At 33.7% G+C, this 72089-nt stretch overlaps 2 protein-coding genes across 3 annotated transcripts; both read left to right on the forward strand.

Annotated features, from left to right (window-relative positions):
• The first annotated feature begins 4821 nt into the window (after positions 1-4821).
• LOC127792558 (disease resistance protein RGA5-like) lies at positions 4822-5985 on the forward strand. Its single transcript, XM_052323087.1, has 3 exons — positions 4822-4895; positions 5037-5115; positions 5300-5985. Exons 1-3 carry the CDS (start codon positions 4890-4892, stop codon positions 5515-5517), a joined length of 303 nt encoding a protein of 100 aa, XP_052179047.1. The 5' UTR covers positions 4822-4889; the 3' UTR covers positions 5518-5985.
• Positions 5986-30035: 24050 nt separating this feature from the next.
• LOC127792324 (disease resistance protein RGA5-like) lies at positions 30036-31358 on the forward strand. 2 transcript variants are annotated; one of them, XR_008021111.1, is made up of 4 exons: positions 30036-30158; positions 30296-30374; positions 30563-30879; positions 31050-31358. XR_008021111.1 is itself a non-coding variant. In XM_052322786.1 (3 exons), exons 1-3 carry the CDS (start codon positions 30153-30155, stop codon positions 30799-30801), a joined length of 324 nt encoding a protein of 107 aa, XP_052178746.1. In that variant the 5' UTR covers positions 30036-30152; the 3' UTR covers positions 30802-30992. The 2 variants fall into 2 exon arrangements, 1 of the variants encoding a protein (XP_052178746.1); XM_052322786.1 differs by lacking the exon at positions 31050-31358 and having other exon boundaries at positions 30563-30992.
• The last annotated feature ends 40731 nt before the right edge of the window (positions 31359-72089 follow it).

The raw sequence follows: 72089 nt of genomic DNA on the forward strand, positions 1-72089 counted from the left end.
TTATAAAACTGATTATGGTTTTTTGGGACCGACCACCACGTGCCACCTCTGCGAATGGGTCTCAGGAATCGAACCTCGGACTTGGTGATGTCGGACCTTGGTGATAGGACCTGCAAGACAACGGAGTGGCGGGGTTAGGGTCCCCCGGAGTGAACTCCGACGTTCAAATTAGTAGAATAAATGCAAGTCGTAATAAATGTAAGAGCTGTGGAACTTTTTATACCTGATGACAATCAGGCCGGATCTTTCGAACTCTGCACAAAATTATTGACTTGCCACGTGTCAGCTTCTCGGGTAATGCATGTGGCGAGCGGGGCCACTAACGCGTAGGAATATTCTTGTAATTTTAGGTAATACCGCATCAAAAACTAATATCATGAGACACAATGAAATATTTGTGATACGCTTTTTATTTTTTATTTCTCTTATGTTTAATATTATATTAAGAAAATATATGATGTGACACTAACATGTATTTTAAAAAAATATAGTTTATAAACTCACATCCGGACTGAAAATAATCGACTTCATTTTCTTTTCTAAGTTAACTTTTTACTTTTTGAACAAAAAAAAATATAGAGATTATATCGTTATATCCTTTATCAAATATTCCTTTCTAAGTTAAGTTTTATTTTTGAAAAAAATCTAAAAATGGAATACTATTTTTGAATAAATATAATTAGAGATATGATGTTGGTTTAAAATTTTGTTTTACAAAGAGAAAGTTTTGAAAGTGGGAGAACTTAATGTATTGCATATAAATAAAATATTTTATGTAGTTAGTCCTATTAATTAATAAAATTATATCATCTATCTTAATTTAATAAATTATGTTAATATATATATTATAAATAAAATTAGACAAAATGATCATGTTATTATTTTAATCTCACGGGGATATATAGATTGATAATATACCATTCCCATTAGGATTTGCAATCCCCACATTTTTTGGAATTACTATTTCCATGAATATTTGGTCTATAATAATGGAAACTCTAGTATAATATATATATATATATACACGTCAAATAATATTATAAACTTAATTAACAAATAGACATGATAACAAAGGAATAATTAGCATAGTAATAAATGATCATATTATAGTAATCTTAATTATACAATGAAAGCAAATCGAATAGATAAACCTATTAATGAAGCAAAATTTAACTCGATCAAGTGATGATGATCCTACACAACCCTAAAGTCAAAGTCAATCCATAATTTAGATCCACAATTTAATTCTTCAAATTAGGTTGTTGAATTGTTGGTTCAAATAAAAGTCACATTCTTCAATGTCTCTATGTAAGGACTAGTGAGTGGATTTAGGCGTTTATTGGTATTTTGATGTGGGCATTAAACTTTTATTTTTATTAATTAGAGGTTGGAAATATTATTTTGTATGGGGAAAAGTCCAACTGAATTGAGCTATTAATTTTGGCTTAAGCCCATATGTGGGATGATATATTTATGCTCTTGTAACGAAGTGGGTTGGGTCGATAGTGTAAAGTCAAATATAAATATAAGTTAAAAGAAGAGCTCAATGGACCTTAATTTAGATGGGCTTAATTGACAGAGATTATTTAGTTGGGCTTGAGTCCATGTATTTAAGTGGGTTGAATTAAATCTTTATATATATAAAAAGAAGATAGTCTTAAAAAGAGAAATTTCTCCCAAAAACTTATATTAATTATTTACAATTAATACTTATTCAATTAATAATTTGTATTTTGTAATTTGCATTAATAATTTAAATCTTTCAATTGCTTTGAAATAATAAGTAGTAATAAAATTTTTCTCCCAAAACTTGCATTAATGATTTGCATTTAGTACTTATTGCATTAATAATTTATATTTTATAATTTGTATTAATAATTTAAATATTTCAATTATTTTGAAATAATATCTACTAACTATTGTAAAATTAATAATGAATTTTAAATACATGAGTTTTCAATGTTAATCATGGGTTTTTCAATACATTATTATGTAAATATTAAATATTTAATTAATCCGTCAATCAATAAAAAATAAATACTATTATGAGGAATATGAATAGATGCTTAAATTATTAATTAAGTCACAAAAAATTATTCATTTATATAAAATTTTATCTTTATATAATATAATATAATATAAATATTATATATTATATATAATATATAATATATAATAAAAAGTAGAATAGTATGCAAATATTTCTTCCTTCCAAAAATCTGCCAAGCTATTTTTTACATCTAAAATTCGTATTAAACTTGCATAAATTTTTCAATGCTATTAATTAATCAAAAATAAATATTTTCTGTTAGATCTTCTCATCAATTAATCTATCAATCAATCAAAAATAAATATTATTTATGAGAAATATGAATAGACACTTAAAGTATCGACTAAATCATGAAAAATTATTAGCTAAATAAAATCTTATCTTTGTGTAATATAATAATATATAATATATAATATATAATATATTATATTAAAGTAGAATAATTTGTAAATTTTTATTCCCACAAAAAATCTGCCAAGCTATTTTTTGCCTCTAAAATTTGTATTAAATTTGCATGAATTTTATGAGAAATATTAATAGAGAACTTAAACTATTAATTAAGTCATAGCAAATTATCAATTTATTTAAAATATTATATTTATATCTTTATTCTATATATATTTATATAATATTAAAATATGATAGTCAAACAAAGTATTTTGTCAAGTGTCAATCAATGATGAATTTTTTCCCTAAAAAACTTGCATTAAATCAAATGTAGTGATTAATTAATTATTAATTACTTTAATAATTATATTATAGTCTTGAAAATGTGATATCTTAACAAATTCATAAAAAATTATTTAAGGTTGTCAAATGTTAGGGCTTTTCAATACTAATTAATATTTAAGGTATCATATTTTTAAGACTGTGGAAAAAATTAAAATTCATATTTTTAAAATTTTGTTATTATTGAAAAAATTTATTCTTACTCATATTTAAGAGTTTTAATTTATATTTATAATTATAATATAATAAATAAAAAATAATGAACATCTTTGAGTGGATATATTATAGATTTTATAATATTTATTTATAAATAAATATAATATAATAAATAAAAAAATTATAAATATTTTGTCAAATGACTTATTTAATATATTAATTATTCTTTAACACATTGAATGACAGTACATTGAATTAAAAGTATTTTCCATTAACATATTGAATAACGAATAATTAATTAAACTTAAATTTTGATAAATGATTAAAGATAAAAAAAATAATTATCAATTCTGTTAAAACGATTTAAAATAAAAAAATTATTTTTTTATTTTTAAATTAAACTCTCCCGTGTATCACACAGGTTCATCACTAGTAAATGAAAAAAAAGAAAGAAATGGACATAAGATCTAAAATCGGCATGAGATATTTATGTGTTGTGTGAGTGAGTGAAGGGCAAATGTGGAAAGAGAAGAGAAAATGGGCTGATTTGCTAAGTTCAAGCTCAACTTGTTTAAAAATTGAGTTTCAAAATTATAATCTATCTTGATTTATTTTTTTAATGAACGAACTTGAACGAACTTTTATTGATTCGAATAGCTAACTGAGCCTGAACGATTTGGTTCATTTGCAATCCTAACTAGGAACTTGGCTCCCTTATTTTGTAAGAAAACTAGTCTAAATAAATTCAAGGTTGAAAATTGTTAAGGCTACCTTAGACTCGAGGAGAATAGGGAGAGAGATGACTGTTGTACAGATCAAGTGACTATTGACTTCAAATTACCCATCAATTTATTTTTATTACATATATATGCCATTCACCTAACCGATTATATATATGTTTCTATCTATTGTTAGGCTTTAATAATAATATTATTAATCTTTTCATCTTTAAATCCAAGTTAAATTAATGGTGGCAACTAGTTAAACCCAAAACATGAAGAAACATTGCCCACAAAGGATCAAGACTTTCCCTTCAACACATAGTTAATTAATTTGACAACTCTCATGTCACTTTAAGACATAGCAGTCTTATGAATCTTTTTTTTTTATTACTTAAATTCGTAACTCAAGTGTAGTGTTTCTTTTTTTTTTTTTTTTTTTACGACCATTGTGGCCCATTGGCAAAAAATAACAATCACCCTAAGTTTTCATTTATTGTTAGGATGGACTGACTTGGAAATTATCAAAGTCGTGATTTTAATTTTTAATTAATTAATTCTTTTTGGTGGTGTGGGTTCTCTGGTCAAATCTGGCTAATTGTTGCATGGAAGGGGCTTTAAGGCCTAAGTCATTAATCTAAACCCAAGAAGGGCTATGGGTCACCCGGTCTCATTAAACATTTGGGCTCCGATCTCTTTATTTTTTAATTTATAGTTTTGAATTTATTTTTAATTTTTTAATTTTTTATTTTAATAATTTATTTTTAAAAAATTAAAAATCCATTTTCTTTGTTTAAAATATTATCTTTTAAAACAAAAAAATAAAAAATACGTTCTCTTGATAATTTTAAAAATAAATCATGCTAAATGTACAACCATTTTGTACATCTTGGGTTATATAAGGGGGTATTATGATTAAAATACCCCTCACCTCACATGCATCTCACGCGCCTCTATGCCCCTCATGAGAGACTTTTTTGTCATTGATACACTTTTATGTAGTCCAAAACATACATTAAAGTATACTAATAATATTTTTTTTTAAAAATAAATTTTTAATAATATTTTATTCAATTGGTTCATCAGCGAAGTGTTTGTGTAAATGGACGTGAGAAGAGCCTTATCGAATGCTCTCTCTCTCACTCTCTCTCTATATATATACATATATAGGTGTATTATCTGCATCTGGCAGATTAAGGGTTTCAGATCCACACATTTCTGAGCAAACCAACACGATGAAAGTAAGTAATATTCTGATCGAAATTAACTACAAACTTGGTTTTTGCTCACAAACAGTGGGATCGATACAAGAACCCGTAATTACTATCGTTAAGATATATATTTGGAGTGGTTCTAATGGGTTCTTGCTTCCAATTAAGCAGCAAAAGGTGGTCGTCAGATTCTGCGCGAAGAGAAGTAAGTCTCGCTCCGAAGCCCTCACCATTGCCATAGGCGTTCCAGGTATCACATAAGCGTCATAAATACAGAACTTTCGTTCAGAATAACATTGTCGTACTGTCGACGGCACTTTTATATCATTATTATATTTACTTGTATGTACAGATCTTCTTATAAAAGAATATAGTCTTTAATTAGGACAGTTGTATATTTTTATTGTTCTGAATCTCGTGTTTGTTTTTGGAAGGGGTGACATCGGCGACGCTGAAGGGGCAGGACAAGGACGAGATGGAGGTGGTGGGAGAAGGGATTGACGCGGTGGAGCTGACGACCCTGCTGAGGAAGGATGCGGTGGTGCTCAAGCGTTGGTGGGGCCTCAGGCGGCAGTCCGACGGCCGGCGGTCAGCAGCAGGCGACCGCCCCCCCCCCCCCCCCCCTCCTTTCTCTCTCTCTCGTAGGCCGTAGTCCCGTCTTGTTTCTGCGTGAATCCTGAACGGCCTTGGGGGCGAGTGACGACGAGGACGAGGACGATAAGGAAAGGGGAGAGCGAGCCGCGAGCGAAAGAGCTAGAGAGGGAGAAGGGTTTGCCGAAGGCGCTGATTGGGGGGTGGGCTTGGAAAAAATTTATGGGCCCCAAAAATGACAAAATTATGGGCCTGAGGCAACCGCCTCTTGGCCCTCACTATTGGTCCGGCCCTGGTCCTGCCATGAGCATTTCCTTCTTGCTATGGCCACTCCATCATCATCAGCAAAAGAAAAGAAAAGGGTTGTATTTTAAAGAAGTAGAAGGTTAGTTGATATATATATATATATTATATAATTATAAAAATATTATCGCAGTCTCATTGTTTCGGTAAATTTTTTGGTGCAAAAAATCTTCTAGTATAGTGTCTTATTTCTTACTTACTAGTTTTAGAGGGTTTCGTTTAATTTTTGCTTAGCATTGATTATTAATATTAGCATTGATTATTAATAAGAGTACTATGATCGCCAGTTGGTAACATGCTAAATTCAATGCCAGATAGTAAAAACGGAAGGGAGAAGTAAAGCCAATAGAAAGACCAGAAGAGAGAGAATAACCTCCTGTAAGTGATTAAATAAGTAATATGTTAGATTTATATTAGTAAATTATGAGTTTGATCCTCATCTTGTGTAGTAAAATAAATTTCTATACTTGTGATTTATCTCTTTTGTCAAAATCTAAAACACGAGCAACGGAAACCACGTAAGAAGCCATCCCAATAAAAGAGAAGAGAATTATCAAGGGAATCAAAATAAACTTTGTTATTGTATGATTAAGAGTCTAAATTTTAATATTATTTTAATTCAGATCTTATAATATTTATAATTATCTAACAAAAATAGAAACAAGTCAAAATAATAAGATAATAAAATAAATCCTAATCTTAATTTAATTTTTAAAATTAAAATCGAAAACATATATATATATATATCCCTATCATAAATATACTTTTGGACATGGAGGTTATGACAAGACCAAAGAAGAATTTTAAGGTATCCCTTCCTTCTTTCTTTCCCTTCTGTCATCACGGCTGCCATTAATTGTCTGCTTTTTTTTCTTTTTTTTTTTGCCAAAATGGGCTAAATATCATAAATAATTACTGAATTTTATATTAAATTATAAAAAATAAAAATCATTGAATTTTAATTTGTAGTTAAAAGAGTACTAAATTTTAATTCAATATATAATTTCATAGTTATTATCAATTATCATTAAAAGAGATTAACAAGATGTTGATTTTGGACTATTCAAGCCCAATCTGGCCCATCTCCCAGCCCAATTTGGCCCATCCCTCATGACCCAATCTCAGCCACATCCTGGCCATGTGCCAGTCTACAGTAACATCATTGTAGTCTTTTTTGGGTATCCGCGCATTCGTCCCAGATCTCATCCTCATTAATGGTAATCTCTCATCCACATTAACGAGGGTCTCGTTGACACCATGCAATTACCTGAGAATCTCCACCGACTCCGGATACTTAGTCCCATCACTTGCAAAAGCACGATACATGTATGTAGGACGACGTCCCCTCCTTCTATATCAACCAGCTCTCTTCAGAGTCAAGGTATGTTCTGCTCTCTGACCTATTGATTAGGGGTGTTCGCGGTGCGGTTTGGCCGGTCTGAATCATTTTCAGCACGCCAAACCGCTAGTGCGGTTTTTCAACCAAACCAAACCGGTCTGGTTTGGGTTCAGCCAAACCGCACCAAATCAGACCGCATTTGCGGTCTGGTTTGGTGAAATTTATCGCGGTTTGAAATGCTACTTAAAATCATTAAAAAATATATTTAAAAATGGTAAATAAAGACACAAATATTGGTAAATAAAGACAATTAAATGTAAATAAATAGGAGCAAAAAATAAAGATAAAATAGTGTAAAAAATATATAGGATGGGCTGCCAATTATTAGATTTTTATAATAATAATTTTTTTATTATTTTCTTAGGCGGTTCGCTTTTAAACCCCAAACCGCGCGGTTTGGACATAATTCAAACCATTTTCGACCACCAAAAAAAATAACCAATCGGTTCAGTTTGATTCGGTTCGGTTTGGCCGATTTCCGCGGTACACCGATTTTTTTGAACACCCTTACTACTGATACACTGTTATTTCTTAACTCTCTCACTCACTCGAGTGTCGGAGTACTTGCATGTGCTAGCCATCCCCCGAACGGACTCGTCGTCGGAGCCCACTCTTTGCCATTGCGATCCCATCACCGACTATTTTCTTTGGTCAGGAAGAAATATACATGATTAATAACGTGAATAATTAAGTATAAATAGTCATTGAAATTTGTACAAAAGTTGAATTTTATATTAGAGTATAAAAATGTTAATTTTTTAAACAGTTATTAACGGTAGTTATAAAATTATATATTAAATTCAAATTTAGTGATCTTTTAACGATAAATTGAAATTTAATAATTTTTTTATAATTTAATATAAAATTCAATGAGGATTTATATCATCTTCAAAATCATAGAACTTAACTTCACAACTGAGTACTAGTTGTTAGAAGTATTTGGCAAACATTACACTAAGGGGACGTTTAGTACGGGGGGAGAAGTTTTTAAATTTCTGGGATTCATGATTATTGGGAATGCTTTTGGAAATTTTTGATTATCAGGATTTATGCAATTCTATATTTGGATAGATTTAAACATTTTCAGGAATGTTGAGTATTTTTTTCTAAGAATCTTACATTCATATGTTTGGTTTAAATGTAAAATTCTTGGAAATTCATATTTTTTTCTAAAATTACCCTTATTTAATTTTTTATTTAAAAATGATAAATTTCTTCTACTACATAAAATATTGGGACCCACAATATCTTTTTCCAAAATATTATTTTTTTACACATTATGTATATATATGCATGTGTATATATATAATATATATACATAATATATATGTTTGTATGAATATCTACTTTAATATATATAATATTTTATAATAAATAATATAAATATATTATAATATATTTATATATATATATATAATATGTTTGTATAGATTTATAAAAGGGTAAAGGGTGTTTTAATCTTTTTATTTGTTAAAAACATTCCTAAGTCCATGAGAAATTTGGATTCCCAACCCTCATGAAAATGTTTTTTTGAAAAAATTGCTTAAAAATCATTTTCGGTAATCCTATTTCTCAGGATTCTTTTTATAAGAAAATTATACCAAACATGAAAATACAGATTTCCAATCTAACATTCTCAAAAATCTTAAAATTTCTCCTATACCAAACCAAACGCCCCTTGAGATTAGGAATAGATTATTGGTTCATTGGGAACCAATGTAATAACATTACCATGATTTGGGAGGGAGCGTGAGAGTGGTAAGACGATGGATCTGTTTGACTCTGGTGCCAACTAGGAAGGGAGCCAAGGCCTCGGCTTGCTTCTTACCTGGCATCCAGGGAGCCCAGGCAGCCCAGGCCATTAACCTTCCATTTGTCTTCAACTAATGGCCTCTGCGAATAAAAAAAAAATTAAAAGTCAATTGTTTGTTTGATTAAGATTCTAAAAACTAGTGTTTATATACAACACGAAGGTATCATTATTTTGTATAATATGAACGATAATTTTATATAATATGATGAAGTTTTTAAACAATATACTATTTTTATTGTTTATATACAATATTTTATTAAAATATACAATAAATTTATCTGATAATCTTTAAAAAGATTATCTCACTCCTTTTTAGATAAATTTATCTTAAATTTTACAGATAAAAAAAAAAAAACCTATATGTCTCCCAATACATTTCAAAAAATTTAACAACTAATCTGATAAAAATTTTAGAATGTTTCATAGTTTTTTCTTGATCATTTCATATTTTGGTCAGAAAAATATTTTAATCTTGTTTTGGTACAACCTTATATTGCTCATTTTAACAACCGTTACCTAAATAACTAATTAATCTTCTATAAGAAAGATAAAACAAAGCATATAGAAACTCTGAATACATAGAAATCAGTTTGAATTTGAATTTCTATATATATATAGAAATCAGTTTCATTATGAGCTTGTTCTAGGTTGTTAATTTGAACATGCTCACGGACAATGCCATCGCCAACATCTATAATTTTTGTTTATTTTTTATTTTTTCATAATAATAGTCAAAGAAGGTTATTTTGGAATTAGAAAATATTGATTGTCGATCGTTAATGGTAATAATGGTAAATGATATATATTTATAAAATTCAAGAGGTGTTTGTGTTATTTTTTTAAAATACAAGAATAGTTGATACAATTTAAGCAAACACAAGCCCTAAAAGATTTGGCCTAATGATTCAGGATCTATATATATCATGATGTAGGTGGCTTCCTGGAATGTGAGGATCTCATCCAAACTCCTAATCAGGAGCGCATTCGATGTCCCAGTTATTAGTGTATCTTCTTCATTGTGCTGTCTGAAACCGATTGCCCTACATTATCATTTCTTTAGACGTTGCAAAATAAGACTATAAGACATTGTTCCTCAAGCATGATTTTCTAGTATCAAAAACAGATTGTTTCTTTTTGTTGGGTTTTAGGTTTTTTTTTTCTTTTTGTTATGCTCTTGTTTTAGTTTTTTTTTTTTTTTTTTATGATGATTGGGTATGTCCTAATTTATAATGTTGACTTTTCGTGATTTTTTTTTTTTAATATAAGCTTACTTACGAAAAGAAACTTGTACACTGCTCCCATGGGCATGGCTCTACAGTAAAATATTGGGAGGCTGAACCGAGTATCGAAGATTCGAATTTTTATAAAAGTAGGGTCTTGGTGTGCCCTATCGCTTCTCCAGGGGTTTCGTTCACATGACGTGAAGGGGGATCTATAGTGAGGATAGTCACTCCCCAAAGTCCACCCCTGAGTGTGTATAGGTTAGGGGGGAGCAAAAGTTCAGGTAAACTGAACTAACCAAACTGAACCGACAAGTTCGGTCGGTTCAGTTCGATTTTTTATCGGTAGCGGTTCTGTTCAGTTATTTCCTTCAAGATTTTCGGTTATTTAGTTCGGTTCAATTATTAGGTTCGGTCCGATTTAGTTATTTTTTTTCAAGAATTTTGGTTATTTGGTTCGATTTTTATGGTATTATTAACCAAAAAATCCAAACGAAGTGACAAATCAACACTCTTTTATTAGGTTCAATTCGATTATTAGGTTCGATACATTTTTTTTTTGTAAAAATTTCGGATCGATTTTCAATTCGGTTATAATGACTCAAAATTCGATTAGTTTGATTTTAGTTATTTCGGTTAGTTTAGATGATTCAATTGGTCCCGTTCGGTTATATACCTCAATTTGATTCGATTCGATTATTAATTTTTGATCAGATCGATTCAGTTAACTGATTGTACACCCCTAGTATAGGTTATGACATCATCTAAATTTACACGAAAGACGAATAAGGGGAGAATGTTGCTCTTTTTCAAAACTAGACAGTTGAAATTTGGAACCTAAATTATTAAAAAAAAAAAAAACTTATACTCCAAAGAATATTAGAAGATTATGTGAGACATAATTATTATAATATTAAAATATTAGCTCCCAATCTTTTGTCTTATGTCTGCCACTGTGTACTGTGAAAATCACTCTCCGACAAGACGTGAGATTAATTAATAAGTAATATCTCATTCTTTTTTATATGCCAAATATAATATAGTCATGACCTCATGTATTACTACTTTTACCAAATATTAGGGTTACGTAATATTTTGGTAAAATTAAAATAAATAAACTAAAATGTCAAAATTGTCAGTTGGTTTGGTTTGATTTTCAACTTTGATAATTTCAGTTACTTCGATTCGATTTGATCTCTTTAATGAAAAAAAAAACAAAAATAATTGAACCGACTAAAATGTTCAAAATCATACTGTTTTTGTACTTTGTTATTTTGATTGTTTATTTTGTTTTGTGGGTTTCAATTTTTTTTCATTTTTTTGGTCAGTTCGATTTTATTAGTTTGTTTAGTTTGAGAATCTATTTAATTAATTTGATTCAATTTTTAAAATAAATTCAATATATTTAATTTGAGTAGTTATCATATCGATCGAATGCTCTCTCTACTATTATGCCTAATGAAAAGCCTAAGTCTAATAAAAAAAGGCCCACAAGCCCATTGAAGGAGACATGAGACTAAGGTTGGAGACTCACGAGTAACCTATTAGAGACTCGCGAAAGACTTACTCAAGGAAGACTAATGAAAAACTTAAGAGAAATTGTGGGAGACTTGGCGGAGTGTCCTCGGCCCGAGTGACCCTCAGTTTAATTGATTGAGATCAAGACCGAGTGACTCACTTGAGATCCTCTCTTGATGCCTTCGAAAGACCTTCCTGAGAATTCATTAATCACTCAATAACTATTATTTGAAAAATTATCGTGGCCCATCTATTCCGATATTATTGCCTACAAATTTGCAAGAGAACCCGAAATACTTGTAGAAAATTGTGAGTCTTCCTCCACTTGTCAGTCTCCTTTCACTTATAAATAGGAGACTCATTCTTTAATAAAAATACGCACACAACACTTGTTTTCTACATTCTATGCTTCAAACACAAGATTGACTTAAATATCAGACAATCCATGAGTAAGGCTCACCAATGCCCCTAACCAATTTGTTTCTTGCAGGTCACTTAGAGACTATATCTGAGATACTCTCTCTTACAAAGAAATTATTATTGTATCTTCACAATGACACCTACCAAATGCATGACAAACTTATTTATTTTATTTTATTATTATTTAATTTAAATATCAAACGATCCATAATTAGATGGTAGCAAAACACAATGACTCAGTTTTGGGTATCAATGATTAAAAAATAATAACAATTCTAGTTCTCGGAGAGAAATAATAACAATAATAAGTCATAAGTCTCAACTTTATAATAAAAAAGGGAAAAAGACAACCCCTTTTTTAATTTAAAAGACAAAATTAAAAAATAACTATTTAGCACAACAAACACGGTCTCCAAACACATTTCTGATTTTCTTCCCAATTATATTATATAAAATTCACTTTTCTTCCCTATTAGCAATTATTTTTTATTCTACTCTCTATTTAATTTTTTATTTTATTTATTTATTTATTAATAAATTTTAATTCTATTTTTTTATCTTATAATTTTCACTACTATAAAAATTTAATATTTATTTTATAATTTAATAATATATATTATTGTATTATATTTTAATATTATTTAATATGTTTTTAAAAATATATTAAATAATATAATGTAGAAATGTGAAGGCAAACTTTTGTAGACTCTTGTACATCTATACTCCTTAAGAAATCTAATAAGTTGATAACAATGACTATCAACGTGATATTAATGATTAGCAATAAAAGAAAAACGAGTGAATTTATTTTATCTTGTTACTTTGATTTATATCATTTATTTGGCTATAGTATCTTTGCAATTTGCTTACTGCAAGTTAGATTGTAGACATCCATCAATGAATTTGGAGTTCAATCAAATTCAAACTCTTTGTATTTATGAAAATAAGTATAAACCATTTCTCAGCACCTTTGTTTTGTTTGATTGTTATCACGTATAGCGTCTGCACTAATATTTACCCATGTTGAAACGAGCATCAAATCCGCTTGCATTGAAATTTTTTTATTAGTATCTCTCTTTGAGTGTTGACTCGGGATGAATTAAGTTGGGATGGAGTAACTACCATATTTACCTAATCATCTTGAATATTCTGATTATTGTTGGGAAAATTTATATAGTAATATTCATTACTATCCCCTTGAAAACAAAAGGCAATTGGTTAATGTATGTCAAAAATCACCAACAAAAAAAAAAAATCTATAGAGAGAAATTGAATCAATACTATTATTAATTACAATAACCAAAATCACAAAAAAAAATTTAGTTAAATCAATACTCAAACCCAATTCAAATTAAATACTAAAACAATACACCAATAGCCCAAATATGCTAAAAAACACAAAGAACAACAAAGAGCAGATAAAACACAAATCAGGCAACAAATAAAAAAAAAAAAAAATCCCAAACAACAATTAACACTATGAGCAACAAAGACAAATTAAACAAACACAAATCAAATTTATCAAAGACAGAACAAACAGAACATAAATCAACAATCAAATACAAAAAATTAAAAAGAAAATACATAAATAAATTTGTTACCATTTTCTTAATCCAATAACTGTTAGACTAGGAGGTGCTATGGCACACCCCAAAAGGGGGTGAATTGGTTATTTTAAAAACTTAATTGAACTGAAATATTTTTGACCCAATTGAGGTTTTAGTGATTTCAAACATAAAACATATAAAATGACAGATGTAAAGCTCAATGAATGTAAAACAAAAAGGATAAATGACACAAATGATTTATAGTAGTTTGGCTTAAACCAAACCTAATCCACTACCTTAGCTCTCACTAAGGATTTTAAACCAATTCACTAAAATATCCTACTTACACAAGTAGAACCTGTAGCTACACAAACTAGGAAATATAAGAAGTGTAATAAAGAGAGGATATAAAAGATAAATCTCTTAGTTACAAGATCTCTCAAAATATAAGATAAGCCTTGAATGAATTAATACAAATTAAATATCAAAGCCTTGAAGAGAGAAAAGTGAAGCACAGTCGATGTAAATACAAATCAATATAAATGTAAACTCATATCACTTCATTCTCATCCATTAGTCTTCTCTTGATCATCCTTAAGTTGTATTTATAGGCTTGTCAAAAGTTTTGCCCAAAACTAACCGTTTGTGATTGTTGGGATTTGAAAAACTAGCTATTGGAAGATTTCTGTGAAAAGAGATAGTCGACAGAAGATAATGGACAGTCGACAGAATCAAGTAACAAAACAATACATAGTTGATAAAACCATACCCATGTCATCATTTTCTTTAATTTATATTTTACCTTTCATTTATTTTAATACATAAATGTAAATAAGAAAGTGCCCTCTATTTGGATTCAATAAAAATATTTAAAAAATTAAAATCCATAACTATAATAAAATAGAAATTTGATTTTAGTACAAACTCGGGATTTAGCAAATTTGTTACTCTCAAAATACATACTTCTATTTCTTGAAAAATTCATTAAAAATCGTTTTAATAACAATGAATACTAACTATCAAAATACCGAGATATAGTTTTTTAAAATGAAAAATATTTTCTTGTATGATTCCTTATAATGCACTAATTTTTCAAACTTAGAAAAATTATATTAAAGGTAAAAACATCCATTATATAATTATTCAAAATCAATTTGGTAAAATTATTTAGGAGATTCTTTTAGATCTAAAAGTTAGTTTGCACAAATCTCCATCTTAGGAAATAAATTGATTTTATTTTTTATCATCAAAACCAAATAAAAGAGTAAAATATCAATAACTACTATTTCAAAGACTAATTCTTTGTGCTTTTTTCTTCTCATTCCATAGTGGAGAATTTTTGTATACATATATTTTCTCTTAAATTAAACCCTTTCTTACTTCAAATCACAACCTAATTTATTGTCATTCTTGCTTATTAGAAAAAAAAAAAAAATCATCATGCATAAATTTTTGGATTTTTCTTTAAATACATAAATTAATAATTAAATACACCAAATCAATAATCAAATACATAAATACACAATATCAATAATCAGATACATAAATTAACAAATAATTCTCCAAAATCAAATACACAAAACCTATCACTGTTCGCCTCCCACCATAGTGATTGTTCGCCTCTCATTACCGCGTATGTTCATTGTCCTCTGCATTTGCTTGTCATCGTCGCCGTGTCTATTCACCTTCTGTCCCTGAGTGGTTGTCTTCTCTAGTAACGGGCCTTTTTTGATTGTCATCTCTGACTGACTGGACCTTCTATTTCTAAATTGGCTGCAATCGCAGTCCTCTTCTAACAACAAATCAATTGCAACCGGTGATGGCGACAGTTGCAATGATGAATGTTATGGGCGCACGAGCTTTTGTTCTGGGTGTTGTGGGGGAGAGATGGTGAAGGTTGCTTCGAGTAATTGGATTGCCAAATCTGGTAAGGTGATTTGGGATCGCTATCAATTTGGTGATAATGAGCAACGTCGAACGTAAGAATTTGGGTTGTCTCCCTAAAAATTTTTCTTGACAAGAGAAATGGCGATCCATTCGTGACAGTCTTAATAGGTCAATTGGTCAATGCATCTTCCGCGCACCCCCCAAGCTGGGGCTTCCCACCCTCCTCTCATTGAAATTATTATTTTTTTTACTTCACATAAATTTTAACTGAATTATATAAACAAAATATATATTATTATAGAATGCTAGCAAATGTTGTTAATATTGTTACAACTATATAAATAACACATAACTTATTTGGAAAAATCAGAATATAAGTTACAATTAATTGTATATGCAAAATCAAATCAAAACTAACACAATTCATGAAAGATTTAGGCAAAATCAAACTAAAAGGGCTCCCAAGAAAACTCACCCTAAGCTAAATTAATAGTGATTCATAACTCATTTAGTTAGAAGGTAATAGTAAAGTTGGAAGACAAATTTTGCATAAATTATGTCGAATATCTAATTTTGAGTGTATATAGATTGTGTCTATATCCAGGGGCGGATCCAGATAGGTGGGTTGGGTTGGGCTGGACAAAATTAGGGGTGGGCTGAGCAAAATTAATAGTGGGCTATTACTAAAAAATTAAAATATTTACACTAAAATTTTTAATTTTTTTGTGAGCTGCCTTGGGCTGAAGCCCAAGGCAGCTCACTAGTAGATCCGTCACTGTCTATATCTAAATTTACTTGAGAGGTGCATTAGGAGGAAATGTCACCCGTCTTTGAGGATTAACTAGATGAAGTTCAAACATCTCAAGTGAATAAAAAAAAAAAAAAAGTTATCCACAACTGACTTCTTGTTTTAATTACTTAATATTTAATATAATTTAGTGGAAGATGTGAAGATTATTCATGATAGACTTTGGGAATGCTCAAAGTCCTGACTCATATTTATTTAGATTTTTCCTTCTGAACGAATAATTAATACCTACCAAAAAGCTGCGTGGAAAGAGACCTTAATTAAGCCTCAAATAGTTAACGAAGACGAGCAGGATTAGTTGTTAATTAAGCTAAATTCATATTTTTATTTCATTAATTTCATGTTTTCTTATGAGTCATTTAAAATTTTTATTATTTTAATTAAACCTCTAAATCCATAAATCATGAACAAAATTGAATCACTTGTATCTAAAAATAAACCCGTGGACAAAACTAATCTCTATTAGAATTTTTATAATGTGTATAATATTAATTGGGTCTTATTTTGAGAAAATTAGTTGGACTTTAACTTTAACATTATTTGGAGGCCTAATGAGTTATATGCGATCATAATTGATATGTTGAGCTTGGTACATTTTTATGAGCTTAAATTCATTTATCTTGATTTGTGAAATAAATGTAAGCTCAATAGAGTTTTATGATAGAATTTTATTGACATTTTAAATTGAAAACTAAGTCACCTCTTCTCTCAATTTAATCTATCACACCGTTTTCTAGTGATTGAGAAGCGACTTTGGCACTATAAAAGAGAAGAAGAGAAAGATTTGGCTTGTGATTTGTGCAATTGTACTTCTTGTTCAATTAAGTTTTTAACACTAATCAAGAAATTGAAAGATATTTTTTTCTTAATCTTTTCGTGTTTTATATGATATGTAAATTTTATTAAAAATTTATTTAACATTTGATATGAGAGCCCACAGATATTCTTATAAACCCTAACTTGACATGTGTTTATCATCATTTTTTTTATATTACCCGTTTTAAACCTTTTTTTTTGTAACATTTCATTATGAGCATTTTTACCTACTAACCCTAGAGCATGTTGAAAGAGTTAAATCAGATAATCTGGTGGCCTTTGGTTTCAATACCAAAGTAACACTCTAACCATGATGGAGCAAGCTCCAAACGAGATCCTTAAGACCACAAGGCTATGGCTTTGAGGGCTTTAAACACTTTTCTCTTAGAATGTCCTCTCTTGCCGGGAGGGGGTCCAGCCGCTTGGTCTCACGATTTTTGAGAAGAGAGGTGAATTTGAGTCTGATTCATAGTGATTGCATAGAGAATAAATTAAAACTGCATAGAGAATAAATTAAAACTCGAAAATCGAAATCACCCACCACCACTCCCTGCTGACAATGACAACTGACACAACCCCAGAGAACTTTTAGACCCTTTTCTTTTCTTTGTTGTCTATGGCGTCAAGCTATGTTGTGAGAAAAGTCAGTGTCTCTTTCCCTTCTCTCTCTCACTCTTTCTTCAAAACCAATATCTCAAGTTTTTTGTTTATGAGGAGTAGCAACCCCAATTTCAACTCTTAAAAAAAAAAAAAAAAAAAAGTAATAAGGGCGCTCGTGATGATGCATTAAGCTTGGTCATCACATTCGGGTGCATGTTCTTTACGTCTGCTGTCCTCTTCTCCGATCTATCGGCTGGCCATGCGCTTATGCTCCGTCACGGCCGTTGATTTTTGTTGCGAGCTTCCCAAGGCCGTGACACCGGCAATCGTGAGTCCCCTTCCGCCGCGACCTCTCTGATTGACCAACCCACCTAGGTTGTAACCGACGACCGCCTTCGTCATTGCAATAACCGATTTCTAGCCATGGCTGTTTTGATCGATCGAAGGTCTTCTTGGCCACGACTTTTGGTTCTCCGATTATAGTGACCAGAGATGGTTTCTCCTCTCGATCGAAAGGCTCGGTCGCTTCTGCGGCCACCATTAAATGAGGCGCTGAACAACGAAGTGGAAGGGGGTGGCGGCAGCACAAAAGGCAGAAACTCTAACTGATGTGTTGGGGAAGATGACACGTTTTTGACCCAATAGAGTGCTGGGTCGACCTAATAGGCCGGATCCAGATCCTTTTGACCTATCCATCAAGGGATCCATGATAAGGATCTGGACTAGGGTCAGCCTAATCCAAAGGCTAGATCCACGCGGGTATGGCAAGCCCGACCCAGTTCTCGACCCATTACAGTAGTTCTGCGATCCGGATTCTAATTTGATAGAAGTTAAAAAAAAAAAAAATAGAACTTGAGATGATTAATATTAGTAGTTTTATTTAATTGTTTGGCACATAATATTCTCTTGTGAACATGAATTATGATATCCCATTTAAGTGAGTGGTAGCCGCTAAAATGGCACATGAAATGTGGGCGAAACTGATTCTTTTATTTGAATGATGTAAGTCATCTTAAGTTTTTATTTATAAATAGTAAATACTACTTATACAAATAATTGGTTACTAAAAGGATGATTGAAGATGCAAAGTAACAAAAATGTTCTCATATAATTTGTTCCATCTTCATGAAGTCTCGGACGGACTTCACGAAGCAAGTCCGATCGGGTTTTATGAAATTTGGGCTTCATTCCGTCTGCGATTCCTTAATAATCAATGATAAAGTTCGATCTAAGTTCAATCTATAAAATCTAATCGAATTTTATTATTGGATAAAGTTTAATTCAGTCATCGAATTTATTATCTCAACGATATACGTAATACGTGACTTTGGATGCATGGGACTCTAGGAGCTAGGCATTGCCATTTCTTCTCTCTCTCTACCATGAAGGTAAGTGACATTCTGATCAAAATTAACAAGAAACTAACTTCACTTCTGCTTTCAATTACTATCTACATATATATATAGTAATTAATGTTAATGGGTTATTAATTAATTGTATGTATGTATGTATGTATATATAAATAGATACAAACTAACAATTATGCAGCGAAAGGTGGTCATAAGTATGGCATGAAGAGCAACAAGTCTCGCTCCAAAGTCCTCACCACTGCAGCTGCATTTACAGGTATGTATATTATATATATATATATATACATATCACATGATCTCATGATTTGAGCCGAGTTGATTCACATGATCTCATGATTTGGGCAGAGTTGATTCGGTGCAGGGGCTATGTGCAGCTCACAATTAAAAATATTTTTTTATTTTAAAAATTAATTTTTTAATATAAAAAATAATAAATTTTACTAATAATTCAATCAAAAAAATTTCAACCCATCTCAAAATTTGTGATGTGTAATTTTATACCTCAAAAAATTTTTTTAACCTCCCTCAACATAGATTTCTTTCTGGATCCGTCCCTAATTCCGTGCGTGTTTAGATGATTAATTTGAAAGGGTGGAAGAGGTGGCCTTGAATGAGGAGGATCAGATAGTGGTGGTCGGAGATGGGGTCGACTCGGTGGCGCTGACCACTTTGCTGAGGAAGAAAGTGGGCAACCCAGCGCTGGTGAGCGTCGAGTCGCCGGTGCCTGAGGGAGAGAAAGACAACCCCGGAGAGAAAGACAACCCAGCGCTGGTGAGCGTCGAGTATGATAAATTGATAATGCAGTTTGTGATTGGCTTTTTGTTGTTTTAGAGGGCGTTGCACCTAGGAATTATTATTGTCCAGTCCAACTATCACAAGGTAGGTACAAAACAAACTTGTAAATTGTACTAAAAGAACAATAGCACTGATTATTGTGCTGGCCTTATTGACAATAGCACTGATTTATATTTTTATGTTTATAATTTAACTCTTTTCTCTTTTGTTTAGTTTTGTTCGGTTTGGTTTTGGGTGGGTTTTCGGTTCGGGTAGCTCGGTTTTCGTTTTAATTCGGTTCGGTTTGATTCGATTTTAGGTAGATTTTTCTGGTTCGGTTGTCGGTTTGGTTAGCCGAAGTTTAAAATCGGTTTGGTTGGTTTTGGTTATTTCGGTTAGCTTAGGGTTCGGTTCGGGTATATACTTAGAGCCGGTTCGATTCGGTTTATCGAAAATCGGCCGGTTCGATTCGGTTAAACCGATTGCACACCCCTACTCTCACCATTGTCTTGATGCCGCCAACCGCCATTGCATATTTCCTTTTTGGCGTCTCCTGTCGTCGCTGCACACCCTTTCCTCTGTTGTTGTCACCTTGTCTCTCGCCACCGACCGTCAGTGCATCTTCCTTCTTCGTCGCCTTTCATTGCTGCTGCACACCTCTCCTTTTGTTGTTGTATCCTTCCTCTATTAGCCTCTCATCTCTGGCAATGCGTTTCCGACCATTTTATAGAACATTTCACAAACTTTTGGACTGTTTTGTGGAATTACTATTTCTATGAAAATTTGGTCTATAATAATGATGGAAACTCTAATATATATATATATATATCTCAAATAATATTAAAAATGTAATTAACAAATATACATGATAACAAAAGAATAATTAGCTTAGTAATCTCAATTATAGGAATAATTAGCATAGTAATAAATGATCATATTATAGTAATTTTAATTATTATATAATGAAAGTGAATGGAATCGATAAATCTATTAATAAAGCAAATTTTAAATCAATGGAGTGATGATGATTTTACACAACCCTGAAAGTCAAAGTCAATCCATAATTCTAGATCCTCAATTTAGGTAGTTAACGTGTGGGCTCAATTAAAAGTCACATGCTTCAATGTGTCTATCTCTATATGGCTGCTGGGGAAAGAATATGAAGTAAAAATAAAGTTTTACAAATCAATTATTAATATTTTATGTTTGCTTAGAAAGTGGAGAATGTGGCATGTTCCTTCCTGTCCGAAGAGATGGTCGAAAGTGAGCTTGCATCCATTGGAAGTGTGATAGGTTAGATATTACCATGCTTATGTTTGCTGATGACCTCATGTTTTTTTCCGATGGCGACTTGGCTTCGATCTGCATCCTAAAGCAATGCCTTGATCGCTTTGCTATGATGTTTGGGTTAGAGGCGAATCCAGTTAAAAGTGATTGCTTTGTTTGTTGTACTGACCTTGATTTTTGTGCTTCTCTAGTACAGGAATCAGGTTTTAGGCAAGGCTCTCTTCCTATTTGCTATCTTGGGATTCCTCTTATCTCAAAGCAGCTTACTTATAATGATTGTCATCCTATCTTGGACCGTGTTCATTCCAAAGTTGCTTCTTGGAGGGGTCGCCTCCTTTCTTTTGCGGGCCGCCTCCAGCTTGTCCATTCTGTCTTATCTACCATTCATGTGTTTTGGGCGTCGATTTTTGTGCTCCCCAAGAAGGTTCTTAAGGAGGTGGAGAAAGTCATTTGTGCTTTCTTATGGGATGGCCCGGACTTGTCTTCTTATAAAGCTAAGGTTGCTTGGTCTGATATTTGTTTTTCAAAAGATCAGGGAGGCCTTGGTTTGCACCCCCTCTATACCTGGAACCAAGCTCTTGCAGCCAAATTGATCTGGCGCCTCATGCATGCTTCTTCTAAATCCCTTTGGATTAGATGGATCCACTCGTACCGTATTAAGGACTCTTGTTTCTGGCTTCTTATGCCTCCTTACTCTTGTCCGTGGTATTGGCATAGGATCCTTAACCTTAGGGGCGTTGTTCGTCCGCTTCTTGGTTGGAAAATTGGCAATGGTCATCGTGTTTTTCTCTGGCATGACCAATGGCATCCCTTCGGTGTGCTGGTTGATTACTTTTCTCGTTCCCTTCCTAGGAGGACGGGTTTCTCTTCTATAGCTAAGGTCTCCTCCATTATCTCTCGGGGAACCTGGTTGTGGCCCCTTGTGCAGTTCTCTAGGGAAGCTTAGCTGATTGTGGAGTCTTTGCCGAGTCCTCCTAGTATTCTTGTCCCTGACCTCCCTTGGTGGATCCCTGTGCCTGACGGTTGTTTCTCGGTCCGCTTTGCTATGAGTATGTTGAGATGTAGGAGAGCTTGGGTTCCTTGGTTTCATTTAGTCTGGCACTCTTCTAGGGTCCCATCTTATGTTTTTATCCTTTGGCTTGCCATTAAGGAGCACCTTTCTACTTTGGATCGATTAAACCTATATTTAGCTTTTCCTAACAATTGTTTCTTGTGTAGGTGCGCGATGGAGAGCCATAACCACTTATTTTTTAGCTGTGTTTATTCTAGACAGGTTTTACAGCATCTTAGACGTCATGTGAAGTTTGCTTGGCCTTAGAGGAGTTGGGAGCGGGGTGTTTGCTAGGCTGCTCATCGGTTGCATGGTAAATCTCCGTGGGTAGTGGCTCACCGTCTTACTCTTCAGGTGGCTGTCTATTTTATTTGGCATGAGCGTAACAACTGGTGCTTTCGGGATAGTGAGCGTCATTCGACTTAGCTTGCGTACCAGATTCGGCAAGTGGTTTGGGTGAGGCTGTCCTCCATGCAGTTTTCTAGGTCCCTGTAGAGCATTGCCCTGATTCGTTTCTGGCGTCTCCCTCATACATGCTTCCGCGCTTGTCCGAGTACCTGATCTTTCTCACTGGGAGGTCTCGTTGTAGGTCTTTAGTTGCTTTGATGGTTTATGTCTTTGGTTCTTTTATTTTCTCAGTGTTGGCCGTTTGTGCCTTTTTTTTACCGCGTATGTTTGTGGCGGTGTGTTCTGTCTTTCTTCTCTCTCATTTTGTTGGTGTTGTAGCTTTGTGATAAGTATCTTTTATACACTTATTTTGATCTATAAACTTAGCATTTATACATTCAATGAGCATGATTTCTACTTGATTTGGTTCTATATATGGTTATGTAGATGTGGAGCATGTGTTGAATACATTTGGAGCAAAAAGAGTGATTTTGGTGCATGATGGGAGTGAAATAAAGCTTAGAGGCAAGGTCGGGTATCAATGCAAAAGAAAGCAAAAGATTATCAAGAGCCAAAAAGTGGAAGATGATAAAACAAGAGGCCAAATAAGAAGGCTAGCAGGCTTATAGCAGTATGCATACCGCTGTAGGACTACTTTAAGGTTTAGTTTCTGGAGCTCACGGTCCTACAGCGAAATGCATACCGCTGTAGGACCGCTTTAGGAATTGCTATCTAGAGCTCACGGGTCTGCAGCAACAAGCATACCGTGGTAGGACCGCGGTAGCATTCTGAACTTCAAATCAAAGCTCGATTTCGGCCCATCTCCGTCCAAATCAATGAAAAATAAGAGTTTTCACTATGCATGACTTTAATAACCTAAAAACCACTATATAAAGACTTATTCTTATGGGTTTTGGGAGTTTTGGGGGCATGAAAGAGAAGCGGACGGAAGATTGAAGATTTTACTATTGGGTTGTATTTTTCTTTTCTTCTTCAATTCTTTACTATGGATTCCAACTCTTTTCTTTTTCTTTTGATTATAAGAATGCATTGCTAAGTTTTTATAACTAGGGTGAATGATAAAACCTCGACTTTCAATGGTTTGATTTAAAGTTATTCAGTTTGCTATTTTCTTATCCATTCGGGTTGATTGTTTGCTATGTTCCTAATGCTGTTTTGATGCTTGATGACCATTAAAACATATTTGTGATTTGTATTACTTTCGAGAGATTCAATATGGATTAGACATGGTAGCTAACAACGTAGGGTCCTATAATAGGTAGAGATATCATTATGCCCTATGAAATCTTTTTGTGATGATCTCCGTGATTGAATGCATGTTATATGTTCGAAGGTTAATCAGAGATAGTTAATCTCATGTATATACATAGAACTGAATAACCATCAAGAGAGGCTTTTGATTGTAATTGGATTATCGATTTTCAACCTAAGATAAGGAATAGCAAGACCCGAGTAATGAATAATTAAATCATAGAAGGCCGATGGTGGATTCACAAACCCTAGTGTCTTAACTTTAAGAGTTTTTGAATCAAAGAAATTGTTTTGTTTGCATCTTTTATTAGTAAACTAGTTTTCATTACAGTTGAAGTCTTTGTTAATGTGTGTGTTAGGTTAAGCTTAAATTAGTGAGAGTAAACATCAAAAGTTAGTCCTCGTGGGTACGACACTCTATTCATTACTATATTACTTGTCATGATCTGTCCACTTGCGGGATAGAATAGGCAGGACACTTTGTTCTCTGCTCAGGGTATTTCCCTATTGTTTTTTTAGCCGCTTTTGCGCTGGGCTCTTTTGTTCTATAAAATATTTTATTTACAGAAAAAAAAGAAGGTGAGCTTGCAACAACAAGGAATAGGCTCCGGTGATTGGTCCATTAAAGGGTGGTTGGAACCTGCAAGCACTCTGACACTCAAATCAGTAAGAGAACAAGTTGATAGAGTATCAATAGGTTAGAGAAGAACATATATTGGCTCTAGAGAGAACTGGTCTATATAGAAGGAGGAGAGGTCCTCCTACATACATGCGTGATGCGTTTACAACATATAATGGTGATGATAGTTGTTGCAGACTGGTGCAAAGTCTAGATTGGGTCGAGATCGAACAGTAGGCCGAGGGCCGAGATTAGGCTATGAACCAAGAGTCAAGATTGGGCCAATATTGTCCAGGGGCACATAAAATATGCCTATTATTATGGGACATGCACAATAAAAAGAATCACATAATATTATCATTATGTTGTCGTCAAAACTTTTATTAAAATCTCATAACCAACAAGTGGGGATGATTAATGTTAAGAGACATACATTGACAATATAATTAATGTTGTAAAAATCTTAAAAGTTTTAGAGACGAATGGGTAAAATTAAAATTTTAAAGGGAGACAAAAAAAAAAATTAGGCTACGATCTCTTTACTTTTTAATTTTTGATTTTGAGTTTTGAATTCATTTTCATTTTTTTATTTCGATAGTTTGCTTTTAGAAAATTGAGAATGGCATGGACAACTCTAACCTCGATGGCCGATATTGGAAACTTCATCGCTAGAAGAGGTGTGGAGACGATTACGCCTAGAGCGTTGAGGGATGGGCATCCAAGTAGGGCATTGTATGGAGTCTGGCAGTCGACAACAAGATATTTAACGATGATGGTCCTAAGGAGGGAAGTTGTCCCAAACGTGGTCTGCAACTTGATGTACCCCTTAACGTGCACCTATTCCCCGAAAAAATTAACCAAAACTTTCGTGGAACGGTTTGAGCTCTTCTTATGGAATTTTTAACCTCTTCAAGGTTAAAAAAGTATAGTAGGTCAGACGAACTTCCTTGGTTGACAAGTACCTTTTTAATAACATAGTTGGCTGCCATGACAGATATCACCATGGGATCATCTAGGTTTTGGTCAATTCCCTCGAAGTCTTTGTCGATAAAGGAGATCATCGAGTGGGCCATCCTCTTGTTGGACTCTCCTCCCCCTATGAAGCCTCTAGAAATGGTGCTATGACTCCCTTTATTTGATCAACGGGAGCCGTCCCGCCACCATGGTCCTCTTTTATTCTCGACCTCCTCCGTGGGTTGCCGCTCCTTCTTTGACCCGGATCTCCCCGCGGCTCCCTGCTCCGACTTCTTCTTTTTCTATAGACATACTGGTTGAGATGGCCTTGTTTAACCAACCGCTTGATCTGGTCTTTCAGTGCGACACACTCCTCGGTTGTGTGATCGTACATTTAGTAATAATCACAACGCTTACTTGTATTGACGTAGGCGGTGAGGTTTTACTATCCTTGGTTGTTGGGGATTCAAATGATTCCCGAGTTATGGACTTCACAGAGGATCTGATCTCTCCCAGTCGTTAACGGGGCATATTTGTCGTATTTCAAACGATAAGGTTCAGGTATTTGCTCACGTTCTCTCATTTTCCCAGCCTACTCTTTTTGACTTTCTCTTCTTTGACTGGGGTCCATATCGAGGTAGTGTTGATGCTCAACCGATGGCCCTATCTGCTGGCTTAGTTAAGGTTGAGCTCTTGTTTGAGAGTCGCTACATCTAGTAGTTAAGACCTCTTCGACGTTTATGTAACCTGTTGCTCGTAATCTGAGGTTAAAGAGAGGTTTTCTTGCTAGGGAGTTAGCAAAAGGCCCGGGCTTTAACCCTACCATGAAGGCGTGTAGAGAGATTGAGAAGTTGAGGTTCTGAATCTAGATAGCCTCTTGATTGAACCGATTTAAGAAATCTCGTAGCGGCTCATTTTCATCCTACTTCAGGTTGATGAGATTGGCTGAGGTCTTGCAGTGAGCTCGATTAGTGAAGAAATGAGTGAGGAAGTGGGTAGCGAGCTTGGAGAAGTCGTGGATGGAATCCGGCTTGAGGGTAGAGAACAACAGTAGGGCAAATTTCTTGAGAGTACTAGGGAAAGCTCAACACATAATAGGATCAGTGCCCCGCTCAAAAGCATTAAGGAGTTAAACGTGGTTAGGTGCTCTTAGGGATTAGTGGTTCCGTCGTATAGCTCCAGGGTGTTGGGGAGACGAAAACCGTCTGACAAGGGTACAGACATGGTAAACTCCGAAAAATAGTGGTTGGGGGTGTATAAAGTTGTAGAAGGTGCAACAATATGGGTTATTTTAGGTTGGTGGTGGTTGTTGGCTTCTTCGTCATCGTCGGCCCGTCCATTATGTTGGTTGCATGGTTGATTGCGGGCTAGCTTAACGACTTGGTTCTCGAGCTGTCGAATGGTATGGAGAAAAATCTCCATGGTTGCAGGGTTTTCTGATTGGTAAGGGTGGGTGTTTTGGTTCTCTTGGTTGGGGGTCATATTGTTCTAGCTTTTGGTTCTAGCCATAGATAATTATCGGGTATGGCTTGGAATGTTTTGGTGAGTTTATGGGGCAAGCAAGTTTTATCAGGCCCCACGGTAGGCGTCAAATGTTCCTTTCGACTCAAAAAATAATGATCAAACGATGGTCTTGAAGAAACGATGATCCGCACGGTGGGGGTGACACCTACAAGCACTCTGACGCTCAAGTAAGTGAAAACTTAAGGTGATAGAGTTTTTATCAGACTGAGAGAGAACATATCTTGACCGATAGTTAGCTAGCTTATATAGGAGAGAATGAGAGAGCCCATTGCGTGTTGTCGACTGTTGCAAGTAGGTTAGGAGTTTAGAATCTTAGGGCAGTTGAAGTTTGTTCTGAGCGCAAGGATCTAGGCATGGCGATGAGGGGATAGGAGATGTTGCTAAACTGACGTTGATAGGATGGGGCTTGGGGATCGGGCCTAGTATTGAGCAACGAGCTTATTGTTGAGCTAGACCCAATGGAAATAGTATAGTTCATAACCTTCCATAAATAATAAACAAGAAGCCATATGCATACTATATAATATATATATTTTTTAATTGAAAAATAATGATATTTGAGATATGACTTTTAAAATAATTATTAAGTGGTTGATTTTTTATTTTCAATTTTACACTGTGATATTATTGTATAACCTAAATCGACATTGTTTTAATTTTTAAAATAGGGTTTTGCTAAAGAGTAACAGACAAATTTGTATCATATTTTTAAAAAATAGTTTAGATAATTAATATTTTCAATTAAAAAATTATATTTTTTATATAGATTTTCATTTACAAAGGAAAGACATGATCTTGTTTTATATTTTAAAACAAATTAACAAATTTATAATATCTTGTTTTAAAAGATTTATATCCAAATAAAGATAAATTTTCTTTCCATTTTTTAAATAAAGATAATAATCTTTTCCTTTAAATCATTCTAAATTCTATCCTAAAATACAGATATGATATCTCTCATTGGAATTTTATTTTTTATTAAATTTTCTATAAATAAAATTACCTTCAGACTGAATGACACTTATTTTTAAATGTCTCTTAATAAAGTGCATAGGAACAAAAGATTGTTAGGAACATTTAACATTGCTCGTACGACAAAAAAAATAAGTCAATTCGGACTAAAAATAGTCAACTTCATTTTCTTTTCTAAGTTAAGTTTTATTTTTGAAAAAAATCTAAAAATGAATACGATATTTGAATAAATATAATTAGAGATATGATGTTGGTTTTAAAATTTTGTTTTAAGAAGAGAAATTTTGTTATATATGGAAACTCCAATATATAATAATATATATATATGAGCACATCAATTAATATTATAAACGTAATTAACAAATATACATGATAACAAAGGAATAATTATCACAGTAATCTCAATTATAGGAATAATTAGCATAGTAATAAATGATCATATTATAGTAATCTTAATTAGATAATGAAAGCAAATCGAATGGGTAAAGCAAAATTTAAGTCAATCGAGCAATGATGATCTTACAGAACTCTAAAGTCAGAGTCAATTTATAATTCTAGATTCTCAATTTAATACTTCATATTAGGTAGTTCACGCGTTGGTCCAACTAATGTTTTTGGGTCATGATAGTAAGTTGAGAATGACACAAGATTTGGGATGAAGTCTATAGTAAAGGTGACTTTTAAGCAACTGGATCTCGCAATCATCTCAATTATTTATGTATTTGACAACTAACTTGTCCTACACAAAGACTCTTCCTTCTTTGAATTGGTACAAAAATTAATCTCTCACCACATGCATGGAAAAACAATTCTAGAAAAGAAAGAACCAAATTAATATAGCTTTATTTTTTATGATGAGATCCCTAGTTTCTAGAGATAAAATTTTAACTATATAGTAGTTTAGATTTGATCTAAGGTCCGAAAGGTTTGATTTGTTTTAAAATTTGGAAGGTTATCTAAACAAGGAGTACCAATGAGGGTCTAGTCCCAAACTCATATCCATTGCTAGCTCACCCAATTCGTCTAAAGCATTGAATCTAATTATTCATATAGCATCATACTAATCATTCAATTTGCTTATATAAAAGTGTGGTCTCTCATGTATAATATTTTATTATTTATTTATTATATTATTTTTAGTACAGTGATTGACTTGAGTATTGAACTATTCACTTAGAACTATAGACTTCCTCCTTTTGTAGGAAGAACTAGTCTTTAAAAATCACCCCTACCAATCACCCTAAGTTTTCAGTCAAGGTTTTCTTGGCTTGACTTGGAAATGATCAAAGTCGTGATTTTAATTTTTAATTAATTAATTCTTTTTGGTTGTGTGGGTTCTCTGGTCAAATCAGACTAGTTGTTGCATGGAAGGGACCTTAAGGCCCAAGTCATTATTCTAAACCCAATAAAGACAAGACTATGGTCAAATCAGACTAGTTGTACTTGTTTCTACCTACCATAAAATTCTCCATTAATTATAACTCTCCAAAATTTTATATTAAAAATTTTCCTATACATAAAAAAATTATATAATAGACTGCATTTTAGTATTTCGAAATCAACTGTTATGTCAAATTAAGATAAAAGATTGTCACGATCCAAGTCATATGGTCCATGAAAAAATTTTGTTTAATATTCTTGAGTAACAATTACGATGGGTATTCTTTAAATTATATTATTAATTAATTATTCAAAGGGTAATGATAATTAAAAACCCTTAATTGGTCAATTATAAGAAAAAAAAATACCAAATTTGAACTTTACTAAGACAGAAACGACTACATAAATTGTAACTCATTCAATTTTTATGTCCAAAATTAATTAACGTTAATTCGATATGTAAAAAAAAATATTACTAAAATTATGGACAAATCTAGTAATATCATTGATATGAGTTTTTATTAGAAAACCAAGACGATCAGCCAAGACTAGTTGTTACGTCATTTTATGGCGCCGTAATGTTACGAAGCTTCCTTCCACCAGCCAAGAGTTTGTATAAATGGACGTGAGCAGAGCCTTAGCAAACGCGGCATTTCCACGGTCTCTCTCTCTCTCTCTCTCTCTCTCTCTATATATATATATATATATAGGTGTATTATCTGCATCTGGCAGATTAAGGGTTTCAGATCCAAACATTTCTGAGCAAACCAAGACGATGAAGGTAAGTAATATTCTGATCAAAATTAACTACAAACTTGGTTTTTGCTCACAAACAGTGGGATACAAGAACCCGTAATTACTATCTTTAAGATATATATTGGCAATGGTTGTAATGGGTTCTTGCTTCCAATTAAGCAGCAAAAGGTGGTCGTCAGATTCGGCACGAAGAGCAGCAAGTCTCGCTCCAAAGCCCTCACCATTGCCGTCGGCGTTCAAGGTATCACATAAGCGTCATAAATACAGAACTTTCGTTCAGAATAACGTCGTCGTATCGACGGCACTTTTGTATCAGTATTATATTATATGCACTTGTATGTACAGCTCTTCTTGTAATAAGAGATTACTAGTCTTTAATTAGGACAGTTGTATATTTATTGTTCTGAATCTCGTGTTTGTTTTTGGAAGGGGTGACATCGGCGACGCTGAAGGGGCAGAACAAGGACGAGATGGAGGTGGTGGGAGAAGGGATGGACTCGGTGGTGCTGACGACCCTGCTGAGGAAGGGCGTCGGCTCCGCAGAACTGGTGAGCGTCGCACCGGCTGAGGAGAAGAAGAAGGAGGAGACGCCGGTAGTAGTCAGCTCGCCTTATTACTACACCTATGGCCCGCCTTATAATTACTACACAAATTGGGTCCTGCCATGAGCATTTCCTTCTTGCTGTGGCCACTCCATCATGATCAGCAAAAGAAAAGAAAATGGTTGTATTTTAAAGAAGTAGAAGGTTGGTTCATATATAGATTATATAATTATAAAAATATTATCCTTGTCTCATCTTTTGTGAAAAATCTATATCTTACTTACTAGTTTTAGTGGATTTCGTTTAGTTTTTGCTTCCATATGTTTTAATATTAGTATCCATTATTAACAAGAGTTGTCTATGATCGTTTGTAGGTGATATGCTAAATTCGATGCAAGATAAGTAAAACAGAAGAGAGAATTAAAGCCACAATAAAGAAGAGAAGAGAGAGAATTATCAAGAGAATCAAAATAAACTTTGTTATAATAGGATTAAGAATATAAATTTTAATATTATTCTGATTCAAATCTTATAATATTTATAATTATCTAACTATAATAGAAACAAATCAAAATAATAAGACGACAGAATAAATCCTAATCTTTTGACTAGTTACATGGAGGCTACGTACGACCAGAACAAAGAAGAAAACAAGAACACTTTGTGGGTGACAATATTGAATTTGTCGTCCTCATCAATTGACAAATCCTTATTTTCTTCCACTTCTGTCATCTAGGACACCATTAATTGCCTACTTCTCCGGTTAAAATCGGCTAAATAATATAAATATTTAATAAAATTTGCACTAAATTATAAAAAAAAAATATTAAATTTTAATTTAATATGCAATTCCATAACTACCATCAATTACTGTTAAAAGAGACTAAAGAAATATTAACATAACTAATAACGTAGATGGCTAAACAATACAAATGGTCACTAAATTTTGTATAAAAGTATAAAAAGATTGGTGAACTTTTTATTAAAGTATAAAAATATTAATGTTTCGTTAGTCTCTTTTAATGACAATTAACGATTGTTATACAATTGTATATTAAATTTAAGTTCAATGATCTTATAATGACAAATTGAATTCAGTAACTCTTTTTATAGTTTAATACAAACTTTAGTAACTATTTATATTATTTCTCAATTTTGAACTTTAAGTTCACAACTGAGTACTAGTTGTTAGAAGTATTTTTCAAACATTACACTAATCTTAATAGAATAGATTATTGGGAACCAATGTAATAACATTACCTTGGTTTGGGAGTGTGAGAGTGGTGAGACGATGGGTCTCCATGACTCCTCTGGTGCCAATTACTGGGAAGGGAGCCAAGGCCTAGGCTTGCTTCTTACCTGGCATCCGGGGAGCCAGGCAGGCCAGCCCAGCCCAGCCTAGCCCATTCTCGCCATTAACCTTTCATTTGTCTTCAACTGATGGCCTCTTCTTCTTCTGCATTGTGGAAAAAAAAAAAAGAAAGAAAGTCAATTGTTTGTTTGATTGAGATTCTAAAAACTAGTGTTTATATTCAACACGAAGGTATCATTATTTTGTATAAGATGAACGATAATTTTATACAATATGATGAAGTTTTTTTTTATATAACATACTATTTTTATTAAAATATAGCGATGGGATCAACTCCGGACTTTTATTGGGTTGGATTGATTTGACTAATTAGTGTTATATTTCCCATCACGAGCAGAAAGGTATGGACTTGAGCGGAAGCAAGCAATTTTCTAGTGGCAGATTCGAAAGAATTGGAAAATGATTTTATATATATTTATATATGTGTGTGTATATAATCCAGAAGGTTGACATGAAGGGGCAGCTAACCATCCTCACAAGTGTACATGTATATAGTCTCTTAGGACATGAGTTGAGCAGTCGAATAAATAATATATAAGTGTCAGTTTGATATATTACAAATTCGATTCTTTCTCTATACAAAGATTAAAAACTCAACATGCGATTTATCTTTACTAACGTAATCGAATGCACAAATACCGGGGGTCGCATGAGAGCGATCATCCTAAATGTATGTGTATATATAATTAATTAACCAAAATTTGGAAGAGTGTGACATTAAGGTAATTAATTAATTAAAATTTGGGTTGAAAAAAGTGGGATATGGAAAGAATTTCGGATAAAAATGTTTTCAATTGTATTTGACAAATTTATCTAACAATCTTTAAAAAAGAAGTCATGTGACTTTTTATCTGAAATTGTTCAGATAAATTTATCTCATCCGCTTTTAGATAAATTTATCTTGAACCGTACAAATAAAATAAAAAAAATAACCTATATCTCCCCCAATACATTCTAAAAAATGTAACAAACAATTTGATAAAAATTTTAAAATATTTCACATCCTTATCTTGACCATTTTATCATAAAATCATTCCACTCTAGAAAATATTGATTTTCACAACCTTATCATGGTCATTTTAACAAATGCTACCTAAACTACTAATTAATCTTCTATAAGTTAAGAAAGATAAAATAAAACATATAGAAACTCTGAATATATAGAAATCAATTTGAATTTGATTTTCACAACCATACTAATATTACATATATATATATATAGAAATCAGTTTCATTATGAGCTTGTTCTAGGTTGTTAATTTGAACATGGTCACCCACAATGCCATCGCCAACCATCTATAATTTTTGTTTATTATTTTTTTATTTTTTTCATAATAATTGTCAAAGAAGGTTATTTTGGAATTAGAAAATATTGATTGTCGATCGTTAATGGTAATAATGGTAAACGATATATATTTATAAAATTCTAAAGTTGTTTGTGTTATTTTTTCAAAATACAAGAATAATTGATACAATTTAACCAAACACGAGCACTAAAAGATATGGCCCAATGATTCAGGATCTATCCCAGTTAGTGTCGTACCTGAGATTTTGGGGCCCTAAGTCGAAATGTAAAAATGAGCTCCCGAATCATAGTGTATATTTAAATTTTATTTTTTATAATAAAATATAAAAAAATAATCAAATATTCATAACATATTAAAAAATAAAATCCAATTTTTTTTAAATAATCAATTAAAAACCACTCTACTCGTAATTTTGGAGGCAAAAATATCAATTAAATTTACATAATCAAGTTGTTCGAATATTTTTTTCTTAATAGGCAACATAACTAATCCATTCAATTTGTCCTGTGACATAGTTGAGAGGAGATAATTCTTGATCAACTTCAACTTGAAAAAATTTATCCTTACATATGCAACTATAACAGGTATAATCACCAGAACAATTGAATTTGGAATTACAACATTCTAAAGTACTCCTGAATAAATATTTGAAATACTATTTTAAATACATAATATTTCAAATACTTACACATGTTTGGCCCAATAATAGAAAGTATCACATATATAAGAATATATAATAATAAATATAAATTCTTTACATATTGCTTTACATGTTGCTCTACATATTCCCAAAGTTCTTTAATTTTTCCACCACTTATCTCAATAGGGAATTTACTCCCAATACCTACCTATCGTTGGTGAATAAATTTTTTTTTTTCTTTTGTCAAACCAATGATTGCATAAAATCCTAGTTACCCATAATCCATTACCAAATCTTCTAATTCACTAAGATATATATATATATATATGTATTCTGTAAAAAAATAACAAAAATATACATAGCTCAAGAAAGGGATCTCATTGGCTGAATTTCATAAAATCAATTATTTAAAGATATGTTATTGAGAGAGTGAGAAAGAAGGAGAGAGAGTTTGCAAGAGAGAGAGATAGAGCTACGTTCTACAAATTTTGGGGGGTGGGGGAAGGAGGGAGAAAGATTTATATAGAGGTAAAATCGTCATTTTAACACAAGGATAAAATAGTCAATTTCTTCTCAAATTTATGGGCTCCCTAAATTAGCATAATTATGGACCTTGAGACAATGAGCTTTTCAATTACATTGTAGGTCTGGGCCTGATCCCAATTAATGTATCTTCTTCATTGTGCTATCTAAAATCGATTGCCTACATTATCATTTCTTTAGACGTTGCAAAATAAGACTATAAGACATTGTTAGTAGCATCCTCTCCCATGATTTTCTAGTATCAAAAACAGATTGTTTCTTTTTGTTGGGTTTTTGTTTTTTTTTTTTTTTTTTGTTATGATCTTGTTTTAGTTTTTTTTTTTTTTTGTGATGCTTGGGTATGTCTTAATTTATAATGTTGACTTTTCGTGATTTTTTTGAATATAAGCTTACTTACAAAAAAAAATTAAGAATAATACTATGATTTGCCCTAAAAAGTAAAACCAAAATCTTATAAGCTTAAAAAACTTATACATTGTCCCAAGAAGCATGGCTCAAACGGTAAAACATTTGGAGGTTGAAGTGAATATTGGAGGTTCAAGTCCTTGTAGAGATAGGGTCTTAGTGCACCATGTTGCCCCCTTTGTGAGTTCTGTCTGTACGACGTAAAGGGTAATCCACAATAAGAAAAGCTATTTCCCGAAAGTTCGCCCCCAAATATATATAAACTGTGATGACATCTGAATTTAGTTGAAGGGCGAATCAAGATAGAAGATTGTTCTCTCCCAAGACTAGTAAGGCAAACCTCGAAACCAAGATTATAAAAAAGAAAAAACTCGTGTACCAAAGAATATTAAAGATTATGTGAGACATAATTACCATAATATTGAAATATTAGCTCTCAATCTTTTGTCTTGTGTCTGCCACTGTGAAAAACATTCTCCAACAAGACCTGAGATTAATAAATAATATTTCATTCTTTTTTTATATGCCAAACATAATATAGTCATAACCTCATGTATTACTACTTTTACCAAATATTAAGGTTGCATAATATTTCAATAAAATTAAAATAATTAAACTAAAATATTAAAATTGTCAATTCAATTCAAGCTATAAGTCAGTTTGGTTTGATTTTCAAGTTTGACAATTTCAATTACTTCGATTCAGTTCGGTCTCTTTATTGAAAAAAATCAAAATAACTTAATCGACTAAAATGTCAAAAATGATATTATTTTTGCACTTTGTTATTTTAATTTTTTGATTTTTCGTTTTGATTTGTGGGTTTCATTTTTTTTTCCCTTTTTTTGGTTGGTTTGATTCTATATTGGTTTGTTCAGTTTGAAAATCTATTCAGTTAATTCGATTCAATTTTTGACACAAATTCAGTCTATTCGATTTGAGTAGTTATCAAACCGACCGAATGCTCATCCCTATTGTTATGCTCAATGATAAGCCTAAGTCTAATAAAAGATGCCCACAGGCCCATTGAAGGACTTGGGTGAGAGACTAAGGTAGGAGACTCACAAGTAACCTATTAGAGACTTGCGAAAGACTTACTCAAGGAAGACCAATGAAAAACCCAAGAGAAATTAACTCACAAAAGACTTGGTTAAGGGAGACTTGTGACGTGAGAGGCTTGTGAAAGATTTGGCCAAGTGACTCGCAAGAGGCTTGTGGGAGACTTGGCGAAGTGTCTTTAGTCCGAGTGACCATCAATTTAATTGATTGAGATTGAGACCGAGTGAGCTCACCTGAGATCCTCTCTTGATATATACTTTCAAGAGACCTTCCTAAGAATTCATGAATCACTCAATAACTATTATTTGAAAAACTATCGTGGCCCATTAATTATTCTGATATATCAGTGCCTACAAATCTGAAAGAGAGCTCGAAATATCTGCAAAAAATTGTGAGTCTCCCTTCACTTGTCAGTCTCCCACTTATAAATAGGAGACTCATTCTTTAATAAAGGTACACACACAGCACTTATTTTCTACATTCTATGCTTCGGGCATAAAATTGACTTAAATATCAAAGGGTCCGCGGGTAAGGCTCACCAGTGTCCCTAACCAATTTGTTTCTTGCAAGTCACTCAAAGACTATATCTAAGATGTTTTCTCTCATAAAGAAATTCATTGTTGTATCTTCACAATGACACCTACCAAATACATGACAAACTTATTTATTTTATTTTACTATTATTTAATTTAAATATCAAATGATCCATAACTAGATGGTAGTAAAACACAATGACTCAGTTTTGAGTATCAATGATTAAAAAATAATAATAATTCTAGTCCATGGAGAGAAATAATAACAATAATAAGTCACAAGTCTCAACTTTATAATAACAAAAGGAAAAAGACAACCCTTTTTTTACTTTAAAAGACAAAATTAAAAAATAACTATTTAGTTTAACAAATACGGTCTCCAAACACATTCTTTATTTTGTTCCCTATTCTTTTTTATCTCGAAAACTATGTTTGTTCCAACTACACTTCCTATTCTATTTTTTATTTGACTCTCTATTTTATTTATTTATTTATTAATAAATTTTAATTCTATTTTTTTTTATCTTATTTGTAATTTTCACTACTATAAAAATTTAATATTTATTTTATAATTTAATATTAAATATTACTATATTACATTTTAATATTATTTAATATATTTTTAAAATCAATTTACTAATATTTTTTACATGAAATTATTTAACAAAATTTTTCAATAAAATAATTATATAATAATAAATTTAAAATTTCAATATATTAAAAATAAAATTTCAACAATCAAATTCCAACGGTCATATTCCAACAACCATGTTCTAATAGTTTATAAATAAATGATATATTTGGTCAAAAAATTACAATCCAACAATCTAAAACAACAACTTCTACATTTTATCACCAATTTTTAATAATCTCACATCACCGCCTGTATCCAACAACATCTATATGTTCCTCCAAATGATCCATGAACAACTTGAATTACAATGAAGATGATGAGGCTATTACTATAGTTTTAGTTGAACACTATTTTCAGTCTACTAATCACGATTCTGTATCACGTTGCAATGGATCCGTGATGAACCACTATCATCAATCGCAATAAAATTGAAGGTCATAAGAGGATTTATAATGATTATTTTGCTGATTCCTCTACATATCCACCATAATTATTTCGTAGAAGTTTCTGTATGCATTGATCATTATTTCTACGAATTCAAGCAGCAATTGAATAACATGATCAATACTTTGTTAAAAGATTTGATGCTTTAGGAGTTCCTAGATTATCATTACTCTAAAAACTTACAACTGCATTAAGGATACTTGCATATAGATCTCTTGTAGATGTTATGGATAAATATGTTAGGATTGATGAAAATATAGCAATATAGAGTTTAAAGAGGTTCATGAAAGTAGTAGCTGAAGTATTTGGCAAACAATATTTGAGACGGCCAAATAGTATTGATATTGCAAGGTTGATGACAATGGCAAAGCAGCGCGAGTTTCCAAAAATGTTGGGCAGCATTAATTGTATGCATTGGAAGTGAAAAAATTGCCCAGCTACACAGCATCAAAATGTATACAGATTATGCTTGTGAACCAACCATTATTTTGGAAGTAATAGCTTCCTATGATCTGTGGATATGACATTTTTTTGATTAGCGGGATCATTAAACGACATTAACGTGTTAGATAGATCTAATTTATTCTTAGAATTGGTAGAAGGTAACGGTACTGAAGTAAAATACATTATCAATAGACATGAATATACCATGGGATATGTTGAGCCAATTTGCTCATATTAATTAAGTTTTGATGATTAACAAAAATATTTATATCAAATGCAAAAGTAAACTTATTTTGAATTAAAAAAGAATTGGTTTTAAACATGTTTTCTTATTTTAATCATTTATGTCTCAAAAGCTTATATTTGAATTTTTAAATTTTGAATTAAAGGAACATTATTTTTAGACATGTTTCTTCTTATTCATACAAAAAGTAAATTTATTTTGAATTAAAGGAGATTGTTTTTAGACATGTTTTCTTATTTTAATCATTTATGTCTCAAAAACTTATATTTGAATTTTCAAATCTTGATTTCTCATACAAAAAGTAAATTTATTTTGAATTAAATATGAGACATATTTTCTTATTGTTTGAGAAACTCTAAACATTTTTTAAATTTCAAATTTCATATTAACCCTTTCTCTAGTAGTTAAAATGCTTATAAATACCCTTCAAACTCATTTTTTGAGCAATTCAAGTACTTTCATCGTATATCCAAAGTACCAGAAAACTCTCAAACGCTCTCAAACAAAGCATCCAACCAATCCAAGACTCTCAAAATATTATTGCACATCCACTAAAGAGCCACAAAGCAAAAGGAGAAAAATTCTTTAAGTCTTTTACGACAAATTCGAATTTTTCCATTTGAGGTTACAAATTTATTTATTTATTTAAATATTATTGTCTTCTATAATTTGTTCTTAATTGCTTATTTGTGTAACGACCCGTAAGTGGGTTTGGGTAATGTTAAGGAGAGGATAAAATATTTATTTCGTTTGGGAATAATTTTGAGGGTTTTATTTTCTTTTTGGTGATATGGCCAGAGAATTTGGAGTGGGGTCAGGACTGTGTCTCAGTTCTGATGTATGTGACCCGGGTGCTGGTATACTTACCTTGGGGTATTTCGGGTATTGGTTAGTAGAGAAATCTTAATTTTTGTATTATGAAATAATTATAAGTGAAAGAATTTGGAAAGGGACATGCAAGGAATTTCTAATAAAGACAAATATAATTGAGGGAAAGTGGGAGGATATATAGAAGGTAATTGGAGATGTGAAGTAACAACTAAAGAAGGAGAAAGGGGGAGCTACGAAAGAAGAAGAAAAAAAAAGCAAGGGAGAACTAGGGCTCACTTTCTTCTCCAATTTTTGGATGATCAAAGGTACAAGGAGGGTTAAAGTAAGTTTGTGTCTAATTTCTCATCATCTTTTTCTTCATATTTAGCCTACTTTCCTTCTTTTTTGAAGGTGGATCAAGAGTTCTTCTCTTGTAGTGGTTGCATCAAGCTTGAAATCAAAGGGGAAGCATAGCAAGGCAAGTTCTACTCTTCTACTCTTCTTCTAAATCTTTAAGTTTTGATGTTTTGAGGGTTATTTGTGCTTCATGCTTTTGGTTGAGATCTATGTAAAGATCTTTGTAAATCTCCCTAAATTCTTGAATGTGATGGTTGGAATTATTTTGAGACTTCAATAGGGTTTGTTCCACCCTATATTTGTTTGGGAATGGTGTATTTTGGCTTTAGATTTGAGTTTTGGGAGAGTTGGAGGAGTTTGGGGGTATGTTGCTCGTCATTTTTGAGTTCTGGGGGTTCAAGAGTCGACTGGTGGGGTCTGGGAGTCAACTCCCAAGGTTTTCTCTCGGTTAGGTCACCTGAGGCGATGTTAGAGTCGACTATACATCGAAAGTCGATTGCCTGGTGTCGAAAGTCGACTCCCGCAATAGACTACACTGCACACCCTATACTATTTTGGTCATAACTTTTTGTGTAGATATCCGATTGACAAACCGTTTGAAGCTTCATAAACTAGACTCGATAGGCTTCGATTTGATATATTATGGGTATTATTTTGACAATATTTAAAGGGTATCCCTGGGGTTTAAAGTCATACCAACTAGGATTGGGAGCTAATCCGCGATCCATGGCATTTCTTGGTTTGAGATTTAGGGTCTTATGAATGGATATTATGAAAGATGGTTGAGATGCATATTTGAGGCGCATATCATGCATTCATGGCCTCGAGTGATAATGAGCGTTCCTTGGCATTTCAATACTCGGGTTTTAGGTTAAATGGAAGTTTTTATGGGATCCAGGGTTGATTGCATACTTAGCCAAGTTTTAAATGGTTGCCTCTTGGATCCACACCATGTCCAGTTGTTATTGGAAATTATTATGCGTTCATTGGCAGGTCACTATGTGAGTTGGGATTCAGGAGAGGCTAAGTTGGGATGATTCCCTCATAATCCCTATGCATGGTTAGATGCTCTTGGGGGATTATTTGGGCATTCTCGTGTATGGTTCGCGTATGAGTTGAGGGTTCACAAATTGAGTAATGCAGTAGAATATCATAAGCTTACTTGATATGATAATTTGGATATGCTATATGGGTGGATCTGGGCACTGAGTGGAGCTGATTGGCCTCTAGAGAGGTGTGCATATGGGAGCATGTCCCTAGGTGTTGAGCTATCTGGCCTCAATGACTCGACCATAAGCTTGGTGTAGACCTTGGGTGGAGCTGACTGGCCTCAGATGTTATCCTGGAGTTGAGCTGTTTGGCCCCGAGCGTCAAACTTTGGGTGGAGTTGACTGGCTGAGGTGTTAGCCTGGAGTCGAGCGGTCTGGCCCCAAATGTGAATGGTTAGGTATGGAGATCTTGGGTGGAGCTAGAAGTCCTCAGGCGTTGACCTGAAGTGAGCTATCAAGCCCTAAGAGCCAGTGTATTTTTCATATGTATTAGAGGCCTAGGGTTGAGCTAAGTCATGGGAGGGCCCAAGGGCTATGCCAAGAGCTAAGTCATTGAGTGATTTGGGAATGTGATATAGTATAACCATGGTATGGGTTTGCGGTATGATATGAGATGTCATGCGTAAGGCAAGTATTAATAGGTATGGGTTGTTAGTTCTTTTCTTATTAATTCTCTCATGACAGGTAAGTTATTTGTTATTGCCTCATCTTTATTGATTCTGTCAGTGTTATGAATCTTATCCTACCTTTTTTGGTTATATGTGGACTTGCTGGGCCTTGTGGCTCATTCTCTTCTTTCACCCCACTCCAGGTAAAGGTAAAGCTACAGCCGAGGGCGTGTCTAGCAGGGGTGGATCTTCAGTCCTTGTTGTGTACAGAGCTCACCTAAAGAAAAATTTTGGGAGTTTGTTATTTATATTTTGAGAGTTAGGTAAACCTTTGTACATTGAGAGCTTATGTATGTTTTGTAAGTCAGACATGATGTGTTGTATTCAAGGGAAGCTTGTCTATTATGTAACTTTTGTCTTGGATGGATGTACATGTCTGATTATGTAAGTGAAAATGGATGGTTTTGTTTTTAGTTGCTTTTGAATCATTACCGTTGATGACCCTCTCACGGATCCTCTATGCTAGCGGGGGTTCCGGGAGGTGGGCCGTCACAATTTGTGTGCAAGTGTGGACAAATTATTTGTAACATTTAAATTACTATTGTAGATTGTATAGGTTTTCTAGAACCATTAAAATCTATGTGAATCTAGTTTCTAAGGTAAGATAGGAAAAAAACCTTGGTGTAGTGATTTCCTAGAACCCGTTGTAATCAAGGTGTGTATCTAGTTTCCAATGTGAACTAGTGTGGAAACCTTAGTGAAATTATTTTAGTAAAACCCCAAGGGTGGTTAGATCTTGGAAGAGTGGACTAGATGTGTGTGAAGACACTGAACCACTATAAATTGTGTTGTATCTCATTAAATTTATTTTTGTTATATCTTGTGATTTACATTTATTATTAATCTTAAATATAATTTATTATATTTATCAAATATATATTTTCAATAAAATCATCAATCAATAATATTTATTAAAATTAAAAAAAAAATTAATCACTCAATTCACCCTCCTCTTAAGTGGCCATACAGACCAACAGAATATTATCTTGTCGATGGTATATATCTATCGTGCCCTACTTTTGTTAAAACCATTCCATCTCCTCAATAGAATAAGAAGAAATTTTTTGTTGTACAACAAGAGAGCATTTGGAGTCATACGATCACAATTTGCAATAGTACGTGGACCGTCACATATTTGGGATGTTGAAACACTCAAAGATATAATGACGGCTTTTATAATATTACACAATATGATAGTTGAAGATGAACATGATACAATTCATAAAGATATGAATTTCAACTATGATACAGTTGTTGGCACTCCAACAATTGAATTATCTTGCAATCGCACAAATGAAATTATGGAGTGTATATAGGTTCACCATCAAAGTTGAGACAAACAAACTCATATTCAACTGTAAAATGATCTTGGGGAGCATTTGTGATGGTAAACAATCGAATTCAAATAAATTAATATACTTGCTTTCTATTGTATAAGACAAAAATAGTTGGTCCCAAGTTAACACTCATGAGAAATAGCCATCAATACTAAACAAATCAACAATTGGATTAAAACCAAATTAAGCGAGCAAGAAAAAAAAAACAACCAGTGATAAAAGGAAAAGATACATAAATATCAAGTTAGTTGCTCATCAAGTTCACTTAATCCCAACTCCATACATTAATGACTTTAGGAAAAAGAAAAAACCTAGTTTCCCCATCAACTCCAAAAAACCAGTTAAACCCATCATCATTCAGTACTTGATATTCAAAATATTTACAAGCTACTTTTGTCAAATATCATAAGCTAAACCTAGCAGAAGCAAGCTTGAAGTTGATCCATTTACAAATCTGGGAACCTTGCATTTCGCTTTTTCTAAATAATTTCGACTTTGAGAGATTTGTAATATTCAGTCTGAAGTTCATATTCATATTACTAGTATCAATCACAATAATTATTTCTTTATAAAGCATTTGTTCTCACTCTTCCCATTTTCTTTCTAGTTCTACTTTCTCCTTAGCTTGTTCTGCCATCTCCCTAACTAGTTTTACCTTATCTCTTTCCAACTTTAACATCTCATTCATTTGTTCAATTAATATTATTTTGGACTATGTTCTCTTTTCAATCATTTCCCTCAACATGTTTCTTATTTCCTTAATAGGGGCTTCTATTACCTTGGATTTATCTTTTCTTCTACGTTCTTTTGTAGCATCTTTTTCCAATAATCATTCTAATGAATGTTTGTTTCCTTGAACATCAATATCAGATAGGTTCACCGAATTGGTAGTAGATGGTGATGATGTTGTTGGACTTGCATTTTGAGAAATTTTGAATATTTTCTTCGAGGAAGTAGAGCAAATTTCGGTGCATGTTGCAACTCATGCCATCAATGTAGAAATGTGAAGGCAGACTTTTGTAAGCTCTTGTACATCTCTACTCCTTAAGAAATCTAATAAGTTAAAAATAATATCAATAACTGTTGGAACGGGAGGTGCTATGGCACATACCAAGAGGAGGGGTGAATTGGATATTTTAAAAATCTTGATAGAACTTGAAAACTTTTTGACCCAATTGAGGTTTTAGTGATTTAAATCATAGAACATATAAAATGACAAATGCAAAGCAAGAAGAATAAATGACACAAAGGATTTATAGTGGTTCGGCTTAACCAAGCCTAATCCACTATCTTAGCTCCCACTAAGGATTTTAAACCAATTCACTAAAACTTCCTACTTACACAAGTAGACCCTCTAGCTACACAAGCTAGGAAATACAACCTTCTACTTAAACCAAGTAGGCCATCTAGCTACACAAGCTAGGAAATACAAAAAGTATAACAAAGAGAGGATTTAAGAGATAAATCTCTTAGTTACAATGATCTCTCAAAAATGAAACAAGGCTTGAAGTAAATAATTATAAGTGAAGATCAAAGTCTTGAAGAGAGAAAATTAAAGCACAGTCAATATAAATACAAATGTGTATACGATGTAAGCTCAAATCATTTCCTTTCCATCCATTTGCCTTCTCTTGATGATCCATGACTTGTATTTATAAGCTTTCCAAAAGATTGAAGAGAAATGTAACCGTTTGTGACCGTTGGAGATTGAAAAACTAGTCGTTGGAAGCTTTCTGCAAAAGATATAGTCGACAGAAGAAAATGCATAGTTGACTATATTTTCAAGTAAAACTAAGCATAGTCGACAGACAAGAAGGCATAGTCGACTATCTTATAACACAATTTTTTCATAGTCGACAGACACAAAAACATAGTCGACAAATGCAAAATATGAAGAAGATTTTGAATTTTATGAACAAAAATAGTCGACAGATGAAAAGCCATAGTCGACTATCCTTACATAATAGTCGACAAAGTGAAAAATAGTCGACAGAAGTCTTAAATAGTCGACAGATCAAATCCGCATAGTCGACTATTTTCAGGCATAGTCAACATAATAAACCACATAGTCGACTATCCATTTTAAAAAAATGAAAACTTAACAAATCCTCATTTCGATTCTTTTGAAAGCAAGTTGAGATTATTAAAAATATATTTATTTTGAATCTAAACACACTCAACCACACTTCAACATTTCTCCTATATAAATTTTCATAACTTTGCTTCAAGGAGATTTAAAGATTGTTTTTCACATTCATGTAAATTGATTAAAAATAAACTTATCCATAAAGATTTACTCATAAAGATTTAGAGATTGATTTTCATATAGTCATTATCAAAACCACTATTTTATTATCCAAGAGTAAAATATCAATAACAATGACTATCAACATGATATTAATAATTAAAAATAAAAGAAAAATGAGTGAATTTATCTTATGTTGTTCTATTGTTCCACTTTGATTTTTGTCATCTATTTGGCTATAGTATCCTTAAAATTTGCTTACTGCAAGTTGGATTGTAGACCAACGATGCATCAATGAATTGAGAGTTTTCGATCAAATTCAAACTCTTTATATTTATGAAAATAGGCATAAACCATTTCTCAACACCTTTGTTTTATTTGATTGTTATCACATATAGCATCTACACTAATATTTAGCCATGCTGAAACAAGTATCAAATCCCCTTGCATTGAGTATTTTTTGTTAGTATCTTTCTTCGAGTGCTGACTCGAGATGAATTAGGTTGGAATGGAGTAGCTACCACATTTACATACTCATCTTGAATATTCTGATCATTGTTGAGCAAATTTATATAATAATATTCATTACTATCCCTATTCCTGGAAAACAAAAGGCAATCGGATAACGTGCGTCAAAAATCACACAAAAAAAACTATAGACAAAGAGATTGAATCAATACTATTATTAATTACAATAACCAAAATCACAAAAAAAAATAATTAAATTAATACTCAAACCCAATTCAAATTAAATACAAAAACAATGCATCAATAGCCCAAATATGCTAAATCAATACTCAAAGGCAATTCGGTTGTATCATATTTTTTGATATATAAGAAAATGTGTTTGATGAAAAACCATCATAAGAATGAAAAATCTTTATGAAAATATCATATTTTGAAATAAGTTTTTTATATTTCGAAACATGCATGATCAATGTTTTGGCACGATAGCTCAAATGTTTGAAAAATCCAAAATTCATGTATCATGTTTCAAAACATAGTTCTGTTATGTTTCTATGCATATTCGAAATACTCCTTGATATGTTTGAATAAATTAAATTTCTATGCATCATATTTCAAAACAAAGTTTTCATGTTTCGAAACATCAGTTTGTCATGTTTCTAAACATGTTTCGAAATGTATATTGATAAGGTTTCAAGTTTTGCTAAATGTATATGCTGTATTTCGAAACCTGTTTGAAAACTAAGCACATGTTTTGAAACCTATATAATATATTTCGAAACCTCTGTCATCTCTGATAGTAGTGTATTTAAAATCGTTGTTTATCATATTTTGAAACATGTTTCTGAAGTATGTTTCGAAACCTTCATATCATGTTTCGAAACATCTAACTCTGTTAGAAGACTATCTGAAAATATGTCATACTTTTGCTCTTTATTTCAAAAATCATTTTAAAAGCTTATTTTTAAAATTATCCCCATACCCTAATGTTTTAATTTCAGAAAAGTTTAAGTGTAGAATAAAATCAAATCATTTTATTTTTTAAATATGTCCTCCACTCATTCTGTCTCTTGGTACATATCTATAGCTGTAAAGGTTGTATGTTTCGAAACATGGTATGTATGTTTCGAAACATCTATGTAAAAATGTGTTATTTCGAAACCTAAAATGTGTGTTTTGAAACCTATTTTATTATCTTGTCTCTAACGGTTATAATTAGCTAGAAAGCTATTTCTTTGATATATATATATATATATATATCAATTTTTGAAGACAAAAAGACATCTCTCACAAGCATACACAAGTTTACACATCCACAAGAGATATTGCCACATACAAAAGCACAAGAAAACAAGTTCTTTAAACAAACTCTCAAAGAAGATCATTTCAATTATTCATTGGTGTGCATTGTGGTGCAAAGAGAAGAAGTAAACTGAAACCACCATCCTCTCAAGCTCTCTTCACTCCATACCAATAGGTTTATAATAACTATTTGGTAAGGTATTTGCTTACATTCAAATTGTTGGGTTGTAAAAGATAAGTGTTAATTATCTGTTGTAAGGTTTGAGTTGAGCTTGTAAAAATTCATTGTGTAAGGTTTTAGGGCGAACCTTGGTAAAACCCTTCAATTATTCATTGGTGTGCATTGTGGTGCAAAGAGGAGAAGCAAACTGAAACCATCATCCTCTCAAGCTCTTCTCACTCCATACCAATAAGTTTGTAATAACTATTTGATAAGGTATTTGCTTACATTCAAATTGTTGGGTTGTAAAAGATAAATGTTAATTATCTTGTTGTAAGGTTTGAGTTGAGCCTGTAAAAACTCATTGTGTAAGGTTTTAGGGTAAACCTTGGTAAAACCCTTGGTATCGTTGATCGCTAGTAAAAGTGATTGGGTTAGCAAATCCTTCAAGTGGGTAAACTTGAAAGTAGTAGAGTAGGCAGGTGTCGAACCACTATAAATCTCTTGTGTACTTGATTTCTCATTCCTACTTGTTGTTATCCTTGTTCATATCTTCAAAAGAATCGTTTTTAAAAATCTAAAAGAGTTTCAAAATTTGTAAATCAGTGAGTAAGGTTTCGAAACATACCATAGTAGATTTCGAAACATACATGCCAATAAGTTTGATTTCGAAACATAGTGTCCTGCAAGCAAAAGTTTTTAAGTTATTGAAAATTTACCCAAATCCTAATTCACCTTCCTCTTGGGATATACTTGCCATTATATAGAACTAACAAATTCAAATTAAACATAAAAACAATACACCAATAACCCAAATATGCTAAAAAACACAAATTAGAAAAAACACAAAGAGCAACAAAGAGCAGATAAAACCCAAATCAGGCAACAAATTAGAAAAAAACAAAAATCCCAAACAATAATTGACACTATGAGCAACAAAGACAAATTAAACAAACACAAATCAAATTTATCAAAGACATATCAACAATCAAATACAAAAAATTAAAAATAAAATACACAAATAAATTTGTTACCAATTTCTTAATCCAGTAACTACTATTTCAAAGACTAATTCTTTGTGCTTTTTTCTTCTCATCCCATTGAGGAGAGTTTTTGTATACATATATTCTTTCTTAAATTAAATCCTTTCTTACTTCAAATCACAACCTAATTTATTGTCATTCTTGCTTATTAGAAAAAAAAAAATCATCATGCTTAAATTTTTGGATTTTTCATCAAATACACAAATCAGTAATCAAATACACAATATCAATCATCAAATATATAAATCAAAAAATAATTCCCCAAAATCAAATACACAAACCCTATCATTGTTCGCCTCCCGCCATAGTGATTGTTCGCCTCTCGCTACCGCATCTATTCATTGTCCTTCGCATTTTCTTATCGTCGTTGCCATGTCTATTCACCTTCCGTCGCTAAGTAGCTGTCTTCTCCAACAGCAGGCCTTTTTTCGATAGTCATCTCTGATCGCCTAGCTAGACGCTCCATTTCCAAATTGACTACAATTGTAGTCCTCTTCCAATGACAAACCAGTTGCAACTAGCAATGGTGACAATTGCGACGATGACTGTTGTGGGCGCGCGAGCTCTTGTTCTGGTTGTTGTGGGGAAAGATGGTGAAGGTTGCTTAGACTTGGATTGCCAAATTTGGTGAGGCAATTTGGGATCATTATCAATTTGGTGATGGTGAGCAGCATTGAACCTAAGAATTTGGGTTGCCTCCCTAAAAATTTGGCTTGGCAAGAGAAATGGCAACCCATTGGAAATAGTCTTAATAGGTCAATTGGTCAATGCATCTTCCACGCACCCCTCAAAGGGGGTGGGTAAGCCGAGGCTTCCCACCCTCCTCTCATTGAATTTTTTTTTTTTTTACTTCACATAAATTTTAATTGAATTATATAAACAAAATATATACTATTATAGAATGCTAACAAATGTTGTTAATATTGTTACAATTATATAAATAACACATAACATATTTGGGAAAATCAGAATATAAGTTACAATTAATAGTATATGCAAAATCAAATCAAAATCGACACGTTTCGTGAAAGATTTAAGCAAAATCAAACTAAAAGGACTCACAAGAAAACCCACCCTAAGTTAAACTAATAGTGATCCAAAACTCATTTAGTTAGAAAGTAGCAATAAGGTTGGAAGGCAAGTTCCACATGGATAATTGTGCCGAATGTCTAGTTTTAAGCGTGTATAAACTGTGTTCGCATTTGAATTTACCTAAAAGGTGTATCAGGAGAGAAGGTCACCCGCCTTTGAGAATTAATCAGGTGATGTTCGAACACCCCAAGTTAATAAAAAAAAATAGAAAAAACTAACTTTTTGTTTTAACTACTTAATATAAAATGTAATTTAGTGGAAGATGTGAAGATTATTCATGGTAGACTTTGGGAATGCTCAAAGTCATGATTTAATTTTATTTAGATTTTTCGTGTGAACGAATAATTAATTCCTAATCAAAAAGCTGCGTGGAAAGAGACCTTAATTAAGACCCAAATAGTCCACAAATACTAGGAGGATTAGTTGTTAATTAAGCTAAATCCATATTTTTATTTCACTAATTTTATGTTTTTTTCATAATTATTTAAATTTTTTGTTATTTCAATTACAATTTTAAACTCATAAAACATGGGCAAAACTGAATCACTTGTATCTAAAGATAAACCGGTGAAATGTGGATGAAATTGTTTCCTATTAGAATTTTTATAATGTGTGTAATATTAATTGGGTTTTATTTTAAAAAAATTAGTTAAATTTTAGCTTTAACGTTGTTTGGAGGCCTAATGAGTTACATATGATCATAACTGGTATGTTGGGTTTGGTGCACTTTTATAGGTTTAAATCTATTTATCTTGATTTGTGGAATAAATATAAACCCAATAAAGTTCTATAATGGGTAGAATTTTATTGATATTATAAATTGAAAATTAGATCCCCTCTTCTCTCAATTCAATCTATCACACCATTTTTTATGAGAAGCAACTTTGGCATGATAGAAGAGAAGAAGAGAAAGATTTAACTTGTAGCTTGTGTAATTATATTTGTTGTTCAATTAAATTTTTATCACTAATCATAAATTTGAGAGATATTTTTCTTTCTTAATCTTAATTTTTTTGTGTGTTTTATATGATACAAAGGTTTCATTAAAAATTTATTTAACATTTGATATGAGACCCAACACATATTCCAATAGAACCCTAACTTGTTATGTGTTTATCATCAATTTTTTTTATATTACCCGTTTTAAACCCATTTCTCTTCTTCGTTGCATATGGCGACGAGCTATGTTGTGAGAAATGTCGACTTCTCTTTCCCCCCTCTCTCTCTTTCTCTTCAAAACCAATATCTCAAGTTTGTTCTTTATTTGTTTGTGAGGAGTAGCAATCCCTCCTTCAACTTTTTAAGATTCCTGGGGATGTTATGTTCGAATCCATGTTTAGTATAATTTTTTAATAAAAATAATTTTAAAAAATAGGATATTCGAAAATAATTTTTAAGTAACTTTTTCACAAAAATATTTTTATGAGAAGTTGGGAATCTAAGGGCCTGTTCTCTTTGCCGTTTTCGGCCCGTTTTGAGTTTTCAATTTCTCAAAACACTGAAAACGCGTTTACTTTATTATTTTTAAAAACGCATTTTCGAAAACAAGAAAAAAATTTGTAAAGGAAACACAAAACAACATTTTGTTTTTTTGGGTGTTTTCAGTGAAAACCCACCCAAAACACCAAAACGCGGAAAACGCATCCCCCCTCCCGACTGTGCAAACCCACTTCAAAGACCAGATTTATTCTCTCTCCTCTCTTCTCCCCTCTTCTCTTCTGGCTGTCGACCTCATCTCTTCCCTTTTGCTCGTCGACTGCCACTGCCATCACTATCACCGCCGTCAACCGCCACCGCCACTGCAACCATAGCTGTCGATCGCCACCACCACTGCAACCCCTTGCATCGCATCCCCCGTCGACCGCCGCCGGTCTCCTTTCTCTTCTCTTCTGGCCCGCCACCGCCATCGCCATCACCGTCGTCGACCGCTTTCGCGACCATCGCCGCAAACCCTTGCATCGCGTCCGCCTTCGACTGCCCGCCATCTCTTTTCTTCTCTCTTTTTTTCTGGCCCGCCATCGCCATCACCATCACCGCCGTCGATCGCTTTCGCTTCCGCCACCACCACTGCAACCACTGTCGTCGACCGCCCCCTATCGCAAACTCTTGCAAGCCGTCCGACTTCATTGCCCCCAACCGTTCGACATCACCGCCCCCCATCGCAGATTGCAAACCCTTCTGCAATTTGATTTTCTGTGTTTTGTTTTGTTTTATTTTTTTTGTTTTATTTTATTTGAATATTAAACTAAAAATGTAAAATGATTTTTTTTATATTAATTTTTTTAAAGATATTTTTAAGATTTTGGATTATACCTATGATAAATTAATATTATGTTATTTTGTAATTTTAGTCATTTATTAATAGATGTTTAAAATTTATTATTAGATTTTAATGTTTAAAGTCTGATATTTTTAGAGATTTTAAATTTTTTTCTTATTATGTTATTAGTTATCAATTGTATTATAGGTTAAAGTCTTTTGAATTAAATTTATAATTTATTAATAAATATTTATAATTTGCTTTGAATCAAATTTATTAAATAAAATATCATAAAATATTTTTTTTCAAAATCTCGAAGAGAACGCGTTTTCTAATTTTTAGTTTTGAGAAACATTTTTTTAGAATGACAAAAAGAACGCATTTTCAATAATCCCAAAACAGACACTCAAAACACAAAACTGAAAATGAATTTAAAACTCAAAACCCAAAATTGAAACACAAAGAGAACACCACCTAAGTTTTTTATAGACTTGGGAATGTTTTTAACAAAAAAAAAAAAAAAAAACAAACACCCATTACCCTTATATAACCCATACAAACATATTATATATTAAAAATAAATATATATTATAATATATTTATATTATTTATTATAAAATATTATATTATATATATTAGGATAATGCTGGCCAATCTGGGTGACAATTTTGTTGACAATTTAGTTAAAATTACATATCTATCCTTATCCTAAATTACAAATTTATCCTTATTTTTTCAAATCAAATTGAATACCTTACCCGCCCAAAAGCATCATCTTCCTCATCTACTCTCTCTCCCCACTGCGTGCCCAGCTTCCTCACCTACTCTCTCTCTCTCTCCACTGCATCTATCTCCGGTCGCCCAGCTTTTTCCTCTCTCTGTCTCTCTCTCACTCTCCCCTTCCCCCACTATCTCTCGTCTGCTACGCTCTTTCTGGTCATCGTTTGCCATCGTTGCATCCGCCTCCAACGCAGCCACCTCCATCGCTATTCGACACCCTTAAAGTCAATGCTGTCTTCATTGTTCCCTACCATTCGCCTCTGTTGAACTAATTTTCTTATTCATTGTTCCCTGTCTTCATTACTCAAAGGACGCAGAAGCAAACCAACAGCGACAATGATTCAATATGCGGACTGCCCCATTAAATCAATTTTTGAATGAGAAACGCATTAAATCCAGCACACAACACAAATAATCTACCCGCGACTTCTCCTCTCCTATGGCCATTCGTTGTTCCCTGCCGTTCGCCTCTGTTGAGCCGCCGCCGCTGACGCCGCAATCGCCTTTCACCGTTCCAGTGTCGCCACCGCCATCAAATAATCTATATTACACACACACACACACACACACACACACACATATATATATACTACATACATACACATAATTTGATTTCCATTTTATAACTTAAAAAATAAACAAAATTACAAAATATTTTTTTAAAAATAACAAATCAAACTATGCTCTTAAAAGTTTGAAGTAAAAATTTTTAAAAGTTGCAAAATGAGTTTAATTTGGTCAAGATGATTTTGTATAATATGTTTTTAATTTTTAGTTGTATTTAAAAAATATATTTATATATATAAATTTTTTATATAATATATATACTTAATTTGTGAATATTTATATTTAGATTAAATATATTTAGTTTATATTTTTATTTAGAAAATATGAATAAGAAAAACTAGGAGAAGTTCAATGATATTAAACAATAAATTTGTAGAATATGTATAATATCAGTGTTTTAATAACATTATATAATAAATTTGTATTCATACACATTTACTGAATTATGTAATTATTATAATAAATAATATTTTTATATTATCTAAGTCTTTCTCTAACTAATAAAATAACCAAATTCAGTGATTAAAAAAAAAAAGAAGAGCTAGATGATACAATCAATGGCCATATACTAGAATACTAAAATGGCTCCGGCATGAATATATTTTTAATTTTGATAAAAATTTTGTATACAACTTATAATAAACTTATCACTAAAAAAAATTTAAAATAATCCATCTATCATCATCATCGTCGTCGTCGTTGAATGTAATACCCCAAGAGCCCAAAAAAGTTAAAATATATCGAGGATAGTGTAAGAAAGGAAACAACACCAGTTGGATACCTTTTGGGCTGAATGTTGGCAAAGAACTCCCAAGTTAAGCGTGCTTAACCTGGGGTAATCCAGGGATGGGTGACTCCCCTGGGAAGTTCGTGTAGGCCCATCAGGGTAAGTTGTTCCGGTCCTTCCTATCGCTCGAACGGGATGTTACAAATGCTCTGATACCATTTAATGTAATACCCCAAGAGCCCAGAAAAGTTAAAATATATCGAGGATAGTGTAAGAAAGGAAACAACACCAGCTGGATACCTTTTGGGCTGAATGTTGGCAAAGAACTCCCAAGTTAAACGTGCTTAACCTGGGGTAATCCAGGGATGGGTGACCCCCCTGGGAAGTTCGTGTAGGCCCATCAGGGTAAGTTGTTCCGGTTCTTCCTATCGCTCGAGCGGGATGTTACAAATGGTATCAGAGCCGACCCTTGAGCCTCTGAGCGCGGTGGTGGGGCAAACCTCAGCGAGGAGGCTGAGTCCCGAGGGGGGTGTGAGGCCCCTATGGGGGGTGCGTGTAGGCACCTTAGGCGAATCCCACATCGGCCATGCACGGGGGGAGATCTGGGACCGGTTGTAAGGTCGCATGACGAGGACGTCATGTGCTTAAGGGGGGGAAAATGTAATACCCCAAGAGCCCAGAAAAGTTAAAATATATCGAGGATAGTGTAAGAAAGGAAACAACACCAGCTGGATACCTTTTGGGCTGAATGTTGGCAAAGAACTCCCAAGTTAAGCGTGCTTAACTTGGGGTAATCCAGGGATGGGTGACCCCCCTGGGAAGTTCGTGTAGGCCCATCAGGGTAAGTTGTTCCGGTTCTTCCTATCGCTCGAGCGGGATGTTACATTGAAGAACAAGAACAACCCAAGAATAACCCAAATCAGCAGCAGCAGCACAAGAACAACCCAAGAATAACCCAAATCAACAGCAGCAGCACAATAACAACTCAAATCAACCCATTGAAGAACAACCCAAAGTGGGTCGATCCGAGTAGGTGAGAGAAGGACAGACAGAGAGTAGATGAGGGGGGCTGGGGGGGGACGATCTGAGGGTGGGACGACTGCGGTGCGAGCAGGGGTGGCGACGAGCGACCACGGTGGCGCCATTCTCTCTCAAGGCCAAGGCCGGCCGGTGTGGGAGATGGCGGTGCGAGCAGCGCTGGCAAGGGTCACGACAACGGCTATGCGAGCGGGGGGGCGACGACGGTGGCGCTATTCTTTCTCAAGGCCAAGGCCACCCGGGTATGGGCGATGGCGGTTCGAGCAGTGCTGGCGGGGGTCACGGCAACAGCGGTGGCGCGATCCTTCCTTTAGGCCGAGGGTGAGAAAGAGACAGAGAGAGAAAAAGAGAATGGGTTGGGCAGCTGTGAGTGAGTGAGCGAAATTTGGGTGGCAAAAAATTAATATTTCATCATTCGAATCACTGATTTGTTTGGTTTAATTTATCATGATATTTTAATATCAAAATATCGTAATAAATTGAGTTGTCAACAAAATTGTCCACCAAATGGTTCGTGTAGCATTGTCCTATATATTAAAGTAAATATTCATACAAACATATATATTATGTATACACACATGCATATATATACATAATATATAAAAAAATAATATTTTTTTAACTTTCTAAAAATATTATGGGTCCTAATATTTTATATAGTAGAAGAAATTTATTATTTTTAAATAAAAAATCAAATAAGGGTAATTTTGAAAAAAGAACGTAAATTTCCAATAATATTGTATTTAAACTAAAAATAAGAATACAAAATTCTCATAAAATAATACTCAATATTTTTGAAATATTTAAATCTAATTAAATAAAGCTTACATAAATTATGAAAATAAAAAATTTCTAAGAATACTCTCAAGAATCATAAATGGTTGAAATTTAAAAATTTTTCCCTATCAAGCGCCCTTAGAAAAAGCCTTGGGCTTGAGCTTTTGGTTTTTTTTTCTTTTTTTTTTTTTTTCCTTTCTCTCTCAAAATCCAATCTCCCAAACAAGTATTCTTTCATATACGACTTGATCATCACATTCGGGTGCATGTTCTTTACGTCTGCTGTCCTCTTCTCCGACCGACCGGCCATGGGCTTATGCTCCGTCACGGCCGTCGGTTTTTGTTGCGAGTTTCCCAAGGCCGTGACACCGGCAACCGTGAGTCCCCTTCCGCCTCGACCTCTCTGATCGACCGACCCACCTAGGTTTTAACCGACGACCGCCTTCGTCATTGCAATAACCGATTTCTAGCCATGGCTGTTTCGATCGGTCGAAGGTCTTTTTGGCCGCGACTTTTGGTTCTCCAATTATAGTGAACGGAGATGGTTTCCCCTCTTGATCGAAAGGCTCGGTCGCTTCTGTGGCCGCCATTAAAGGAGGCGCTGAACAGAAAAGTGGAAGGGGGTGGCGGCGTAAAGGGCAGAAACCCTAACTGATGTGTTGGGGAAGATGATGGGTTTTTGACCCAATAGAGTACTGGGTCGGCCCAATCGGCCCGGTCCGGCCGTTGACCCGATCTATCAAGAATTCCATGAACAGAATCTGGATCTGGACTAGGGTCAACCCAATCCATAACGGCAGATCCACGCGGGTACGCAAGCCCGACCCAGTTTTCGACCCATTACAGCAGTTCTGCTATCTAGATTCAGATTTGATAAAAGTTAAGGAAAAAAATAAAAACAAACAGAACTTGAGATGATTAATATTAATAATTTTATTTAATTGTTTGGCACATATGAGTCTCTTAGAGTTGTGCTATTTGTACAGAAAAAGTTTTACATAATCTTATAGAAAGAGATGAAATGACTAATTTGGCCCTCAAATAAATGAGCTAATGAAATCCTAAAAGACCATCTCTCTTTCACTCTCCCTCTCCCTATCGCAGACGGTGTCGGCCATGTCCGCCTCTACCTCTCCCTTTCACGATCGTCGGCCCACTCTCCGGCCATCTCTCTGAGGCGACCGACTCTCTCTCTCCATCTCACAGATACCGTCGCTTAGTCAGAGACCAATTGATCCATTGAAGCCCCATTAAAGATGAAACTCATTGAATCAACAACCAAAAGAACAAATTACTGTGAAATTACTTAATTTGGTTTTGTTCTGCTATAGTGCATCGATTACAAGAAAAAGATATCAAATTTGCCTTTAAAAGGGTACACGAACTTTCCAAGTAGACCCACAAAAAGTCAACCATGGAAAATCTATGGAAATAAGAATAATTAACAGCAAAATGAGGAAAAATAACAACCAGAATGAGTATTGTTGGAGCCTGTGATTTTCTTTCATTTTTGAGTATAATATAATCTCACGAATGGAGCAAACGTTGATGAAAATGAAAACACAAGAAAAAATTTACAGAAAAATTCTTCATAAATATAATTAACAGGGAAAGAATGAACTGGGTCATTGGTGTCTGGGTTTGATCTCCCTATTGCGCTTCTAGAAGCAATCATCCGGGTTACATAGATCTGAATCATCAAGCACCAGTGGCGACTCTTTTTCACGGGGAGCTTGAAGGCGGTGGCTATGGCAACTCTTTCACAGAGAAATGGAGAAGGAGAGGTCAATGACGGAGACGTCTGTTGCTTCTATAGTGGCGACTCTTTCACGGGGAGCTTGAAGTCGGTGGCTATGGCTATATCAGGAGAAGAACGATGGTGCCTCTTGCTGTCGGTGAAGGGGTTGTGGAGGAAGCAGCTTGAATGGTGGCTCGGTTAAGAGATTAGGGATTTGGAAAGAGGGAAGAGTTTTCCTCTCTTTTCATTTAATCAAATTTATTATCAATATATCGTGATTTTATTGCTTCAATTTATATTCGATATATCACCAAATTCTCACGATATATCTCCTTTTGTAAGATTTCTGTAAAAAATTTTGTGTACAAACAACACAACTCGAGTCTCTTATGGACTGTTGTTTGTGATACCAAACATCCCAAGGCCATGATGATCAGGTGGGCCACATTATCATAGGCTAAGGCCCAGGATTGATAGTGTGTGGATACAACCCAAATGTACAGTCACCAAATGGAGAAGAAAGCCCAAAAGGCCTTTGAGGAGGTAGGGCCAATTTTGGCCCAGCAGCTCAGGCCCAATTTAAAGCCCAGCTCGGCCAAACCAACCCTTGCTCAACCCAGGTATAAAATGTTTCTTTCCCCCATGTTTTGACCTAGTCCTACCTTGGCCGTTTGTGACTCCGTCCAAAACCTAGCTTATCTTCTCCTCCTATCTCGCCATCCCCATCTCTTCTGAAAGCTTGGTTCCTTTATCCTTCTTAACGGATTTTTTTGGCTTTCGATTTACCTCTTGATGGCTATAAAACCTTTGTGGGTTCGATGGGACGAGGCAGTGAAAAAGAAGAGAAACCGAGTGGAAATCGTTGGGTCTCTGAGTGAACCATCTCTGTGTGATCTCCTATGCTGTGTGCTGGTACCGAGCTGGGCTATTGGGATTCGGATTGGGAGAGCTTCTCGACAGTTCACTATAGGTGATGATTTTCTGATCTGAGCCTTGAATAGCTAAAACCTTCGTCAGTGTTAACAGGGAAATTCTACTATTTTCTATTCTTGTGTTTGTTATTATTTCTTTGTGATTTGACTTTCAGACTAACAGAAAGTTTGTTTGGCTTTGTGGGAGAGTTCTTTCCCTACATGGACATAAATTATGATATCCCATTTAAGTGATAGGTAGCCGCTAAAATGGACCATGAAACATGGGCGAAACTTATCCCTTGATCCCTTCATTTGGATGATGTAAATCAGCCCAAGTTTCTGTTTACAAATATGGATGCATGGGACTCTGAGAGCTAGGCATTGCCATTTCTTCTCTCTCTCTCTCTCTCACTCTCTCTCTACGATAAAGGTATGTGACATTCTGATCAAAATTAACAAGAAACTAACTTCACTTTTGCTTTCAATTACTATCTACATATATAGTAATTAATGTTAATGGGTATTAATTAATTGTATGTATGTATGTATATATAAATATATACAAACTAACAATTATGCAGCGAAAGGTGGTCATTAAGTATATATGGCATGAAGAGCAACAAGTCTCGCTCCAAAGTCCTCACCACTGCAGCTGCATTTGCAGGTATGTATATATATACACACACACACATATATATATATATATATATCACATCATTTGAGCCGAGTTGATTCAGTGCGTGTTTGGATGATTAATTTGAAGGGGTGAAAGAGCTGGCCTTGAAAGGGGAGGACCAGATGGCGGTGGCCGCAGATGGGATCGACTTGGTGGCGCTGACCACCTTGCTGATTCATGAGGGAGAATGTGGGCAGAAAGACAACCCCGGAGCCGGAGGAGATGGCCAGAAAACGGTGGAGCCCATAGTGCAATACGCCCCGCCAAATTGTACTTGCTACTACCCAGCATATGGAAGCAGCTGTAGTTTGCCTGTTTGTGTTGAAGTTAGGTATTGCTCTTGCCATGAACCATCCATGTGCTCCGTCTTGTGAGGAAATGAACAAATCAAGAAGTCATTACAAGGGTTGTATTCTAATAAAGAAATAGATGTATAATTACTTTTGATAGTGAATAAATTTATTGTCTTTACGATGTTATTTATCGTGACGAAAGTTGTTGTCTTTATTTCAAATAATATTTTTTAAGAGATTTATTTTCAAATAAAAATAAATTAACTAGCATCTCTGTAAATTTTGTTTCCATTTTTTAAATAAAGATAATAATATTTTCTTTTAAATCATTCTAAATTCTATCCTAAAATATAGAAATGATATTTATTGGAATTTTTTTTATTTTTTACTAAATTTTCTATAAATAAAATTACTTTTCGTTCGGACTGCATTTGTTTTTTTGCAATATGGGGAATAAAATATTTTAAATGTCCCTTAATAAAGTGCATAAGGATAAAGAGTTGTCAGAGCCATTTAACATTAGTTCGTATTGCAAAAAATAAGTCAATTCAGACTTAAAATAGTTGATTTTTTTTTTCTAAGTTAAATTTTTGATTTTTGAACACAAACAAATACAGATATTATATGGTTATATCTTTTATCAAAAATTCCTTTCTAAATTAAGTTTTATTTCTTTTAAAAAATCTAAAAAATGAATACAATATTTGAATAAATATAATTAGATATATGATGTTGGTTTTAAAATTTTGTTTTACGAATAGAAATTTTTGAAAGAGGGAGAACTTAATGTATTGTATATAAATAAATTATTTTATGTAGTTACTCCGATTTATTAATAAAATTATACTATCTATCTTAATTTAATAAAATATTTTAATATATGAATTATAAATAAAATTAAACAAAATGATCATGTTATTATTTTAATCTCATGGGGATAGATTGGTAACATACCATTCCCATTAGGATTTGCAATCCCCACGTTTTGTGGCTAGGTTGCATGAAAATGAATATGAGAAAGGTTTCTGATAAAAAATGAAAATGAAAAAATAATATTTTTTTGAAAAGTAGGAAATAAAAATGTGGGGTAAAGTGTAAATTAAAAAAATATATAATTTTTTTGTAAATATAACTTTATAAATACATTATTTTATGATTAGATAATATATGTATATATTATTTAAAATATATAGATACATATCATCATATTCTTTTTTTTTCAACAATTTATACATACATATACATATATATTACATATATGTATATGTGATATTTGACATACACATATACAATTTATATATACATATACATATATCCAAGAAACCATTTTTCTCTTTCTCTTTTCTTTTTCCTTCTCTTGTCCTCATATTGCTCTTCTTTTCCAACAATTGCCTATTGTCGTTATCTGAACACTGCCAGCTGCCATTGCATCCTCCATCTTCGTCGCCTCTTGTCGCCACTACACACCCTTTCTTTTGTTGTCACCACCTTGCCTCTCGCCACCAATCGTCATTGCATCCTCCCTCTCTATCGCCTTTCGTTGCTGCTGCACACCTCTCCATCTATTGTTGTGTTCTCCCTTTGTCGGTCTTTCATCGCCGGAATACATTTTCGACCATTTTATGGAACGTTTTGCAAAATTTTGGGCCATTTTGTGGAATTACTATTTTTATGAAAATTTGGTCTATAATAATAATGGAAACTCTAATAAATATATATATAAATACGTCTGTCAAATAATATTATAAATATAATTAACAAATATACATGATAAAAAAAGAATATTTAGCTTAGTAATCTCAATTATAGGAATAATTAGCATAGTAATAAATGATCATATTATAGTAATTTTAATTATATAATGAAAGTGAATGGAATCGATAAATCTATTAATAAAGCAAAATTTAACTCAATGGAGTGATGATTTTACACAACCCTTAAAAGTCAAAGTCAATCCATAATTAATTCTAGATCCTCAATTTAGGTAGTTGACGTGTGGGTCCAATTAAAAGTCACATGCTTCAACGTATCCATCTCTATATGGTTGCTGGGGAAAGAATATGAAGTAAAAATAAAGTTTTACCAATCAATTATTAATATTTTATGTTTACTAAGAAAATGGAGAATGGGGCATGTTACTTTCTGTCCAAAATGATGGTCGGAGGCGGACAACGCCGAAGAATAAGTTTTAATGATCGATTTGTTAGGGGTGACTGGTACCTACAAATATTTTGATAATCAAGTCAATAAAAGAGCAAGTTGGCAAAGTATTAGTAGGCTAGAGAAAAACATATCTTGATTTTGAAAAGAGCTGGCTTATATAGAAGAAGAAGAGGTTCTCCTGCATGCATGCGTCATACATTTGCTGGGTGATGGGACTGGATATCCAACGCCAATGAAGCTTCCTGACGGTGACATACTGTCGATGAAACCCTCATTAATGAAGATGAGATCTATCATTAATGAGGATGGGTGCGAGAGCATCCAGCACACAATGGTGATGATAGTTGTTGCAGACTGACGCAAGGTCAAGATTGGGGTGGGTTAGGGCTATGGGTCGAGATTGGGCCATGGATCGAGGATTAAGATTGGGCCAACACGATCCAGGGCACATAAAATGTGTATATTATTATGGGACATGCACAATAAAAAGAATCACCAAATATTATCATTATGTTGTCCTCAAAACTTTTATTAAAATCTCATAACCAACATGTGGGATGATTAATGTTAAGAGACATATATTGATAATATAATTAATGTTGTAAAAATCTTAAAAGTTTGAGAGACAAATTGGTAAAATTAAAATTTCAAAATAAATTTCAATGGGAAACAAAAAAAAAAATTAGACTATGTTTTCTTTACTTTTCAATTTGTAATTTTGAGTTTTGAATTCATTTTCAGTTTTTTATTTTAGTAGTCTGTTTTCAAAAAATTAATAACACGTTCTCTTTGTTATTTTAAAAAACTATTTCTCAAAACATAAAACTAAAACATGCGTTTTTTTTGAAATTTTAAAAATAATTTTTAATGATATTTTATTAAATGAATTTAATTATTCAAAAGATTAAAACTATTTAATTTTGAATAAATAAATAAATTAACTTAGAAAAAAAATAGCAAGTGCAATCATAATGTGATTATAAATAGGAAGTATTAAAATAAAAATTAAAGACGTGAGTTGATATTACATAATGTGATTATAAATGATAAGATTGTATCAAACAATTCAATAGCTACTGAGATCCGATTACAAGATTTAATACAAATACTAAAAATAAACATAGTTTAAAAATTAAAACAATAAAATAAAATTACACTCACGTATAAGTCATTTGAAACACATTCCACATTTGTGTAGCAATTTGATCCTTAAATTGTCCATTTGAGTTGTTTGACTAGCATCAAAATGTATGGCATTCCGATCTTGACTTGACTCCAGCATATCATCAAATATCATATTATTTGATGAATATTTAACGAATAACCTTTCTAAAATGTCCTCCTGACAAATAATGTTATGTATTGTGCAACATGCAGTAGGGATTTGTCCTTGTCTACTAAGTGGATAAATGATTATTAATTTCAAAATGAGAAATCTTGCCTTCAACACTCTAATGCAATATTCAATTATGTTTTGACACGAGGAATGATGTCTATAGTTGAACAGCTTTTCCTTTCCACGTGGTCTTCCTTGTCCAACATAATCACGTAGATGATATCTTCGACCTCTAAAGAGCAAGAAATCCAAGCATGTTTAGATAGCCAGAATCAACAAGATAAAATTGATCTGCAAAAAAATATGACTTAAGATTGTAATACTATAAAAATATTTGATACATCATTTGAAGTATTAGAATATACCTCCCCGTGGCATTAAAAAGTTATTCGAGGGTCTTGTTGTAATATCCTCAAATTTTGAAAATAAAAATAATAAAATAAACTAAATTAAATTAAATTAATGGAAATGAGAGGCGCAGCGTGTGCTAAGCCAAAAAAAAAAAATGGATATTTTAGCCTCTCATGGAAGCTTCTGGCTGTGAAGCAGAGGAGAGAAAGGGAGAGGGCTCAAGAGTGAGCAGAGAGTGAGAGATAGGGTAAGAGAGGGGGGATGGAGAGAGAGCTTAACTAAGAGAGAGAGAGAGCTCGGAGGCCAATCGACCATGGCAGCCGCTGCCATGGCCGATGAGGAGTAGCAGCGGCTAGAAGAAGCCGCGGCCATGGACGACGCGGCGCAGCGGCGGTGACGCAAGGTGGTAGCAGCGGCGGCGCGCGGCCGTGGGGGCGGTGCTGGAGGGCGACGGTGGCCGTTGGTTCGGGCGAGGAAGAAGACACAGGGGAGAAGAGGGAAGCAGCGGCTGCGGAGAAAGGAAGAAGAAGAGAGAAGAAAAGAGAAGAGGAAGTGCAGGCGCGGGTGATGAAGGAAGGAAGAAGAAGAAGAAGAAGAAGAAGAAGAAGAAGAAGAAAAGAAGAGGAAGAAAATAAAGAAAAAATAAAGAAATTTTGGGATTTTTCGACATGAGAAGTAATCAGGTACGTGGGTAAAAATTAGTCGAAGCATGTCATGTTTAAATTATAAATTTTACGCGATTAAAATTAATTAATTTGAGTTTCGGTTGTGTTATTTGCTAAGAAATGATTTAATTTGCCTCGGGAGCTTGAGAGAAGTCAGAATCAGCTAGTTACAGGCAAGTTCCTAACCCTTTCCTCGTGTTCTTTAATTCCCGTGAGAAACCCTATGATTTCTCGTATTTTATACCCTCTCTTCGTCTGTTTCGATCCGTTTATTAATTATGAAATTTTGAGTCGTTGATTTAAATTTAATTTATTAAGTTGGCTTCGAGGATTTTATTAGCGTGATTTAGTTTAAAATAAATATTAGACTCGTTGAAATTTTAATTGTGGTGCGCTTACGTGGGATTTTAGACGGCTAAATTAATTATATTACACAGTAGATTTATTTAATTAAAGCCGCGATTTTATTTATTGCCAGCGGACGTTTTACTTCGCAGCGGGTGCGCAAGAAAAGCAAGGAACGGCCATGTAAAGGCAAGCTCTTAACCCTCTCTTCCTAATTTTTACTTCCCATGAAAGACCCCGTGATTTCCTGTACTTTATCCTCTCCCTTACTCTAATTTGGCTCCTAACCTTATCTTTTATTCTTATTCATTTGTTTTAATTTAAATTAAATCCGAGACTTCTAGAGTTTTGTTTGTTGTGAGCTTATGGGGGGGGGGGGTTTGTACCGCTCCCACTCCCTTTGGGAATGATGCCGAACCAGCCTGGGAATTAGATTCCTAGACAGGCGGGTTTATTTATGATTTTATCGGGTTTATTTACAGTTTTTCTCGGATTTATTTATGGTTCGGTTAGAGTTATCGAGCAGTAGGGCAGGGGTCAATTGTTGGTGACGTTGGGGTAGACTATTGTACGGCCCTGATGTGAACCGTCGGATGGACACTCCTAGTCACTGGCCGTTGACCGGTGCCACGCACTGCTGACAAGCTCTACCGGTATATGATTTACTGCATGATTAGATACATTATATTACTGTTCATGATTTGATATGCACATGGGTACGGGATGCATGTTGGGATATTCATCTATTGAGAATGCTTGGACACGGACATTCTAGCTTGGTTAGGTTGCATCCAGTGCGGCATATGTGGTTTACTATGTGGGCGGAGCATGGCCTGATGCCTGGATGTATGGGCGCCTTGTATCACGTTGATGCTCACTACGCCATTGCATTTTTATGTGCATTGCATGGCTACTGGTAGTTATTAGTTCTCGGACGGGAGTACCGTTCCGAGGGAGCCTATGGCTCGGTTGTTGGGAGTACTGACGGAGACAGGCGACGGGAGTACCGGCCCGGGATCGCGCGCGCAGGTTTGTGGAGATATTTGTTGCCTTTCAGGGCAGCGGCAGATCGGTATGGGACTTGGGTGCCGTGTGTCTTGTGTGGGCCCTAAGGACCGGTATGTGCTTTTGTTATGCTCTACTAATGTATTGTAACGTCTCATGACTTGTGTGTACCTGGGGATTTATTTTGGGAAGAGTTTTCTAGTTATGCTCAGCCTACAGCCTTTCTTTTCTTTATGCTTGCTGAGTCTCTCGACTCACTTTGCTTTCCATCATTTCAGGTAGTGCCAGCGTGGGTCCGAGCAAGGGAATCAGCGTCTAGCGGCCGAGTCGGTATGGTGTACAGGCAGTCCCGTCAATCTTTGTCAACTCTGATGGTTGTGTAGGGTCTGTTCTTTTATTTCTGACTGTGCCAGGTCATACCTCGTGTCTCGTGTGTGTCGGCACAGGAGTTTGTATTTTTTTTATCTTGTGACCGCTGTGCTAGCGGGGTTCCCGTAGTGCATGCATGTGTATATAGTTTAGCTTCCGCTGTTCTTATTTTTGTGTATGCATGCTAGGGTGGTCTTTGTCTCGTGTTTCATTATTTTTCCCCTTCCGTAAGTGCTCCCGTTCGGATAGTCCGGGCGGTTGAGATATCCAGGCGGGGATGCTTACACTTGTAACTACGCAAATGAATACTCGTGAATCATTAGCAGTACCTTCTCATCCAGCATACACAAATATAAATTTTGTAACGCCCCGTTTTCCCACAACGTGCATTACCTCGAGATTTCGAATTTTTTTTTTTTTTCAATACCATATACACAATATAAACCTCTCGACATACATACCCTCATAATAGACATTTCCCGACAATCCTGATTGTACCTTTTCAGCATATCAAAATTTAAAAATTAATAGACTAAGACATGTATTATCAATCACATCAGCGGAAGCAAGATCGAAACCTCAATGATATATATAACTGACAATTTCTTTTACAATAACCAAATCGATGTTTCACATGAAAATATCGAAATATTACATAACTTTTGGACATAGCAATCATAGACAAAAATCTACGAAAACTAAACATAGCTGCTACATCTCGATGACATTCTTCCCCTTATCGTCACTGCTTTCATCTGGAACGTTTGAATATTCCAGGGATATAGTTCAAATTAGATGCTGAATTATCTAAGTGAGAGTTCAAAAACATTTTCATGCAAATATGTAAAATCATATATAAAACTGACAAATCCTGACATGCCCCAGCCTAAGAGAATCCCACATGGCACTTAGCCCTATACGGGGAAAATGCAATCTCTCTAAAGGCGACACGACCACACTGACCCATTGGCAAACCAATCCTACTTAAAAGGGACAACCTCGACATATGAACCCGGGAATCACCCCATTGTCATTGTTAGGCTTTACGCTCTTACTCGAAAGCATTCTAAAACCCAACGCAACCCTAGCCCCAAGAGTGTCACATCAACACTATCCTCAGAATCAACGACACATCGGTATTAATGTTATTGCTCAAAGGATCCTAGGGTGGTGTCCACTCTCAGCCCCGCCACTTGAGTATCGTAGGGTGAAGTCCGTCTCACCCCGTCCCAAGCGGGTCACATAGCATTAACCCTTGGCACGCATCTCGAGTGTTGTCACTCGAGGGCTACGTCACAGGTTACAACCCATGTCCCTCATGGACAACACACAACATGCCAATGCCGAAAATCATAACATGCATAACTTAAAATCAACATTTCGATATATGCAATTTATTGTACGAAATTCAATGCATGTGTAAATAACCGTTTGAACAAACCATCACAATAAACCAAGCCAAAGGGATGAACACTCATAGTAAACCATTCACATGCTACTATAAGTCTTTACGGGTAGAACCACTCACCTTTAGGCGCAATTCGAATTTTTCTTGAAAAGCGCGGCACTCCTCGATTTGCGTGCCGTCCTCGATTTGCGTGCCCTCTTCGAACTTCGCACGAGTCACTTCACCTCAAGCCGCAAGGTACCCTAATCATCAAAATATAATTTTCTCCTTAATTTTTCTCACATTTTCTCATTTTTTCTCCTATTTTTTCTCACTAATAATCCAAAATAATTATCAACACAACTATTTTCTCAAATATTTTTACATAAATATACATAAAATAATTTTCCAAGAATTTTGGGAAAAAAATCAGAATTTACCTATGTGGCACGCGCCCCCACGCGCAGGCAAGTGGACTAGGGGATTTGGCTGGCGCGTGACAGTCACGCGCCGGTCATCTTCTTCCTTTTTTCGGTCCCCGGCGATGCTCCGATGACCCCAAAACCGGTACCCCCTGAAAGCCCATGAAGAATCGATCTCAACCCCACCGGTTTCAAGTCGAAAGGCCACCGGAAAACCCACCAAACGGCCGGTTACAAGCGGCGGTAGGCGGACAGCCTCGCTTTTCCGGCCACCCTCGAAACTCCTTCAAACCAGCTCGAAAACTCACGAAATTCTTCATAAATGCTCCTCTTGCCTCAAGGATCAAAAGCCTCTTATTGGTTTCCCTCGATTCGCCCTCAAAACCGAGCAATTTGATGCTCCAAATTCAACCAAAAACCCTTCGTATTTATAAGCTAAATCCGACCCCCACGTGGCTGATTTCCAGCCAAATCTTCTCCTACACGCCACCAAGACCGTCCTTGGCCATGCCTTGACGAGATTTTCTACCCAAATCTTTGGATTTTCAATCCAAAATCTGGGCTAGATTTGCCATACGCGTGAAGTTTTTTCGAAAATTGCAGTTTGGCCCTCTTGAAATTTTCTTTTACATTTTGGCCCTCATCCTCAAGCCCCAGATCTTTCTAGCACCATCACTAAGACCCTCAAGATTATTACTTCTCATTTCTCCCTTGAAACTTTTGAAAAATTACCGTTTTGACCTCCCTCGAGCAATTTTAGAAAATTACACTTAGGCCCGATTGATCGATTTGACCTCAAATCTACTCAATTCAACCTGAAACCACTTAAGGGTTGTTCTATACATCAAATATTAGTCCTAGACACACTCCGCTGATTTTCAAACATTGTCTATAACAATTCGGTAATACGACCTAATTGGCAGTTGTATTTTTGCTGTATCGAAAACTGTTTCCGATCTCATTTCTTTTATCACTAAAAATCATAATTTAAATTAATCATCGATACTATACCATTTTTCTTGGCTATCTAGGGTCCAGGGTACTCCTTCTGACTAATTCGGTCGTCCAAAGCTGTGTTAGTGTACCCTATAGTCTTATTTTTTCCAAAATTCCATTTATACCCCTTATCAAATATCATTTTTATTCTCAAATTATTCCCAGGTATTACAAATTTCATATCAAAATCGCATGCCAATATCACATTTTTGTGTTGCATTAGTCTTCCTTCCACAAAAAGATGTTTGTCGTGATGCAGGTACCCAAGCTGCAACATGCGTTCTATCTATTGCACTTATACAATCCTTAAAGAAATGATATTTGCGCAAGAGACGCTAAAGAGGTACATTTTGATTTGTAGGGGAGATTATCTCTGTGCCCAATGAACAAATAGCCCGTAAAACGCGCTTAAACTATTTGTAGATTGTGTTGTTGGAATGTTGAAATCTATTACTAACAATACTATATCTTGTAGTGTGCTCTATCATCATCAAAAACATAGCAACACCCTTCTCGACACTAACTTTTTTCCCATCTATCAACAGTCCTTTATGTTTCAAACCATCACAAAAATTCATGAAAACGTGTTTTTGCATCCGAAAATTACGATGACACATGTCTGGATATCCATTTAAAATTTCAAGCATGTACATTTTTTCAGTAAGCATTTTCAAACAAACCCTAATTATGATTTTTATTCAGAATTTTCGTAGATTTACTAATACCCATATAAATTTAAAAATTTCACCAATGTAAATCATAAATATTGATGATATTAGAAAGGATCACCAAATATGTCAATGCCCAAACTCTTGCAAAGACAGGACTTTATCTTTTGGTATACCTTACGGAGATCAAGTTAGCACTTGAGAAAAAGTTTAGGTAAACATAAGCGAGTCTCTAGAGTCAAGTGCCTTTACCTATTGAGGTTTTACCCATAATATGGGTCAAGCTTGCAATGGTTGAGCGGGAACCTTTACAAGACTTTTTAACCAAGATTTTCAAACTCTAGGCAAGATATTTCAGGAATGGACCACTTCCTCAAATAACAAAGGAGTTAGTAGACCATATAATATTACACTCTGACAAATAAAAAACACGAGACGTAGGTTTATAATTGAACCAAGCCAAGTCGAGCTACGTTGAGTTTAAGCTTGGCTTGCAGGACTAGTTTCTAGGTTTAAACTGAGCTCGAGCCTTAAAGTTTTTTTGTAATAGGACATGTTCATGAGTCTTACTAATTTCAAACTCAAATTATTTACAAATTAAGTTTTAAAATTAGACTCAAACTCGACTCGACTTGTTTATCTTAACGAATGAATTCGAATGAGTTTTTCTTGACCCGAACACCAAACAATTTCAAATGAGTTGGCTCATTTGCTACCCTAATGGACGCTCTGACTAAAGAAACACTTAATGTGTGACCACAAGGGTAGATTTATAAATAATTCATGATTTTATGGTCCCATTATCAGTTATCATGATATTTGTTTTATATAAAATTATGTAGGGCTTGCTATCATACCATGTGGAAAAAAATGACATGAGAACTCGTCAAGAGGGCACAACCAAAGACTTCACTTAACCAAAGACTTCACTTCACTACAGAAAACGGTGGAGCCCATAGGGCAATACGCCACGCCAAAATGTACTTACTACCACCCAGCACGTGGAAGCAGCTGTAGTTTGCCCGTTTGGGTTGATGAAGTCTATCTTGTGAGGAAATGAACAAATCAAGTAGTCATTACAAGGGTTGTATTCCAATAAAGAAATCGATATATAATTACTTTTGATAGTGAATAAATTTATTTTCTTTACAATATTATTTATCGTGACGAAAGTTGTTATAAGATTAATAATAAATCATCTAATAAAGTAATCGTTGCTAAGGATTAATCTTAGAAGTGAGAGAGATATTATAATTTAGATTTATTATATAAATGTAACAAAGTTGACTCAAGATTACGCTGATTAGGTCTTCAAGTTTTATTCTTGTGGCTCGGGTTGCCCTTTTTCAGCATTTCAAAGAGTATTTTTACGTTAGTTTTTCTGTTTTAACACGTAAAGATCAATAGCTCACATTATTTATCATTAGAGATTTAAAACTTTCAAAAATTAAAAAATAAATGTAAAATAATTTCACAACACAAGGAAAGGATTTACGTGAGAATAAGAAATCAATTAAAAAATTCATAGCATTTTCAAACAAGCTCTAATTATGATTTTTATTCCGAATTTTCATAGATTTACTAAGACCTATATAAATTTTAAAAAATTCACTAATGTAAATCATAATTATTGATGATATTAGGAAGGATCACCAAATATGTCAATGCCCAAACTCTTGCAAATGCGAGATTTTATCTTCTAGTATAACTTACGGAGATCAAGTTAGCACTCGAGAAGGAGTTTAGGTAAATATGAGCGAGTCTCTAGAGTCAGATACCTTTGCCTATTAAGGTTTTACCCATAATATGGGTTGAACTTGCAATAGTTGAGCGGGAACCTTTACAAGACTTTTTAGCTAAGATTTTTAAACTCCAAACAAGATATTTTAGGAATTGACCACTTCCTCAAGTAATAGAGAAGTTAGTAGACCATATAATATTACACCCTAACAAACAAGAAACACGGGACATAGGGTTATAATCGAACTAAGCCAAGCCAAGCTATGCTGATTTTAAACTTGGCTCGTCAAACTAGTTTCTAGACTTAAACTCAGCTTGAGTCTTAAAGTTCGTCTATAATCAAACAAGTTCGCGAGTCTTATTGATTTCAAGCTCAAATTATTTACAAATTAAGTTTTAAAATTAGACTCAAATTCGACTTGTTTATCTGAATGAACGAATTTGAATGAGTTCTTGTCTAGGCCAACACCAAACCACTCGTGAACCATTTGGCTTATTTGCTACCTTAACGAGACACTCTGACTGATAAAACACTTAACGTGTGACCATAAGGGTAGATTTATAAATAATTCATGATTTTATAGTCTTAATATCATTTATGATGATATTTGTTTTATATAAAATTATATAAGGCGATTGCTTCGATACCATGTGAAAAAAGGTGACAAAGAGAACTCGTCAAGAGGGCACTACCAAAGACTCCACTATATTTGAAGACCCCTATATGGTGGGGTATTTTTATGTTACTTCATTGTGATTTCTGGTGGCACTTAGGCTTTCTGTGGCTGTGGATTATTTATTTATTTATCTCTTTTACAAACTCTATCCCTTCAGTCACGGCACAACAAGCTTGAATATGACACTAAGGTCTTAATGTGCTGTTGAATGACGCCATTGCTGTTAACTGAGTCCAAATTTTGGATACTACTGGTCCACGCGGCGTCGTTTCAACTCTAAACCGTGTTTGGGCCGCCGGCTTCCAACGACTCTTCGGTGTTCGTCTTCTACTTTATGCTTTGAGTCATCGAGACAAGAAGGCGACACTTATGGCGCTACTATAGTACTTTTCAAATTTAATTTATAATTTTCAAATTTCATTTAAATTTAAAATAGTAATATCGCTTGAACACAATAATAAATTTATGAGGGTGAAAACGTCATCGTCAAATCATTAGAAATTATCATCAAGCTAAGACCTGATGTCGTTCTAAAATCTTCATCTCAAGATCTAATGTCGTCATGAAATTTTCGTTTCGAAACCTAATATCGTCTGAGATTGCGAGGATAAAAACAGTCAAGAGTACACGAAAAGTTCACTTACAAATACTCTGATATTTAAGTTAGATATTGAGAATGTTAAAAAATAAAAAATAAAATTTTCATCAGAGATGTGTCTTTTTTTAGAATTAATGACTACTTATTTATAGAAGTGAATATGACAATCCTAAATCTCTTTAGTTTTAGACTTTTTATAGATAATTTTTATTTTAATATTTTAATATTTTATCAAAATTAAAATTTTTAATAGATAATATTTATTTATTTTTATACCAAAAGAATGTAAAATTATTCCTTTAATAGGTCATTTATATTATCCGACATGTGTCTCTATTAGTAGGGAACAAGAAAGGGACAACCAAACGTATGTTGGACTCAGTCTTTTTCAACTAAAGTTATTGCACTCATCTAACGGCGGGCGGAGCCAAGTGAAGCCAATACTGGTCCCACTGGACCAGATAAAAATAATAATAATTTTATTGTATTATAAAATATAGACCATATTTAATCTTGATATTTTCTGTATTGATAAGTAAATTTTGAGAGATTTAAGCACAAAATTTTAAAAATCAATAGGTAAAAAACAAGAGTTCTGCTATTGCCCATTGGAATCAAAGAAGATCACCATTGATACCACTGATTTTCACAAATCTGGATGAGTCCACTGATTTGTATGGTATTTTCTGTATTCTTGCACAATTTTTTGTATTGTTAAGTCAAGCATTTATGGTATTTTTCTTTTCTCTGTTTTGCACAAGTTTTCCTTGAT

The sequence above is a fragment of the Diospyros lotus genome, chromosome 15 (genome assembly GCF_014633365.1).
Source record: "Diospyros lotus cultivar Yz01 chromosome 15, ASM1463336v1, whole genome shotgun sequence".
Lineage (NCBI taxonomy): Eukaryota > Viridiplantae > Streptophyta > Magnoliopsida > Ericales > Ebenaceae > Diospyros > Diospyros lotus.

Excerpts from the sequence above, each read along its gene's own strand:
- LOC127792324 (XM_052322786.1), top strand. Across the intron at positions 30,375-30,562 it reads CATTGCCGTCGGCGTTCAAG|GGGTGACATCGGCGACGCTG; the intron begins GTATCACATAAG and ends TGTTTTTGGAAG.
- LOC127792558 (XM_052323087.1), top strand. Across the intron at positions 5,116-5,299 it reads CATTGCCATAGGCGTTCCAG|GGGTGACATCGGCGACGCTG; the intron begins GTATCACATAAG and ends TGTTTTTGGAAG.